The sequence below is a fragment of the Stegostoma tigrinum genome, chromosome 13, assembly GCF_030684315.1.
Source record: "Stegostoma tigrinum isolate sSteTig4 chromosome 13, sSteTig4.hap1, whole genome shotgun sequence".
NCBI classification, from domain to species: domain Eukaryota; kingdom Metazoa; phylum Chordata; class Chondrichthyes; order Orectolobiformes; family Stegostomatidae; genus Stegostoma; species Stegostoma tigrinum.
This window is the reverse complement of record NC_081366.1, coordinates 50958652-51030740: the sequence shown is the minus strand read 5'-3', so window position 1 is coordinate 51030740 and position 72089 is coordinate 50958652. Positions and strand designations below refer to the sequence as shown.

The 72089-nt window shown below is 41.3% G+C and overlaps 1 long non-coding RNA gene across 2 annotated transcripts; it reads left to right on the top strand.

Moving 5' to 3' along the window:
* Positions 1–24589: 24589 nt before the first annotated feature.
* On the top strand, positions 24590–66701 carry LOC125458391 (uncharacterized). 2 transcript variants are annotated; one of them, XR_007248824.2, is made up of 5 exons: positions 24590–24677; positions 30252–30336; positions 43714–43836; positions 62126–62225; positions 65116–66701. It is a non-coding gene; the product is annotated as an uncharacterized LOC125458391 (long non-coding RNA). The 2 variants fall into 2 exon arrangements; XR_007248823.2 differs by lacking the exon at positions 65116–66701 and having other exon boundaries at positions 62126–62581.
* The last annotated feature ends 5388 nt before the right edge of the window (positions 66702–72089 follow it).

The following is a 72089-nucleotide window of genomic DNA, read 5'->3' as shown; positions in this document are numbered from 1 at the left end:
AGAATCAGAGATAACAAGGTGTAGAGCTGAATGAACACAGCAGGCCAAGCAGGATCAGAGGAGCAGGAAAGCTGATGTTTCGGGACTAGACCCTAAACGTCAGCTTTCCTGCTCATCTGATCCTGCTTGGCCTGCTGTGTTCACCCAGCTCTACACCTTGTTATCTCTGCTTATGAACTACAGCTGTTTATGGATGCAGCTCACTATTACCTTCACAAGGGCACCTAGGGATGGGTAATAAACTCAGGCCACCCAGCCAGACCCATGTCCCACCAGTGAATTTTAAAAAAATGACTTCATGTGGAGGCTGTTCAGCAACTACCAGAGGTTGCTGTGACCCATTGATTGCTGATGCGTCCATGTCTCCTCAAATTCCTCTATGCTTTTATTGGGAACAGCCATAACAATGATACCACCGAATGTGGTCAGATCTACTGGGGACAGTTCAACTGACCCTATGGGAGAGGAAACATCAGAAACAAAACAGCTCCTTATTAATCTGACGGTCAGTCATCATCACAATAGGAAATGGCTGTCTAGCATAGTTCTCAACAGGAGGAGATGCGATACTTCTAACATGGATTTAGCGTTTTAGTCTTTTTCCAATGTTTACAGTGCAAGACATGTTGTGCAAAGGCAGTAATTTGTAAATACACTAAGATTACAACCTAATTCCTATTCCCCCATATCACTCAAAAAGGCAACATGACACATACAAGTAAAGTCTAACTTATTTACTGTCCAATGTAGGAGGAAAAAGCTCTAGATTATTATGCAGCCTGAGACCTTGGAATGTGTGAGAATTGTTAACCACTTTCAAGGTCATCTGTAGTCATTTCTGCTTCACAGAGAGCACTAGGATTAATTTGTAATGGTCACTGAAATGATCAGTATTGCTGTGGCCAGGTTTTGTAATCTACATAATTAGTCAATATACGAAAAACACAAGCAGTATTTTGTGATTGTAGATATACTCATAGTGTCAAGGAAACAGACCCCTCAGTCCAACTCATCCATGCCGATCAGATATCCTAAATAAATCTAGTTCTATTTACCAGCATTTGGCCCATATCCCTCTGAACCCTTCCTATTCATGTACTCATCCAAATGCCTTTTAAATGTTGCAATTATACTAGCCTTTACGACTTCCCCTGGCAGCTCTTTCTATGCCACTCTCTGCATGAAAATCTTGCCCCTTAGACACCTTTTAAATCTTTCCCTTCTCACCTTAAACCAATGCACTCTAGGTTTGGACTTCCCCACTCCCAGGGTAAAGATCTTGCCTGTTTACCTGATCCATGAGCCTCATGATTTTATAAACCTCTACAAGGTCACCCCTTAGCCTCCAACACTCCAAGGAAAATAACCCCAGCCTACTCAGCCTCTGCCTGTAGCTCAAACCCCCCAAACAGGGCAACATCCCTGTAAATCATTTCTGAACTCCTTCCAGTTTCACAATATTCTTCCTATTGCAGGGAGACCAGAATTGCATGCAGTATTCCAAAAGTGGTCTAACCAATGTCCTATACAGCCACAACATGACCTCCCAACCTCTACACTCAATGCACTGTCCAACAAAGGGAAGCATGCCGAATGCCTTCTTCACTATTCTATCTATCTATGACTCTACTTTCAAGGAACTATAAACCTGTACTCTAAGGTCTCTCTGTTTAGCAAAACTCCCCAGGACTTTAACATTAAGTGCATGAGTCCTGTCCCGATCTGCCTTTCCAAAATGCATCACCTCACATTTATCTAAATTAAACTCAATCTGCCACTCCTCAGTCCATTGACCCATCTGATCAAGATCCCATTGTTCTCTGAGGTAACCTTTTTCGCTGGCCACTACATCTCAAAGTTTGGTGCCATCTACAAACTTATTAACCATACCTCCTATGTTCACATCCAAATCATTTATATAAATGACAAAAAGCAGTGGACCCAATGATAGTTTGATTACTCTAGGTCAAGTCAGCATAAGGAGGGGGGTAAGTGTTGGGTAACCTAAAAGGCATTAATATGGACAAGACCCCACATCCAGATGAGATCAGGTTACTGAGGGAAGAGAGAGAGGTAATAGCTGAAGCCTTAACAGATGTCTTTGCAGCATCCTTGAGCATGGGTGAGGTCCCGGAGGACTGAAGAATTGCTAATGTTGTCCCCTTGTTTAAGAAGGGTAGCAAGGATAATTCAGGAAATTGTAGACCAGTGAGCCTGACATCAGTGGTGGGGAAGCTGCTAGAGAAGATACTGAGGGATAAGATCTATTTACATTTGGAAGAAAATGGGCTTATTACTGATAGACAGCATGGTTTGGTACCAGTTAGGTTGGTCATATCTTACCAATTTGATAGAATTCTTTGAGGAAGTGACAAAGGTGATTGATGATAGAAGGGCTGTAAATATCATATACATGGGCTTTAGTAAGGCATGTGATGAAATTCCCCATGGTAGGCTGATGGAGAAAGTGAAGTCGCATGGGATCCAGGGTGCACTATCTAGATGGATACAGAACTGGCCGGGCAACAGGAGACAGAGAGTTGTAGTGGAAGCGAGTTTCTCAAAATGGAGAACTGTGACCAGTGGTGTTCCACAGGGATCTGTGTTGGGACCACTGTTGTTTTTGATATACATAAATGATCTGTAGGAGGGTATAGTGGTCTGATTAGCAAGTTTGCAGATGATGCTAAGATTGGTGGAGTAGCAGATAGTGAAGGGGACTATCAGAGAATGCAGCAGACTATAGATAGGTTGAAGAGTTGGGCAGAGAAATGGCAGATGAAGTTCAATCCAGGCAAATGCGAGGTGATGCATTTTGGAAGATTCAATTTAAGAGCGAACTATACAGTAAATGGAAAAGCCCTGGGGAAAATTGATGCATAGAGAGATCTGGGTGTTCAGATCCATTGTACCCTCAAGATGGCAACGCATATGGATAGACTTGTCAAGAAGGCATATGACATGCTTTCATTCATCGGGCAGGGTATTGAATACAAGAGTTAGCAGGTCATGTTACTATTGTATAGGACTTTGGTTTGACCACATTTGGAATACTGCGTACATTACCAAAAGAATGTGGATGCTTTGGAGAGGGTGTAGAGGAGGTTCACGAGGATGTTGCCTGGTATGGATGGCGCTAGCTATAAAGAGAGGTTGAGTAGATTTGGATTTGGATTATTTACATTAGAAAGACGCAGGTTTTGGGGGGTGGACCTGATTGAGGCCTACAAAATCATGAGAGGTACAGACAGGGTGGATAGCAAGAAGCTTTTTCCCAGAGTAGAGGTGTCAATTACTAGGGGGTCAAAATTTCAAAGTGAGAGGGGAAAAGTTTAAGGGAGATATGCGTGGAAAGTTCTTTATGCAGAGGGTAGTGGGTGTCTGGAATGTGTTGCCAGCGGACATGGGAGAAGTAGGCATGATAGCATCATTTAAGATGTTTCTAGACTGATACATGAATGGGCATGGATCAGAGGGATACAGATCCTTGGAAAATAGGCGACAGGTTTAGATAGAGGAGCTGGATAGGTGCAGGCTTGTTCTTATGCTGTAATTTTCTTTGTTCTTTTTTCTTTGATCCTTGTGACACACCACTGGTCACAGGCCTCCAGTCTGAAAAGCAACCCTCCACCACCACCTTCTTCTACCTTCAAACCAGCTCTGAATCCAAATGGCTAGTTCTCCTTGTATTCCATGTAATCTAACTTTGCTAAGCAGTCTACCATGAGGAACCTTGTCAAACATCTTACAGACGTCCACCATCTTACAGGTGTCCATGGCTCTGCCCTCAATTCTCTTTCTCATTTCTCCAAAAAACTCAATTAACTTCGTGAGACACAATTTCCCACACACATTCCATGTTGACTATCCCTGATCAGTCCTTGCTTTTCCAAAAACATGTAAATCCTGTCCCTCAGGATTCCCTCCAACAACTTGCCCACCACCAATGTTAGGCTCAGTGGTCTATAGTTCCCTGGCTTTTTCTTACCACCTTTCTGAAATATTGGCACCACCTTAGTCAACGTCCAGTCTTCTGGCACCGCACCTGTGACGAACAAATGTCTCCGCAAGGGGCCCAGCATTCTCTTCCCTAGTTTCACAGAGATCCATGGTACACCTGATCAGGTCCCAGGAATTTATCCACCTTCATGTGTTTTAAGCCGTCCAGCACCTTCTCCTATGTAGTATGGACATTATGCAAGTTGTTGGTATTTATTTCTCCACATTCTATATCTTCCATGTCCTTCTACACAGTAAAACACTGAAGCAAAATACTTGTTTAATGTGTCCCCCATCTCCTGTAGTTCCACACATCAGTGGGCTCATTGATCTTCAAGGGGCCCTATTGTCTCCCTAGTTACTTTTCTATCCTTAATATATTTGTAGAATCCCTTGGGATTCTCCTTAATCCTATTTGCCCTCCTGATTTCCCTCAATTATCCTGCTTTTTGGGGTTCATTCAATCTAGAACATAGAACAGCACAGCACAGTACAGGCTCTTCAGCCCATGATGTTGTGCCAAACTTTTACCCTTAACCTAAGGCCTATGTTTCATCCCTACCTTATACCATCATCCATATGCCTATCTAATAGCCACTTAAACGCCGCTAATGACACCCACTCAATTACCAGTCTCTGAGTAAAGAACCTATCTCTGACATCTCCCCTGTGTTTACCTCCAATCACTTTAAAACTACATCCTCTTGTATTAGCTACCTTCACCGTAGGAAAAAGTCTCTGGTTATCCACTCTGTCTATACTTCTCATAGAATCCCTGCAGTGTGGTAACAGGCCCTTTGGCCCAACAAGTCCACACTGACTCCCACGGCATCCCACCCAGACCTATCCCTATAAATTCCTAATCTACACATTCCTGAAAACTGCAGGAAATTGAACATGATCAATTCACCTAGCCAGCACATCTTTGCAGTGTGGGAGGAAACTGGAGCACTTGGAGGAAACCCACACAGTCTCGGGGAGAATTTACAAACCCTATGCAGACCACAGGTAGAATTGAACCCGGATCCCTGGTGATATAAAACAGCAGTGTTAGCCACTGAGCCACTATGCTGCCCCCTTGATGTAGGCTTCCTTTCTTTCCTTGACCAAAATCTCAATTTCTCTGGTCATCCAGGATTCCCTGCACCTACCAGCCTTGCCCTTCACCATAACAGGAACATATTGTCTCTGGACTCTCGTTATCCCATTTTTGAAGGCTTCCCATTTTCCAGCCTTCCCTTTACCTGCAAATGTCTGTCCCCAAACGACTTTTGAAAGTTCTTGCCCAATACTGTTAAAATTGGCTTGCATCCAATTTAGAACTTTAACTTTTAGATTTGGGCTTTCCTTTTCCATTGCCATTTTAAAACTACTAGAATTAATTCACTGGTCCCAAAGTGTTTCCCCACTGAACCCTCAGTCACCTGCCCTGCCTTATTTCCCAAGAGTAGGTCAGTTTTGGACCTTCACTAGTAGGTACATGTGCATACTGAATCAGAACTTTTTTTGTGCACTGTTAACAAATTCCTCTCCATCCTAGCTCTTAACACTATGGCAATCCCAGTCTCTGAAAAGTTAAAATGCCCGACCATAAACACCTTACTATACTTACAGATAACTGAGATCTCCTTATAAATTTGTTTCCCAATATCCTGCTGACTTCTGGGGCTCTATAGTACAATCCGAGTAAGGTGTTCATTCCTTTCTTAATTCTCAGTTCTACCCAAATACCTTCCCTGGATGTGTTCACTACAATTTTCTCCCTGAGCACAGACATAAAGTTATCCCAAATCAAAAATGACTCTCCGCTTCGTCTCTTACCCCGCTTTCTATCCTTCCTACAGCATTTATATCCTGGAACATTAAGCTTCTTATCCTGTCCACCCGAGCCACTTCTCTGTAATTGCTATGATATCCCAGTCCCATGTTCCTGTTAGGCCTCTTACATTGAAATAAATGCAGTTCAATTTATCAGTCCTACCTTGTTTTCTGCTTTGTTCCTGCCTTCCTGGAGATGAGTGAGTATTGGTCGTGTCTTTTTGTTGCCAAACATAACTGGCAGCAAAAAATCACGACCGATACTCATTCATCTCCTTCCACATAAAAAAGGAAAACCACCAATTCAACTGGGACACCACCAGGTCCTGGGATAACAAGGTGTAGAGCTGGATGAACATAGCAGGCCAAGCAGAATCAGAGGGGCAGGAAGGCTGACGTTTCGGGCCTAGACCCTTCTTCAGAAATGGGGGAGGAGAAGGGGGTTCTGAAATAAATAGGGAGAGAGGGGGAGGTGGATAGAAGATGAATAGAGGAGAAGATAGGAGACAGACAGGTCAAAGAGGGATGGAGCCAGTAAAGGTGAGTGTAGGTGGGGAGTTAGGGAGGGGATAGGTCAGTCCAGGGAGGACAGGCAGGTCAAGGGGGCGGGATGAGGTTAGTAGGTAGGAGATGGAGGTGGAGCTTGAGGTAGGGGGATAGGTGGAAGGAGAATTTAGAGAGGCGGTGATGTGCTGGGCTGGTTTTGAGATGTATAAGGGGGAGGGGAGATTTTGAAGCTTGTGAAGCCCACATTGATACCATTGGGCTGCAGGGTTCCCAAGCGGAATATGAGTTGCTGTTCCTACAACCTTCAGGTAGCATTGTTGTGGCACTGCAGGAGGCACAGGATGGACATGTTGTCTAAGAAATGGGAGGGGGAGTTGAAATGGTTCACGACTGGGGAGTGTAGTTGTTTAGTGCGAACCGAACGTAATTGTTAAGCAAAGTGGTCCCTACGCCTCCGCTTGGTTTCACCAATGTAGAGGAGGCCACAACAGGGACAGCGGATGCAGTATATCACATTGACAGATGTGCAGGTGAACATCTGCTTGATGTGGAAAGTCTTCTTGGGGCCTGGGATGGGGGTGAGGGGGGAGGTGTCGGGGCAGGTGCAGCACTTCCTGTGGTTGCAGGGGAAGGTGCCGGGTGTGGTGGGGCTCGAGGGGAGTATGGAGCAGGCAAGGAAGAGAGAGTGGTCCCTCTGGAAAGCAGATAAGGGTGGGGAGAGAAAAATGTCTTTGGTTGTGGGGTTGGATTACAGATGGTGGAAGTGTCAGAGGATGTTGCGTTGGATCCGGAGGTTGGTGGGGTGGTACTGGAGGGGGATTCTGTTTTGGTTGTTATTGCAGGGAGGGGGTGTGAGGGATGAGTAATGGGAAATGCAGGAGACACAGTCAAGGGCATTCCCGACCAATGAGAGGAGGGATGTTGTGGCCCTTGAAGAACTTAGACATCTGAGATGTACGGGAGTGAAATGCCTCATCCTGGGAGCAGATGCGGCGGAGACGAAGGGATTGGGAATAGGGGATGGCATTTTTGCAAGAAGGTGGGTGGGAGGAGGTGTATTCTAGGTAGCTGTGGGAGTCATTGGGCTTGAAATGGATATCAGTTTCCAGGTGGTTGCCGGAGATGGAGACAGAGAGGCCCAGGAAGGAGAGAGAGGTGTCAGAGATGGTCCAGGTGAACTTAAGGTTGAGGTGGAAAGTGTTCGTGAAGTGGATAAACTGTTTGAGCTCCTCGTGGGAGTACGATGTGGCACCCATACAGTCATCAATGTAACGAAGGAAGAGGTGGGGTTTAGGGCCAATGTAGATATGAAAGAGGGATTGTTCCACGTACCTTACAAAAAGGCAGGTGTACCTTGGGCCCATGCGGTTACCCATGGCCACCCCCTTTGTCTGTAGGAAGTGGGAGGAATTGAAAGAGGTGTTGTTGAGAGTGAGGATGAGTTTGGCCGAGCAGATGAGGGTGTCAGTGGAGGGGGACTGGTTGGGCCTATGGGACAGTAAGAAGTAGAGGGCCTTTCTTCCCCTCCCCCCACTGCATCCCAAAACCAGCCCAGCCTGTCTCCGCTTCCCTAACCTGTTCTTCCTCTCACCCATCCCTTCCTCCCACCTCAAGCTGCACCTCCATTTCCTACCTACCACCTCATCCCGCCTCCTTGACCTTTCCGTCCTCCCTGGACTGACCTATCCCCTCCTTACCTCCTCACCTATACTCTCCTCTCTACCTATTTCCTTTTCTCTCCAACTTCGGTCCGCCTCCCCCTCTCTCCCTATTCATTCTAGTTCCCTCTCCCCATCCCCCTCTCTGATGAAGGGTCCAGGCCCGAAACATCAGCTTTTGTGCTCCTGAGATGCTGCTTGGCCTGCTGTGTTCATCCAGCTCCACACTTTGTTATCTCAAAACAGAGGGATGGTCATTGATGAAATAATTTGAGATGGGACCTGGGACACTATTCCTACAGAGCTGTCCTGGAGCCAGGATGACTGACCACAAACAACCACAACCATCTTTCGTTTTTGCCAGGTATAACTCCAACCAGTGGAGAGTTTCCCCTGAATCGCTTTGACACCAGTTTTGTTAGACTGCTTGGTGAAATGTTGCCTTGATACCAAGGAGAGTCATTCTCACCTCACCTCTGGATTTCAGCTCATTTGTTCATGTTTAGACTAAGGCTATAACGAGGTCATCAGTCAAGTGGCCCTGAACATCAGTTAACAGGTTAATCCTTTGTTATTTTCTCTTGACAGCACAGTCAATTGCCCTTTCCACCACTTTGCTGATAAATGGAGAGTAGACTAATAGGGCAGTAAGCAGCAGGCTTCATTCACAGATTCTTAGAAATGTTATAGTACAGAAGGAGGCCATTCAGCACATTATGGCCATTACCGCTTGTTAAATGAGTATCATTATCTAGTGCCAATCACCTCCTTGCACCCCAAATCCTTGCATATTATTTTGTCCAAATGACCATCCAATGCCCTCTTGGATGCTTCAATGAACCTTTTTCCATCCCACTTCCAGGCAGTGCACAGCATAAGCTAACTACTTGCTGAATGGTAATGTTTTTCTTCACTTCACCCTGCATTTTTTGCAGAAGGCACATGTGGGACCTTTTCCAGAGTAATGATTAGATGCCACTGTTATAACCATACTTTGTCAGGGTAGCAGCCAGTCCTGGAGCACAAGTCTTCAGTACTATTGGTGGAATGTTGTCAGGCCTGGGACCTTTGCAAGATCCAGTGTCTTCAGTTATTTCTTGATATTGTGTGGAACATACCAACGTGGTTGAAGACAGGCATCTGTGAAGCCAGGGACCTCCGGAAGAGGCTGAGATGGATTATCCATTTCTGGCTGAAGGTCAACCCAAATACTTCAGTATTTCGACTTACGTGCTGGGCTCCCTAACCATTGAGGATTGGCATATTTGTGTCATCTCCAGCTCCTGTTAGCTGTTTAATTACCTACCACCATTCACAACAGTATGTGACAAGAGCTGAGATCTGATTCATTGTTTGACTGAGCCTTGTCCACTGTGTGCTGCTTCCGGTGTTTGGCAGATGAGGGTAGCAGATACTTTGCTTTTGTTTGATATTTGCGCGCGGACATATGGAACACATGGGCCAGATACGATCATGATAAGGGCAATAGCTTCCTTTCCCTAAATGACATGAGAGAACTTATTGGGTTTTTAGAATAATCTGACAGTTTCATGGCTAGTTTTGCTGATATTAGATTGTCATTTCTAGATTTTCGTATACTGATTTCACATGCTCAAAATGCCATATTTGGATTTCTACTCATTTTCAACAAAATTGCCAGCCTCAGCTAGTAGCTAATTATTTCTGCAGCTTATGCAGTAGGCAGCCTTACACCTTGTACAACTAGGATTTGTGCCACTGTGGTCTTCTCTCTTTAGGCATTGCCTGGTTTGACTCAAGAGCCACTCTCTGCTATGGCATTCTCTGCAGTATGAAATCAATATTGAAATGCAGCCATAAGTATTCAGCAGGCATTGGCACCAGGACTTATTTTGTTTTAGAACAGACAGGCAGGTGTCCGGTCTGTCTGCTCAGTAAACATAAAAGATCGTATTCAGTGAACAGAATAGGAGGTCTCCTAATATCTAAGACATGTGGTTGTCACTCAACTAACAACACTGAAAGAGTTCCAGGTCATGTAATTGGAGTGCTGCTTTTGGATGTGCGTTGTCCACAGATTTGTAATAGTGACTATACTGTTGTTCACAAATAATTCACTGGCTTCAAAGTATTATGGATGTCTTGAAGCCATAAAAGCAGGATAAAAATGCAACATTTATTTCCTTAGTGGGTATAATTTAGTTGCTGCAATTAATTTACATATTATTGCCTTTTCTGTTTATTATTATTTCATGTTGTTAAATTTTAGTTTGATTCAAGAGACAAGATTTTAAGCTCAGATACAAAAGAATCCATTTGATGACTTTATTTATTTATTACTAACCTCCATCAGAAAATACTGCAACTATTCATATCTTTTGAAACGTATTTGTTTATTTTAAATGCTTTCATCCATTTTTAACAGTCTGGAAATTGTAGAAAAGCAATTATTTAGGGACTAAATGCAGGCAAAATTTGACTTACATCAAAAATTTGTATTGAAGTCAGAATGGCCAATCAGTTGGGTTGCTCCATTGCTGGACTAAGATCAGAACCAAATTTGATATCAGACCCTAATGAATGTTGTTTAACAGTGGAGAAGAACTGAGGATCTTTCAATTTTTTTGATAAAGGACAGGAGAAACTCATGCCGTAAGTTATACGCGGAACCGCAGAGATTAAATACAAAGCAATTTTAAAAGAATCTCATGCGCAGCAGCAGCAAATCACTTATAAAATTCTTAGCAGATCTAAGAGAACCACTCCCAACTCTCTGACCTTTCAATTGAATACTGTATGTCTTGTTGAGCATACTTAACTGGTTCCTTTAAAGTTCACTGGCTAGAGCTTTTGAGATCTGGAACATTTAGACAGAACATGTATGCACAAGCTCTACCTACACATACCTGAATTTTGCATTCAAATCATACAACTGACATAAGATTCTAATGCAAATATTTAAGGAAGCATGCCTTTCTTTCATAACGAATATCTGGCTTGTTCAGTATTCTCATAACTAAAGGACCTGACTCGAAACATCAACTTTCTTACTCCTCTGATGCTGCCTGGCGTGCTGTGTTCCTCCAGCTCCAACTCCTGCATCAGCAGTTCTTATTATCTCTAGGACTAAAATATCTTTCTTTTAGCCTGCCTCAAATCCACCTCAGGCTCCTCCTCCAGCTTGCGCTGAGGTAAAGCAAAAGGAATGGAGGGCCAAAGTTAGGAGTGCATAAGGTTAGAATTAAATTGACGGAGAAAGGAAATGAAATGTTATCCCTGTAGAGCACTTGGCACAGGGACATCAAACTGACAGTCTAGGTACTGAGTAATCATCTGATGCCAGCAACATCCTGCCAATGTTGCTGTCTCCCAGTAGTAAATGAAACTATGTGCCTACTAGCTTTAACAACGCTCCTTAAAGGGAAGTGGAAAGTTTAAAGCTGGGCGTATCCTGTCCAATGACCTGCCTTGGTGGAATCATGTGAAAAATCGTCCTACAGAAGATAGAATGAATGAAGGTAATGTCAGTAGTTATGGAACCATTGAGTTATACAGGACAGAAACAGACGCTTTGGTCCATTTTCTTGAACAAGACGGGGGAGTTGAAGTGAGAAGTTTGGGACACAAGATTGCTTAAATGGTGAAACGGGTTTTAAGAACAAAATAGACCATTCCACCTTCCAGCCTGTACTGCCATTCAATGAGATCATGGTTAATCTATGGATTAACTCCATACACCTGCTTTTGGCCCATATCCCTTACTCCTTTTCTGAACAAAAATGTATCTATCTTAATTTGAAAATTAACAACCAACTCAGCATTCACTGCCATTTTCTGAATGTGCGTGTAAATAAGAATGATGAGAAAAGCTTTGTAGCCATATTGCAAGAGCTGAATTTAAGCTTCTCTTCACAAGAATGCAGTTTGAATTGTTTCCATGAGATGATATGCTACTTTACAGGTGTGTAAGGTAGAAAAGAAATGTGTCTGTTATCACAAATCCTGTTGAAATCACAGGAATCTTTTTACAACATTGGGCCACAGATGGAAAGAGAGAGAGAGAGAGTAGATACTTGGTGTTTCATCATGTTCCCTCAAACACCATGAGTTACATTCAGAGCAGACTTTGTGGTACACAGATCTAGCAATGTGTTTCTTCTGTCCTTGTCTCCGTGTGCAGTGCTTGGACAGCAAAGCCAGTCAAGCTTTGCGTTCTTCTTGATGGAGTCCTGCCATACTGCAAACACACACTGGTGATAGTTGAGCAATCAGAACTGAAATTACAAATTTTACTAGGCCATGCAGCACAAATATTTAAAAGTGAATTAAAAGAGATGAAAACTTGTTCCTTCAACTGTTTGCTCTTGAGTTTACTGCTGAATAACGTGGACTGAACTATATAACTTTCTTAAGGTTGCATCAATGTAAGTAAGGAACTGCACTTATAAGTGTTTCAGGGCACCACTAATTGGATCAAATCTCCTTTAAATGACCTCATATTGTGGAAATTCTGTGCATTTAAATCTGTGCATTTTTCTGCTTTTAAATTTGCCTCATAATATACCTGGTGTCTGCATGGCCAATTTTCCAATCATTTGATATGAACTAGGTTCCCCGTCTTTCAACTGACATTGGTCACTTGCATCCTAATATCATTACCTTAAATTCCTGATATATCTACGTTCAATGTAAATCTAATTAGATTTGCACAACTTGCAAAATGCCAACAAGTGGCCAAGTTTAAATTTAGAATCTAATTATATTGTATTGCTATATTTCTGTGAACGAATGGAATATAGCACATTTTGTGAGACATCAACTTGTTTAAAAAGGCACATGAGTTGTTGCATTATGCACACAAGGTCAATAAGAAGGTTTAGATTGTTGATGAATTCTTTTTGCAAAGCTCAAACAAACTGGTTTATTGACAATTAGCAATGAGATTCAAAATCGAGAGAATGAAGTAAAAATAAATCATCAAATATAGATTTCCTGTTGCACAGAATCACTCATTGTTTGAACAATAGAACCAACATCATCCAGAAATGTTGCAATGGATTTTCTACACTGATGGGTTTCTCTTGGAAAGGCACTAAGTCTGTGATACAAGAACTTTGGTTTGGCTACAGCTGGAATAAAGTGTGTAGTTCTGGAGTCTGCACTACAAGATGAATTTGATTGCAATGAAGTGGGTGCAGCAGAGATTCACCAAAGTATAGCCTGGGATGGAACATGTCAGCAAAGAGAAGCTGGATAACCTCAGGTTATTTCCTTTGCAACAGAGAAGGTTGAGGGGGGAGCCCGATTGAGCTACATAAGATACTGAGGGGGCATGAATGGGGTGGATTGAAAGCTGTTCTGCTTAAAGGGTCAAGAACAAGAGATCACACTTTAAAGATGAAAAGCAGAAGATTTTGATTGGATTTGAGGGAAAACCTTTTCACCCAGAACATGTTAAAATTTGGAATGTGCTGCCTAAGAGGGTAGTTGAGGTGGGTAAATTACAACCTTTTAAAAACGCTTGGATGAACACTTGAAGTGGTATAATATTCAAGGCTATGTGCCTAGTGCGGGGAAATGGGATTACTGTGGGTAGTAGGAGATAGTAAGGATTACAAATGCTGGAAGTCAGACTTAATAAAATGTGGAGCTGGAGGAGCACAGGAAGCATCAGAGGAGCAGAAAAGTTGACATTTCTGATCTGGACCCTTCACCAGGACTGGGGAGGGGGAAGGGAGCTCAAAAATAAGTGGGGGGTTGCTGGGGGAAGGGAGGTACGGTGGTGATAGGTGGATGGAGGTAGGGAGTTATAAAGATGACCAGGATGGACATGCCCAATTTGCAGGTCATCTGTACTTGGCATGCGCCAATCAACACCACCTTCTGGTTGCCAGCCATTTCAACTCTCCCTCCCACTCCCTTGGCAACATGTCCATCCTGGGCCTCCTCCACTGTCAAAATGAAGCCACACATAAACTGGAGGAGCAACACTTTATATTTCACCTCAGGAGCTCACAGCCTCATGGCTTCATCCCATATCCAGCCCTCTATCTCTTTCCGCCTCCTTGACCTGATACAACATGTCCATCTTCCTTCTCACGTATCCTTTCCATCCTTCTCACTGACCAACTCGACAACTCCCGATCTGCATCCACCTATCAGTATCCCACCCATCTTCCCCAAACCCAGTCCCCTCCCTTTATTTATTTCTGAGCTCCCTTCCCCCTCCCTAGTCCCAATGAAGGGTCCAGGCCCAAAACCTCAACTTTTCTGCTCCTCTGATGCTGTCTGATCTGCTATGCTTCTCCAACTTCACATTTTATCAATTGTAGATCGTAGTATATTTTTGGTGGTATAGACTCAATGGGCTGAAGGGCCTCTCCTGCACTGTACGATTCTATCCAAGTAGGTCCCCTGTATTTTCATTATTATTTGTACCATCTATAGGTAGGAACGGAAAAATCCAAAGTTGCTGCAACAGTTGCGATATTAATGGCAGCTAATACATGTCTGCCTTATTGGAACATAGGAAATAGAAGCAGATGTAGGCCATTTGGCCCTTAGAACCTGACGCTCCATTCCTTTGGATCATGTGCCATTCTCTCACATAATCCCCATTTCACTCGATACCTCCACTGTCTAAAAATCTTTTGATCACTGCCTGAACATATTCGATAAACGAGCCTCCATAGCCTTCCAGATTTTCAAATGTCACACCGATTAAATGAAGAAAATTCTCCACGCTTCAGTGCCAAATCATCTATTCCTTACTGTAAGACTGTGTCCCCTGCTACTTGACCCTACAGCCATGGAAAACAAGTTTCCTGCATGTATCCTGTTGAGATTTATGAGTATTTTGCATGTTTCAATTATGTCATTTTACATTCTTCTAAACTCTAGAAAATATAGGGAGAGTCTGCTCAATATTTTCCTTGTAGGATGATTCCACTGTCTCAGAAAACTGTACATCTAACTTTAGATAAGGAGACCAAACTGTACACAATACTCCATGTGCAGCCTCACCAAGATTCTATGGAATTGTAATAACTTTATTCCTGTACTCAAATCCTATTGCAAAAAGGTCAATCTACCCACTTTAAATTCCGTTCTACACCTGCATGCTAACTTTCAGTGACTTAGGAACAAGGATATCCAGTTTTCTTTGGATATTAACACTTCGCAATCTCCATTTGTCTTACTGAAGTTGTTACATCTCTCTGTGTAGTATGCTGGAAATCAAACCTTGTTATTCCCGAAGTCATCACAATAATGAAGGATTTTACAAAGTACACAGAATTCCCCAACCTACCTGTCAGCAAACAATCATTCAGCCATTTGAACATTTCCATTTAATTTGAGAGAAGTCTGAGATTGAAAGGACACACAAGTGTCGTCACAAAAATGAAAAAATGAAAAGAAATGTCAAAATAAGGAATTAAGCAGATATTTTGAAACTGTTATCACTAGACACAAATAATATCCAAGACTGTGATTGTAAATCAAGAGGTGAAGGGAGGATGGAACTTAAAATAGTTACAATCATCAAGGAATAAATACTGAGAAACTTATCTGAAATGAATGTTAACAAATCCCCAGTGTTAAATGAGCAGTCAAATCAAAAGTACAGGACTGCCTGCAATGTTCATAGGTCCCCTACAGTGTGGAAACAGGCTCTTCAGCCCAACAAGTCCACACCAAAACTCAAAGCATCCCACCCAATCTACACATCCCTGAACACCATGGGCAATTTAGCATCCAAATCTTTGGACACAGGGAGAACATGCAAACTCTACACAGACAGCTGTCTGAGGGTGGACTTAAACCCAGGTCCCTAATGTAGTCAGGCAGTAGTGCTAACCACTGAGCTACCATGCTAACATGGCAGCTCACCATTCTATTTGAGCTGCTGCTCATCATGAAGGCTGCTGCCACCTTACACTTTGCTATAGGAAGCTGCTTGGTCTATGTAGTAGAAGAAAACCGCTTCTTGATCTAACAGGAAGAGTCTCTTACAGTTAACAAGATATCATTTATTAACTTAGCTTCAATCAATTGCATAGATTTGATGGAATTGATTGTTGAGACTTTAAGGAGGATGGATGTATAATTCTAACCTGTTGCACCCACAAGTCCACATGACAAGATCACTGTGGGTGGTAACAGTCTGTCTAATTTTTCTTATCACTGCATAGATCCAGAAGGCCAGGGTATTGCAGGAACTTCCAGAAGTGGAAAGCTATACTTTGGCACACCCATTAGCTTGCTATAGGTTGCACAGCCAGACATTGGTAAATGATGCTTACAGTGCTCCTTAGTATTAGACCTTTTTCAACTCACATACAACATCTCCCCAGGCTAATATCTATATTTATTAGTAATATTATAAAAATACATTTGTGCATATAATTAAATTCACTAGGATCCCATCCCCTCGGCATCCAAGTCCCTGATTTTATAAACTGGTGGTTTGGAGTTTTCAATATTCTCCCAGATCACATTCTCTCCAGATTTGGAAAACTGGTAGTTTCCTGGGTTAAAGACCAGCGACTTTGATTTTCTTCCTGAAAATCTGAGAGCTATTGAGCTCATGTGCTATCATGTTCCCCACTGGGTTTGTCCCAAGCACTGATTGTGGACCAATTAATCAGCATAACATAAGGTTCTAACAGTTCCTTTAGAAGATCTCTTCATGGACAAGATGAACATTCCTTCATCCATTGTATGGATAACATACGATCTGATGGTCTGCAGCTCCATGGATCACTGTACTTCTTCTGTTCAGATCCCTGATCCATACCTATTCCTACTTTCCAAAATATGGCAACTGACTTGCACAATAAGGGCCATTGTAGCGTTTGCTATATTGTGCCTGATATTAGTGGATCTTTAACATAAGTTTTGATAAACCTTTGGGCATAAATGTGCATTCAACTTTAATACAAAGGGGAACTGAGCCTTCAGCTTCATTCTCATCATCAGCACTGATCGCACTAGATCACATTGGAATGGGATGGATGTATAATTTAACAGTATGGAAGTCAGTATTCATTTTTAGCTGACTCAGATATCCTGATCCCATATCATTTCTTCCCCTTTTTCTGTGAATATCTTGGCGAGATTGTGATGTGTTCAAATCCAGAATTTGTTGCAAATTAGCTGAAATACTTATTAATGAACTTGGGCCCATTGTCCACAACAACATCAGAGGTGGCATATGTTGTAACAGCATAATGTATTCTAGAATAATGGCATCTATAGTCAACATATGAAATTTTGTAACAAAATCCATGAAGAGAAATACCAATGACAATGAGGTAAAACCTTCCATCAAAAACAAATAGAATCATACCCTCAAATTCCCACAGACTACTTGGGAATGTCATAGGCTTAGAAGCACAGAAATGTAGAAAATAGGAGCAGAAGTAGGTGTATTAATTCAATTCTGTATTTAACATGATACATTGACTCTTACAAGACGCACTGAAAATATTCAGTAAGACTCTTTAGATAGTTTCTTCCAAACCCACAATCACCACTATCTAGAAAGACAAGTGCAGTAGATATATGGGAACACTGCTATCTGTAAGCCCCGTTCCAGTCTCTCACTATTCTTACTTGGAAATATTGCCATTTCTTCAATGTCAGAGTCAAAATCCTGGTGCTCCCTCCCTAATAGCATTGTGGGTGTACATACACCATGTGTGCTACAGCAGTTCAAGAAGATATCTCACCACGTCCTTTTCAAGGGAAACTAGACATAAGCAATAAATGCTGGCCCAGCCAGTGTCACAAGCAAACAATGCCATGCTGGCTTTTTTTTTGAACTGACATTCCAAAAACACTTTTTTGAAAAGCTTTGCAAAAATGCAAGTATGTCTCATTTACATTCTTGACCTAAGCTGATCATTAATTTATGTATCAATAAATTCTGTTAAATCAGTCTGCCATGACTTCTGTTTTATAATTTCATGCTGACTTTTGTCGAGTAGTATTTAAATCCCTCAAGTATTCAACTGGTTTCTCCTCCTCAATCAATTCTAGAATATTCCTGTGCCAACATGAGTTTAATTAGGCTAAAGTTATCCAGATCTCTTCCTCGATCCCTCTTAAATAGGTAACTGGAATCCACAATTTTCTCTTTTCTCAATCTGTTAGTGCCACATTTTGCATAAATAATTGTAAATACTTTTGTGAACACATCTTTCAGTTCCTTAGGAATTTTAGAAGGATCCTATTCAGATCTTTTATTGATTTTGATCTTATTTAAATATTCAGCCACCAAAACTGAGGTAATGATACTTTAATTACTTTAATGCATTCACATTATTGCAATAACTTTAAGCATCCCTTCTGTCATCCACTTTATTCTTCTGGCTATGCACTTCATTATTTCCATCTCAGTTTCTTTCAGTTTGTTTTGTTAAGTTACCACTTCCACTGCAATCATTTCTTAATCATGTCTATTCACTTCTTACCAATGAGTGCACCCTCCTAAAAGCTGCCTTCTCACGTTAAATACTTTAATACTGCAGTTGCTTTATTCCCTTCCTTTCTGTCATTCTGTCAAAGACACAGTAGTTATTATTTTCCACCTGCTCCCTTGCTTCATTCTTGCTCTAATATTGTTGTTATCAGTGTGTTGCAAGCTGGGGACAGGCTCTTTATCATGCCTTCCATAACATTTTGTGTGCTACCAACAGTACCATTACATCTTCAAATTTTGCATTCTTCCTATTCCTGGCTTAATTGAAGTTCCATTCAGCATCTGAGTAATTAGTTATAATCACATTATTAAGACTGAATGCTTTGCAAAGCAGCGCACTAATGTCGATATGATATACAGCTCATCACTTTCTCTTGTTTAGTCTGTGGCAAATCCCCCTTAATTTTTTTTTTCCTTGCTGAGTCCTTCCCACAAAGATTAAAGGAGAATTGCATCAGTTAAGACTTGGGAGGCCAGTGTCTCATTAATTCACTTTGTATACTTAGACTGGACAGAAAAAAGGATAGAAGGTGACCCCTTAAAATAATGTGGCTATTTTTCTAACAAATGAGGAATAGTATATTGTTAGTCAAGTCAGGTTTTGATTACAATGATTGCTTCGCAGCTTCAATTTTTCACTGTGAAATACGATGCATTACAATGTGTATCTGACTTCATTTCACTAAAATATAAACCTGCCAAAAGTTCAAAAGGTATATAAAAGGCATGACTTCAAGTTCCACTCACAAAAGTGTACTGGTATTGCACCTTTGGGATACTATAATGTTCAATATTTTAAAATTGATCACTCAAAAAGCAAAATATTGCCGAGAATTACTGCTCTTTCTTGGAAAGTTGTTGCAGAGTCATAATTATAGCAGGGAAACAGACCCTTCAGTGCAACTTGTATACCAGTGTTACACCTTGCCCAATTTCCTGGTGGTACTCACCCTCTTCCTCGAACACCACCACCAAATCCCCACCTTGTCAGCCAATAATCTATAGTTTATGGCATGAGACGCCTACTCAAGTAATGTGGAGCACTTCTAATTGAAATGACAAGTGTCACTGAATTCAAGAGCTAATCTAAGCAAACATAAAAGTTTAAAGCGATTACTAGTTTGATGCAAGAATTTTTTTACAGAATTAAAGTAGTTTAAAAATAAATGTCAAATAAACATAAATAATTTGAAATTTGTAAAATTATGTACAAAATATTTTATGCTGTATATTTGTATATTTGCTACAATGTTACAACGATGGACAGAGAACCAAATGTAATTTACTATCTGTCTAGGTACCAGCAACTTTTGTTTCAAATCGAAAAGGTTAAGATCCCAGGAACCTATTAATAGAATAGAGTCACAAGGTTCTATGGTTTTGACCAAACATGATAAATAAAAGTAGAACATAATCTGATGTACATCCCTATATTAAAACATATATACAACTTATAGAGTCATTGAATTATAGAGTCATTCAGCACAGAAACAAATCCTTCAATCCAACTCGTCCATGCTGACCAAGTTTCCCAAACTAAACTGGTCCATTTGTATGCATTTGGCCCTCTAAACTTTTCCTATTCATGTATCTATCCAAATGTATCTTAAATGTTATAACTGTACTTGCATCTACTACTTTGTCTAGTAGTTCATTCCACTTGCAAATCACCCTCTATGGGAAAAAGTTGCCCCTCAGACTCTTTTTAAATCTTTCTCCTCTCACTTTAAAATTATGTCCTCTAGTTCTAAACTCCCCAACCCTAGTCCTGTTCACTTTCTCTATGGCCCTCATGATTTTATAAACATCTATGGCGTCACCCCTCAACCTCCTATGCTCCAGGGAAAAAAGACCAGCTTATCCAGCCTGTTCTTCTGAACTCAAAACATCCAGTCCTAGTCACATCCTTGTAAATGTTTTCTACACGCTCTCCAATTTAATAATAACAAGTTGACTAGAATTGTACACAGTACTCCAAATGTGGACTCACCAAAGTGCTGTGCAACCCCAACATGATGTCCCAACTCTTAAACTAATGCACAGAGCAATTAAGGAACCCAGAAATAGCCTAAAGCAATCAACTCATTGTGATCAAACACTGCCCACTGTTCATGAAATAGCAAGTGCTATCAAGAGAGATCCCACTAATTTCTCAGCATTAGCCAAGATGTTAGTAAAAGTACAGATCATCAAATTTCATTAAAGTTTGCAGAGGATTCCAACTTCTTCTATTTCAAAGACCTAACTTTGGAACTCCTTCAAAAGTTGTTCAGTCACAACTTCCTTAATGATTGCCGATATTCTGGTCATCCAACTTCCTTTCCTCAGACTAGGGATTAATGGAAACTGCACTCCAGCATTTACATACAGGCAGAACTTCAGCTTTTCACAAACAACCAGCTTCATCAAGCTAATTCTGCCCCTGGATATTTTTTTCCTGAGCTTTATTCTGGTTCAGCTGCACCAAACAATCACTGCTATGGCCTTTCAACCATTGGCACTGTATTTCCCCATCCCCCATCTCTGCTGTACTGAACTATTTCTGGTTCATGGCTTCTTCTGAACACCCACAGCTCACAGCACATTTCTAGAACCCTAATTCCAACTCTTTGCTAGCAGTTTACTTGTAGAACTATTGCCTGAGTCTAAAAAAACAGATATTCAACTAGTCTTGATTTCTCCAACGAACAGACATTATGTTATTTAGCTTTCAGCAATCTAGCTGAAAAGTTTTTTCCTTTCTTCTGTATCTATATGTCTCTATCTCCAACTGTCTGTAACCTTTGAAGCACTCTCAGTGATCCTTGCAATGTTTTGAATGATCTCTTGAAATCATTGCAAAAAGCCCATCACTATTGCTAGGCAGAACCAAATATAGCAATGTCTTCGAACTGACTGTGTTCTAAACATTACACTTTCTGCAGTGTGCTGGCTTCGAGCACAAATTGCATGCAACATGAAATAATGGATTCCACAGTAGTGTGTATGTGCAAATCGTTGAGTGACACTTTCAGAACTTTGTCAATTTTTTTGCTGTATATCATTTCTGTAAATGTTATTTCCATCAGATAAAGTAACTAAAGTATTATTGCTCCAGTTTTGGAGAAACATAAAGCTTTTTACAGGAAAGTTATATTATGCAGAGATTAGTGATACAGTTAAAAAGGAAAAGCAGTTACTGGCTCTGAGAATGCAGAGTCAACATTCAGATAAGGAAAGAGTTCCCAGAAGAAAGATAAGATATTTCTCTGAATAATTGCAATGATATTGTCCAGAATGGTACTTAAAGTCAAAGGCAGAGAGTCCAGAACAAAACTTCGAAGGGAAATTAAAGTGAGAAGCCATTAACAGCACATATGGCTGTTATCCACATTCAACTAATAGCACCATGCGTGTGTAAACACAACACATGGCTACAGAAAAGTTAGCTCCTTCTAAAGGGGAATTAGGAATGGGCAATAAATGCAGGCCCCAGTCAGTAATGCACATAACCTGTGAAAGAATGAATTTTAAAAATCACAGGTTCACAGGGGAAGATAGAAAATGATTTTGTTGATATATGTAAGTACTAATTTATTTTTCTTTATTATAGTAAATTTTCCTGTTTGGTAAATAAATATTACGAAGTTGATTTTGAAACATTCATTGCTTGTTCAGTTGCTTTGTATCTTCACTTTTGCCACTGTTATTTCTTTAATTAAAATCTAGTTCTTATTTTATAGCCAGATTAATAAGTAAAGAATGTCTTACTGAAGTTAATTATAAAGCTATGACTTTCATTTAATTTACTACATAACGTAATAAATTAGTTCTCGGCCAGGATAAACAGAAGAATTTTTAGTTTCTTGGCAATGACTTGTGAAAGACACAATGTTGTCTTATGTTGACATTACTTTGATACATCAAGAAAGTGATCACTTTTAAAATGGGATTTTTTTTCAAATATCCAAATAAATATTTGCATTTATTAATAATAATGACATTTACTATAACAAACTAACTAAAATCAACATTGATTCAGAGATAATGGGAACTGCAGATGCTGGAGAATTCCAAGATAATAAAATGTGAGGCGGGATGAACACAGCAGGCCAAGCAGCATCTCAGGAACTGCAGATGCTGGATCAACATTGATTGACTACTAACAACAGGTGATCAATGCACAAAACTACAGGAAATGAAATCCCTACTACATTCTTAAAATAACCAAAATCTACACTGCACCTTCAGCAGAAATGTCATTTTACATTTAACATCTGCAAGCTTCACCTAGCTTTTGCAAGATTGTTTATCCCTGCCTACCAGCGTAAATCATCCACCATCCTTTAAAGCAAAGAGCCCTTCACTTTTCCAAGTATACGCAAACAGAATTCCAGTAGCAACGTACTCATTGGAGAAACCTTGGTCATTAAAGCTTCACAAATTTTATTTCTTTGAACTGTTAATTAGTTCTCACTAGCATTCTCCTTAGTGGAACACCTGAACCCAGTCTTTTGTCCTGCTGGCCGCAGCAACACTGCTGCGGATCTTCTCTCAAATCTCCCTCAGTCTGACCGATTATGAGGGGATGAGTTTTGTCATTTGAGACGGTGAGAATAAAAAAGTGGGATGATCTAATTGGGCAAATGGCCCAAAAACCACATTCTTGGTATCAAACTAAATTTGAGTATTTAAGCCCACGCTCCTGACTTCTGACCAATTATGAGGCTTGACATTTCAGAAACTCAACAGCCAAATGAAAGGTGTACCTGGTGGCTTTTGCTCTCTGGCTTGGGTCCACATGAGTACACAGCTTTTGCTGTCTACCAATATCTTTGCAAAGCTCTTTCAAAGTAAATGCTATAATACTCCCCGTTGACTCTAGTCAATTGCTCTAATTAGCTACATGCAGGAATTGCCTCCTTATCATTATCAGCTAAGCAAATATAATCAGAAAGAAGCACTTAAATGCAAGACCTGGGCTTTTCACTTCATAAGCAAATGTTATAGCCAGCACTGAAGACTGCAGATTGTAAGTTACATGTTTGTAACATGAACTGTTGGTATGCAAGAACCTGATCTGTGATGTGAAAGGGAACATTTCTTTGTGGTATGGTTTAGGAAAACCACACTGGTTTACTTGCAGAATCCTACACCCCAATAGACCATGAAAATATTGGTTGGACAATGTGCATTTGGATAAGCTGGTATAAAACAAAACTCTACTGAGTCATGACAATGACCAACTTGGCAAGCTTCCATGCCACACTGTATGACGGCATTTCATGAGTATTCATTGTGATGGATCTGAGGGCATAAGATTTCCTTTAGTAAAAACAGGTTACTTTTCTGACATCCCCTCCAGATTACTTACTCATAAGTCTCACATAGGGATCACCTTGGAAGGTATAAGAAAGAGGTTGCATTTTACCTGGAATGCAAGTTCCTGCTTCATGATCCATGGGTTTGTAAAAACCTACTGAAGTGTTCCAATGTTTTTAAAGGTGACTGAGGTAAGGTTATCCACAGCCTTCTTATGGCATTTATTGGCAGTGTAGTGGGACCATCTGCAGTGATGTATTTGAAATGCGTTTGAAATTTTTATGGAATCCGTTTTTCTATATGATATTGTATTACCGATAGCCTTCTTAACCTAAAGTGCTGGTCCCACTGTGCTGCACAATTGGCTTTCCTAATGGACATGTTGATGGGTGACTCAAAATGGACAAAAACAAATTATTGGTTCAAAGCAGTGTTTGGCAGCTCCTGTGATGATAACTACTACCTGTTGCTACAACATGGAAACAGACAGCTCAACCAAATCAGCCTTTCCACCTCTGTATTCACAGCCCTGTGAAATGAAACTCTCAAAGACACCAGCAGTTACAACACTGGTTCCCAATGAAACTTTTGAATAACCAGTTCCAGACTTTGTAAATAATTAATTCCAGTTTCTGGTTTTGTATCTTAAACAAAAAACTTAAAATGTATTAAATACACAATGGCAATAGCAGAACAAAATTAAACAACAAGGTGATCTAATTAATGTCTATGCTTTAAACCCAAACAGCTTGTGTTTAGCCCCCATTCTCAATAAAGACAGAGAGAAAAGCAAACAGAGTCAAAGGAATAAAAAAAACTGGTCAGATAACTTGAATTGTTTTCACAACACATTGTTTCCCAGATGTGGACGTGGACTCCTTTGGTTGCTTTGCTGGAAATGTTGATGAAGTCACCTTTAAAAGTTGATTCAGGTAACAATAGTAATATTTCTAACACAAATTTGGGCTTCAGGAAGCTGGAAGGGGTGATTAGGTAGGGAGATTTCAAATCACCATGCTGTGTCACCAGTAGCTAATCTCATCTCTGAGGAAAAAACAGTTCAAAACGAAAGTTGAGCGGCGACGGTGGTAGCTGTGTCGAGGAGGCTGTGCGTCACAGCTTGTCTGTTTTCTCGTTTTTCTTTAGATATAACGCAATTTTTATCGATATAATGTTGTTTGCGAAGCGCTTGAGTTGAGGTATAGCATTTTTATTTAAAAATTATTTTTTCGAGCAGGATGGAGGTAAGGGATAGAAAAAATGAGGGTTGGGGAGGGTGGCGTAGCGTATTTTTTTTCAGTGTACAATTTTGAAAGGTTTGATTTGAGATCCTATGGTGATAGAAGCAAATGGGGATGCCGCGCCGAAAACGGTGGGCAATCGCAGCCTGTTCGCGGGCTTTACCGTTGTTACTGGGAAATAGGAGTCGAGTGTAGGTGAAATATATGGGGGATTGACTTTAGATTACTGATATTGCGCTTCTCGGGTCTTTCTCGATATTTTACAGCAGCTTTTTTTGATGTCAACTCGTCCGTTGATATCTAAAGAGAGACTTGTCTTGCTTCTTGAGAAGTTTGGACGTTCATTAACATTTCAGGATTGAACCCGATTTTTAAATAAACGGTAATCTCAAACGTTCCAAATTTGCGTTACGTTTACTGTACCATCTAGAAGGTTTGAATCTTTTCAATACCAAAAAAATTCAGCATACACACACTTGCCTTTGCAGGGGAGTTGCTGAAGGCAAGTATAGAATGAGCACTTAGTGTCTTATGCAGTTCTGAATCATTGTAGAGACTGTAAAAAGCCTTCCTGGAAGTGGGTAAATTGGTTCCTTTGTATAGGAAAGGTGATTTCAGAAACATCTGGGGGAAGATGACTTGAGATAGGTAGGGTTAAAAAGCATCAGAAAAACTTACCAAGAGAGAATAAACTGCAGGAGACGGGGGAGGGCAAAAACAGTAGTTTGGAGGGTTTTTGCATCAACTGTAAGCCTCCACGATGCACTTCTCACTGATGCCTGAGAAGTGCTGACAACATTCACCTTGACTACATGAGCAGCAGTTCCTACTGAAGTTGTTAAATCCCTGTGGCCAGAGGGCTGAGTTTGTAGAATTACAACACTGTTTTCTTAATCTTGATACGTTGAACTGTATAGAAGACCAAAAGTAGAAATTTGTGTGTATTTAATGAGTTGCATTTTACATGCCTGCTTTGGAATCCCAAGTCTGGCTTTAAGTCCTATTTATAGGGCTTGTATGCATCACATCAGGCTGATGCTCCAGCGGGGAGTCTTAACCTGCCAGAGATACCACTTTTTTGAATGTGATGTTAAATTGGTGCTGGCTGTCCTGTCAGATGTTTGAAAATAAAGTGTGGTATTATCTTGAGAGACAACCATAGAATTACTCCTGGCTAATATACGTTCTTTGTCAAAATCACAAACATGTGGATGTGGTGTATATGGACTTCAGCAAGGCATTTGATAAGGTTCCCCATGGTAGGCTCATTCAGAAGGTAAGGAGGAATGGGATACAGGGGAACTTAGCTGTCTGGATACAGAATTGGCTGGCTAACAGAAGACAGCGAGTGGTAGTAGAAGGAAAATATTCTGCCTGGAAGTCAGTGGTGAGTGGTGTTCCACAGGGCTCTGTCTTTGGGCCTCTACTGTTTGTAATTTTTATTAATGACTTGGATGAGGGGATTGAAGGATGGGTCAGCAAGTTTGCAGACGACACGAAGGTCGGAGGTGTCATTGACAGTATAGAGGGCTGTTGTACGCTGCAGTGGGATATTGACAGGATGCAGAGATGGGCTGAGAGGTGGCAGATGGAGTTCAACCTGGATAAATGCGAGGTGATGCATTTTGGAAGGTCGAATTTGAAAGCTGAGTACAGGATTAAGGATAGGATTCTTGGCAGTGTGGAGGAACAGAGGGATCTTGGTGTGCAGATACATAGATCCCTTAAAATGGCCACCCAAGTGGACAGGGTTGTTAAAGCATATGGTGTTTTGGCTTTCATTAACAGGGGGATTAAGTTTAAGAGTTGTGAGATCTTGTTGCAGCTCTATAAAACTTTGGTTAGACCGCACTTGGAATACTGCGTCCAGTTCTGGTCACCCTATTATAGGAAAGATGTGGATGCTTTGGAGAGTGTTCAGAGGAGGTTTACCAGGATGCTGCCTGGACTGGAGGGCTTATCTTATGAAGAGAGGTTGACTGAGCTTGGATTTTTTTCATTGGAGAAAAGGAGGAGGAGAGGGGACCTAATTGAGGTATACAAGATAATGAGAGGCACAGATAGAGTTGATAGCCAGAGACTCTTTCCCAGGGCAGAAAAGGGTAACACGAGGGGTCATAGTTTTAAGCTGGTTGGAGGAAAGTATAGAGGGGATGTCAGAGGCGGGTTCTTTACACAGAGAGTTGTGAGAGCATGGAATGCGTTGCCAGCAGCAGTTGTGGAAGCAAGGTCATTGGGGACATTTAAGAGACTACTGGACATGCATATGGTCACAGAAATTTGAGGGTGCATACATGAGGATCAATGGTCGGCACAACATCGTGGGCTGAAGGGCCTGTTCTGTGCTGTACTGTTCTATCTATCTATCTATCTAACAGCTCCAACTTTGGTTCTACCCTGAGGGCCTGATCATCTCTTCTCAAGGCCTCAGTTACCACTCAACATCTTCCATCTGCTTGAATATGGGATCTCTCTTAGACTTGCCAGAACCAATTCCCAGGTAATGACCTTGATAATGGCTGACTTCTGCTATCTGTTTTAGCATTATGCTCTTCCTGGAGTTACTGTGTCTATAGAAACCCTTTTAATGCAGAATTGTCCTGCAATTAACCTCCAGGCCTGGCATCACAAACAAAAGAAAACTTGTTTGACCAGCTGTTTTCCGTCACTGCAAGCTGTTTCACAAAGTTCACAAGTCATCTACAGCACACAATTCCTAGCTCACAGCTCAAAACTAAATTTGATAAAATATTTTAAAACATGAAAAAATCGGTGACAATTCTAACACTGTCAAGACCATATTAATTGGGTCGATAAGAGGCAAAGAGCACTTCAGTCTTCCTTGTCTTAAGTTTGGTGGTTCTTCTATATCTGGATATTTGCCACATTAAGAAATCTGAAAAATTGTGTAGGAACTGCCAATATTCCACCATTCTAAGGATGAATTTCCATTATGAAGCTGAAGAGAAAATTAAGACTGGGAATGACAATGAACAGCAGACCAGTAATAAAAACAGAGTTAAGTTAGTTAGGACATGTGTTATAACATGATTGGGTGGTAGAGATTACCTGGCTGCTGGTGAAGTTCAGCACTTTGAAACAGTGAAATTTCTGAATGGAATATGTTGTGTGACCAGATGATAGAAAATAGCCACAATATCTTAATAGATTTTATGATGAGTTGTGCTGCTAAACATCCCCCAGTTGAGGGACTCTTAATCCTCACTGTTCATCTGGGAAGGACACAAATCCTATGTCTATCAATTATCCAGAATTCCATTGGACACACAATAAATGGGTCATGGATCAATAATTGAATATAGAATACATAATAAAATATGGATTTGTAGGGGAAACCTTGTTTCAGACAATCTTTCAGATATCATATGATATTTTTACATTTTGTGGGCCCAGAATCAAAATTTGAAATGCTGAAGCAATGATGATTTGATTTAGCCTTAGGAAAACTGTTCACAACCACAGGCAAACAAATGGTTGACATTACTACCCTGTAAAATAATAAAGTCTGAGCATTGGAGAACAGTGACCCAGCTGAACAGGCCACAATCCTTCTTTCCTTGTCATTTTACTACAGAAACATGGCATACAAAGCCTTTACACAAAAGCACAGCAGACAGTCACATGGTCACAATATTTTTGTTTATCTTGCCCAAACATTGCCCATCATGAGGTTGATGATCCACTTTGGAAGCACTCTCTAAGTATTCCTGATAACATGGGCACTCACTCAGATAAATAGCATTATGGATTCAGATAGACAGAGAGCCAGAAGAGTCAATGGCATTGCTGCAGGTGAGGCTGTTTTCCATGAGTTGGAGGATTTCTAAAATTACATTTCTACCGACATCACCGGAGAGAGAACATTAGCTGAAACACACAGCACAAATTAGGAGAAACAAGTGGGGACACCAACAGAGAAGCAAGGACCAACCAGAGACCTAATCCAAACACTTGTTGCTTACAATCATGAAGGATTATACTCTAATACAGGAAAGACCTTTTTCAAGCGCAGAAGTACTTCATGATGTTATTTATTTTCTCCTTGACACAAATATTATTCACCGTTGTGGAGGTAATTAACTATTTTGACAATTATATTGGCATTAAATTGGATGGTTCTAGTGATGTAAAAACATAATGATGTGAGTACCTTTACAATTACAAACATTAACATGAGTGCTGCTGGATGAGGAGCAAGGGTCAATTGATGACCTCTTCCTACATGAAGTTGAAATTTTCAGTGCGGGGAGGCGTGTCTCAGTCAGAACGTTTTGTTGTTGGCATTTTGGTATGTGGATTTTAAATACCTCAGGTCACATATTCCACTTTTCTCAGAGATGTTTTCTCTTTTCCAAATTTAAGTCAGTGGAATACCCAAAGGATTTCTTCTACCTAGTAAAATATAATGAGTTAAATAACAGGTCTCAAAGGGATTGGGTGATAGACATTCTTGCAATGAAGAAGATGCAAATAGCCCAGAAAATATAGAACAAAACTATACAAAGATATCCAAAACAAAAGTTAAAAGCATTGAATCCAATAGTAAAACAGATGAATGCCATAAAACGATTTATGTGGGTCTCCAGGTTACTAGTCCAGTAATATTAGCATTACAACACTGCTTCCACATGCATTGCAATTTCAATTTTTATCCATTCTCATTATATAATATTAAATAGTAGTAAAATACAAATATTCACCTTTGTATATTGTTAATAGAATACAATGCCATGAAAGTACTATTTATGTCTGTTTCATAGTTGTTACATTATACATGTTTTATCTTACTTATCTTTTGAAAGATGTGCATTTAACAAAATGGGCTAAATTACATCAATCTTTCAAAGATAAAGGTTTGAGTTATAGGGAGACGCTAAATTGGCTGAGGCTTTTTTTCCTTGGAGCATTGCAGACTGAGGAGCGACGTTCTAGAGGTTTATAAGATCATGAGGGGCATGGATAGTGTAAATAGCCAAGGTCATTTTTCCTAGAGTGAGGGAGCCCAAAACTAGGATTAAGGTAAGAGGCTAAAGATTTAAAAAGTGCCTGAGAGGTAATTTCTCATGCAGAAGGTGTTGCATGTATGGAGTGAACTGCCAGAGGAGGTGGTGGAGGCGAGTACAATTACAACATTTAAAAGGCATCTGGTTGGTTATTTGGCATTTATTTTTAAACTACGTTAATTCTGTAAAAACATTCTTGCATCAAACTAATAATTGCTTTAAACTTTAATGTTTGCCTTAGATTAGCTCTTGAAATCAGTGACACTTGTCATTTCGATTAGAAGTGCTCCACATTGGGGATTTGGCAGTGGCATTTGAGGAAGGCGGTGAGTACCACCAGGAAACTGGGCAATGTATAACACTGGCATACAAGTTGGACTAAAGGGTCTGTTTCCATGCTATAATGCTCTTGACTCTGTGACAACTTTCCAAAAAATGGCAGTAATTCTCAGTAATACTTTGCTTTTTGAGTGATCAATTTAAAAATATTAATCATTTTGGTATCCCAAAAATAGTAATAAAGATTTTAATACTAAATTTAGCTCTGTGCAATTCGAGCACTCTGGCAACAGTGAGGCAAATTCCTAGAGTAAATAGATAACAAGTTGCAGAGCTGGATGAACACAGCATGCCAAGCAGCATCAGAGTAACAGAAGGGCCTAGGCCCAAAATGTCAGCCTTTCTGCTCCTAAGTTGCTGCTTGGCCTGCTGTGTTCATCCAGCTCTACACCTTGTTATCTTAGATTCTCCAGCATCTGCAGTTCCTACTATCTCTGAAACAAATTCCTATAGTGTGTGGATGAGTCACAAAGTACGTCCTTTTTGAATCAATTCTGTAAAATGTTTAAACATTACCTTTTCGCAAGAGTAGATATTGATAGTTGTACATTTAGATTTTCTCTCTGTCTGCATTTAACTTTTACATTTACAGCCCCTTCCAATCTTCTGCTATTCAAAACTTTAGAGGATTTTTCATGATGGAAGTTTTCTGTCTCCAATCCACACAGCTTGATATCCCACTTTGGTAAAGCTGGTAAGGGTTATTTAAAATGTGCAAATTACTAGCAGGTCTCATTATTTTCATTGTGCTGGAAGCTTCTAGCTAAAATTCCAGCTTGCACATTGGAAATGGTTTATAAACCTATAAATCTTAAGCAACTTGCTTTTATTGCAAATAGATTCTTGTCAGACAATGATGGATGGTTTACAAATACAAATACTTTTGCCACAAACTCTCTAGTGATTACCCTGAACTGAAGGAAAAAGGTTTTTGATCAAGTCAAATGGCGACATTTGTGTTTCTCCCAGTGATATTGGTCCTTCTTTCATTGAATGGGATACTGTGCCACAAATATTTTTTTGGTTAGTTTTCACTGATTCATTGCCTATCCCCTCAGTTTAGCTTTTCTCAGCCTGAGGTAATTCCTTCCTTTTGATATTTCTGTTACTTGTATCGTAACAATCGTATCACTTAATGTTTGTTTTGTATGCATATTTTAGAAAGCAGCATTTTTTTAACAAGAGATAAAAGACTACTGTTGTTTCCTGATGTTGACAAGATTACAGCTCGGCTCAGATAAAACTACAGTAATAATGGGAACTGCAGATGCTGTAGAATCCAAGATAACAAAGTATGGAGCTGGATGAACACAGCAGGCCAAGCAGCATCTCAGGAGCACAAAGGCTGACGTTTCGGGCCTAGACCCTTCATCAGAGAGGGGGACGGGGAGAGGGAACTGGAATAAATAGGGAGAGAGGGGGAAGCAGACCAAAGATGGAGAGAAAACAAGATAGGTGGAGAGGAGAGTATAGGTGGGGAGGTAGGGAGGGGATAGGTCAGTCCAGGGACGATGGACAGGTCAAGGAGGCGGGATGAGGTGATAGGTAGGAAATGGAGGTACGGCTTGAGGTGGGAGGAAGGGATGGGTGAGAGGAGGAACAGGTTAGGGAAGCAGAGACAGGCTGGGCTGGTTTTGGGATGCAGTGGGGGGAGGGGACGAGCTGGGCTGGTTTTGCGATGCAGTGGGGGGAGGGGAAGAACTGAGCTGGTTTTGGGGTGCAGTAGGGGAAGGGGAGATTTTGAAGCTTGTGAATTCCACGTTGATACCATTGGGCTGCAGGGTTCCCAAGCAGAATATGAGTTGTTGTTCCTGCAACCTTCGGGTGGCATCATTGTGGCACTGCAGGAGGCCCATGATGGACATGTCGTCTGAGGAATGGGAAGGGGAGTTGAAATGGTTCGCGACTGGGAGGTGCAGTTGTTTGTTGCGAACCGAGCGGAGGTGTTCTGCAAAGCGGTCCCCAAGCCTCCCCTTGGTTTCCCCAACGTAGAAGAAGCCACACCGGGTGCAATGTATACAATATACCACATTGGCAGATGTGCAGGTGAACATCTGCTTAATATGGAAAGTCATCCTGGGGTCTGGTATGAGGATGAGGGAGGAGGTGTGGGGGCAAGTGTAGCACTTCCTGCCATTGTAGGGGAAGGTGCCGGGTGTGGTGGGGTTGGAGGGCAGTGTGGAGCGGACAAGGGCGTCGTGGAGAGAGTGGTCTCTCCGGAAGGCAGACAAGGGTGGGGTTGGAAAAATGGCTTGGGTGGTGGGGTCGGATTGTCGATGGCAGAAGTGTCAGAGGATGATACGTTGTATCTGGAGGTTGGTGGGGTGGTATGTGAGGACGAGGGGGATCCTCTGGGAGCGGTTGTGGCGGGGGTGGGGTGTGACGGATGTGTTGCGGGAAATGCGGCAGATGCGGTCAAGGTTTCTAGCTGGTTACCTGAGATGGAGACTGAGAGGTCCAGGAAGGTGAGGGATGTGTTGGAGATGGCCCAAGTGAACTTGAGGTTGGGGTGGAAGGTGTTGGTAAAGTGGAGGAACTATTCGAGCTCCTCTGGGGAACAAGAGGCGGCGCCGATACAGTCATCAATGTAACAGAGGAAGAGGTGGGGTTTGGGGCCTGTGTAGGTGCAGAAGAGGGACAGTTCCACGTAACCTACAAAGACGCAGGCATAGCTTGGGCCCATGGGGGAGCTCGAACAGTTCATCCACTTCACCAGCACCTTCCACCCCAACCTCAAGTTCACCTGGGCCATCTCCAACACATTCCTCACCTTCCTCTCAGTCTCCATCTCAGGTAACCAGCTAGAAATTGATGTCCATTTCAAGCCCACTGACTCCCACAGCTACCTAGAATACACCTCCTCCCACCCACCCTCCTGCAAAAATTCCATCCCCTATTCCCAATTCCTCCGCCTCCGCCGCATCTGCTCCCAGGATGAGGCATTCCACTCCCGCACATCCCAGATGTCCACGTTTTTCCAGAACCGCAACTTTCCCCCTGCAGTAGTCGAGAACGCCCTTGACCACGTCTCCTGCATTTCCTGCAACACATCCCTCACACCCCGCCCTTGCCACAACCGCTCCCAGAGGATCCCCCTCGTCCTCACATACCACCCCACCAACCTCCGGATACAACGTATCATCCTCCGACACTTCCGCCATCTACAATCCGACCCGATCACCCAAGCCATTTTTCAATCCCCACCCTTGTCTGCTTTCCAGAGAGACTACTCTCTCCGCGACGCCCTTGTCCACTCCACACTGCCCTCCAACCCCACCACACCCGGCACCTTCCCCTGCAACGGCAGGAAGTGCTACACTTGCCCCCACACCTCCTCCCTCACCCCTATCCCAGGCCCCAAGATGACTTTCCATATTAAGCAGATGTTCACCTGCACATCTGCCAATGTGGTATATTGTATCCATTGCACCCGGTGTGGCTACCTCTACATTGGGGAAACCAAGCAGAGGCTTGGGGACCACTTTGCAGAACACCTCCGCTCGGTTCACAACAAACAACTGCACCTCCCAGTCGCGAACCATTTCAACTCCCCCTCCCATTCCTCAGACGACATGTCCATCATGGGCCTCCTGCAGTGCCACAATGATGCCACCCGAAGGTTGCAGGAACAGCAACTCATATTCCGCTTGGGAACCCTGCAGCCCAATGGTATCAATGTGGACTTCACAAGCTTCAAAATCTCCCCTTCCCCTACTGCATCCCAAAACCAGCCCAGTTCTTCCCCTCCCCCCACTGCATCGCAAAACCAGCCCAGCTCGTCCCCTCCCCCCACTGCATCCAAAACCAGCCCAGCCTGTCTCTGCTTCCCTCACCTGCTCTTCCTCTCACCCATCCCTTCCTCCCACCTCAAGCCGCACCTCCATTTCCTACCTACCACGTCATCCCACCTCCTTGACCTGTCCATCTTCCCTGGACTCACCTATTCCCTCCGTACCTCCCCACCTATACTGTCCTGTCTACCTATCTTGTTTCTCTCCATCTTCGGTCCGCCTCCCCCTCTGTCCCTATTTATTCCAGTTCCCTCTCCCCGTCCCCCTCTCTGATGAAGGGTCCAGGCCCGAAACGTCACCTTTTGTGCTCCTGAGATGCTGCTTGGCCTGCTGTGTTCATCCAACTTCACACTTTGTTATCTCAGATAAAACTACAGAAGCTTGGAAATTTGGGCACTGAATTGGGCCATTCGAATCACTGTGCTTTGCTTGCTCCTTACTCAACCAATTCATAACTAATCCTTCAGCATTGTCCTCTTCCCTCATTAGTCTGTGTCTTTCTTTGCTCAAATGTTAATCTACTCCTTCTCTAAAAGGCCTCAGTTCAAGCAGTAGTTTAATGAATGAAATTTTCTTAACTCCACTTTTAATGATAATTTTAAAGTGATGACTCTTTATCATTGTCTCCAATACAATGGAAATAGTCATTTCCTGTTTCACCTAGATTTAGATTTTATTGTCACGTGTCCTCAATTACAGTGTACAAGCATACAGTGAAAAGTGTACAAAGTCGCCACGCATGATGCTGTCCTAGTGACAAAGTACCTCAATATAAAATCTTAGTTATAGAAGTAGAGCCATAAAGAAATAAAGTTAAAAAGTCAAATTTAGTCCTTTCTTAAGCCATGTGCCAGCAGATGCTGGGCTTTCCTCAAGTGGGCTTGCTGCCCCCTGTGCTGGGCTAAGACCCACGCATGCTCACCAGCTTTCCCTGCCACTGACTGCTGTTGCTGACTTCCATGAGGCATGCCAGGCTTAGCCACCACTCACAAGACTTCGGCCTCGACTGTTGCTTCCCCGCTGGCTGCCATTCTTTGCGACTGACCGCTGTTGCCACTGACACCATCATTCACCATCGGCCACCAACTCACCGCTGCCACCACCCAGGCTCACACTGGACCTCAGATGCTGCCACACTCCGTTGCCTTACAATGCACTTCATAATTCTCAAAACATCTAGCCTTGTCTGCTTTAGTTGGGATAGTGCTAATATATCTACTTCCCCTCATCGCCATCACCTAGACGTGGCAGCATGCTGGTTGCTCCAAAATTATTAATGTCCTTTCTAACATGGTTGCCTAAAACTGGTTCAGAGTTTATACAGAATCATCTCTCTAATAAAGGCATTTCTTTCTGGATATAGAGGAGACCTGGTATCTCTTGAAGCCCCAGTTCAGGGATTTGCTGAAAACAAGCAATTTCTCATGGAGTTCTGTTGATTTCCTGGTATTAGCAGTCAAATGAATTCCTGTGGGAATTTATTGACTTCGATATTTGATCTTTTTTGGGTGTCCTTGAATTGAAAAGGATTGAATTCAATCTGAGACAACAAGATGTGGAGCTGGATGAACGCAACAGGCCAAGCAGGATCTTAGGAGCAGGAATGCTGACATTTCAGGTCTAGACCCTTCATCAGAAACCAGCATTTCTGATGAAGGGTCTAGGCCTGAAACGTCAACTTTTCTGCTCCTAAGATGCTGGTTAGCCTGCTGTGTTCATCCATCTCTACACCTTGCTATCTCGGATTCTCCAGCATCTGCAGTTCCTTTTATCTCTGATAGAACTTTAATCTGACTCTAGTGAGGAAATAATGAGCTGGGAGCTGAGTTAGAAAGGGGCCTTCCCTGAGCTAGAAGCTTTTACTCAATCATGGCCCGGTATGTTGAATAAGTGGAGCGTGCTTGCCTTCACAAGAATGAATTTGATTCTCACCAGTAGGTCACTTAATAAAAACAATCCTGGATTGTGCCACTTGTTTGGTGGTTGATTCGAGCAGTGTTAAGATTAGAATGACAGCCTGGGCAACTTTTCTTGGGGAAATTCTTCAGTAATGTGAAGCAGGGTAGAGCCATAGAAGTGCTTGTCAAGGCACCCGTACCTATTTGTCCCATTCAAAGGACGTCCTATTCACTGACCATGCAAACTTTCCCAGGTTTAATGTCAGATGTTAACATTGAAAACAATGTTGCTCTGGGATTCATGACCTAGGAAAGTGGGGATCAATCTTGGCCAATAATAGAAGGAGTTTTCAGTGCTGTAGTGTGATGATAACACGCAAGTTTCTGCAAATGCCCATGGACCCTGTCGACTCATCACACTGTTGTATTTCACAAACTTTAGATGTAAAAGGCAGGAATATAATATTTCCAGATATGATTTTTGAAATAACTGCACAGAGGCCAGGGTCCCACCACCAAATCACCCTTTATTTACCTATGCGTGACACACTGTCTGTGACCTGCCAGCTCGGAGTCAGGCTCTGAAGTGAGGAAATTCTGAATCTTCTATGTGTATCTCTCACCCAGGGCTCCCTGACTGGCCCAGGTTGACAACCTAGATCAAGGCGCTCACAGCCAATTAGATTTACCTGGTTCCAATCACTACAATTTCAAACCCTGAATTTGTTGAAAAATCATTGCTTAGAGCTTAACTCCTTTACATTCAATGTCAACATCAATGCCATGATGTGGAGGTGCCAGTGTTGGACTTGGGTAGACCAGGTCAAGAATCACACAACATCAGGTTATAGTCCAGCAGATTTATTTGGAGGCACAAGCTTTTAGAGTCTCACTCCTTCTTCAAGAGTCAATGAGAAAGGTAGCATCAGACACAGAGTTTAAAAACAAAAGATCAAAGGGTCATAGAACTGACAGTGTTAAATCTTTAATCAGTTAGAAAAGATTAATATGCAAATCCTAGAATTTCTTTCAAGTCACTGCCAATAGAAAGCTAAAGGTTTGACAGTATACCAGAAGTGACACCTCAGGTCAGATGATGCATTTTAGGTGTGAGGCCTTGTTTAGAATCCGACTGAGTATTAACTTGAAGTCAGACTGGTTTTAATCTGGGATTTGCATATTGATCCTTTCTAATTTATTAAAGATTTAACATTCCCCTTAGATTTGTTCAATGCATTTGCATCAGTTCTGTGACCCTTTGATTTTTTGCTCATAAATTCTGTGTCTGATACCACCTTTCTCACCAACACCTGAAAAAGGAGCAAGAATGCGAAAACTTGTGTCTTCAACTAAGCCTATTGGATTATAACCTGGTGTTGTGTGATTTTTGACAACATCAATACCAGTAAATCTCTTAATATTCTACAATGCATTGGTGTATAACTGAGTTATTTAGCCCCTGCAGTGATTATATAATTACAATTCATTAAAATAGATTTTAAAGTAGAGTCAATACAAAGAGGATAAAATGTGAGGCTGGATGAACACAGCAGGCCAAGCAGCATCTCAGGAGCACAAAAGCTGACGTTTCGGGCCTAGACCCTTCATCAGAGAGGGGGATGGGGGGAGGGAACTGGAATAAATAGGGAGAGAGGGGGAGGCGGACCGAAGATGGAGAGTAAAGAAGATAGGTGGAGAGGGTGTAGGTGGGGAGGTAGGGAGGGGATAGGTCAGTCCAGGGAAGACGGACAGGTCAAGGAGGTGGGATGAGGTTAGTAGGTAGCTGGGGGTGCGGCTTGGGGTGGGAGGAAGGGATGGGTGAGAGGAAGAACCGGTTAGGGAGGCAGAGACAGGTTGGACTGGTTTTGGGATGCAGTGGGTGGGGGGGAAGAGCTGGGCTGGTTGTGTGGTTCACCTGCACATCTGCCAATGTGGTATACTGCATCCACTGTACCCGGTGCGGCTTTCTCTACATTGGGGAAACCAAGCGGAGGCTTGGGGACCGCTTTGCAGAACACCTCCGCTCAGTTCGCAACAAACAACTGCACCTCCCAGTCGCAAACCATTTCCACTCCCCCTCCCATTCTCTTGATGACATGTCCATCATGGGCCTCCTGCACTGCCACCATGATGCCACCCGAAGGTTGCAGGAACAGCAACTCATATTCCGCCTGGGAACCCTGCAGCCATATGGTATCAATGTGGACTTCACCAGTTTCAAAATCTCCCCTTCCCCCACTGCATCCCTCAACCAGCCCAGTTCATCCCCTCCCCCCACTGCACCACACAACCAGCCCAGCTCTTCCCCCCCACCCACTGCATCCCAAAACCAGTCCAACCTGTCTCTGCCTCCCTAACCGGTTCTTCCTCTCACCCATCCCTTCCTCCCACCCCAAGCCGCACCCCCAGCTACCTACTAACCTCATCCCACCTCCTTGACCTGTCCGTCTTCCCTGGACTGACCTATCCCCTCCCTACCTCCCCACCTACACCCTCTCCACCTATCTTCTTTACTCTCCATCTTCGGTCCGCCTCCCCCTCTCTCCCTATTTATTCCAGTTCCCTCCCCCCATCCCCCTCTCTGATGAAGGGTCTAGGCCCGAAACGTCAGCTTTTGTGCTCCTGAGATGCTGCTTGGCCTGCTGTGTTCATCCAGCCTCACATTTTATTATCTTGGAATCTCCAGCATCTGCAGTTCCCATTATCTCTCAATACAAAGAGGAATGCTTTTTGAGTGAATTGCCAGATGTATATTTCCTCCTTGGCATGATTTGCATCCAGATTTGTGCTCGTGCATTGGGGTACAAAACAATCACCAATTTCCACAGCAGTAATCCAGCCTCACTGGAATCTCACTGTTACATAGGATTGTCCAGTCATGCATCGTAATCATTTAGTTTGCTTTTGGAATCTTTTAATGTTCAAAGAAGACTAAGTGCAACAACATGTATTTATATGGAGCCATTAACATTCCATAAGGCTGAATTTTACGCACCTTTATAGGAATACTTGATAGGAATTTTGGCAGGGATGCTCATAAAAAATGACAAGTGGGGAGCCCAGCATCTTCTCACCCATATGTGACCTAGTACATATAATAACAGCAGATAATTAATATATCTTATGGCTCTCCTGCCCACAGATCAATTGAAACCATTAGGTGGTCAAATTGTGGTGAAATAGCAGAAACAAAAAAGAAATATATCCCTTTTGAAGATGATGGGAACATTCCATAGTATGATTGTACCACACCTTGCTCTGTCTGCTTGGCATCCAAAGCCAGTATAGATCAGTGAACTCATGGGTGATGGGCTGGACAGGATTTGTAAACATTAGGGCAGGGGAACCTGGATGATTTCAAATTTACACAGGATGTAAGACCAGCCATGAGGGTATTTGTAAAGTTGAGGGTAGAAGTTGCATAAGCATTGATAGGATTTGGCAGCGGGTGAGCTGATTTATGGCAACAACTGGCCTATGCTCTGAGATGAAGGTAGGTTTTCTTGGCAGTGGAGAAGGTGTGAGGTAGGAAGCTCAACTCTATGTTAAGTTAATGTCAAGATTTCGAGCTGACTCAGTGACAGGGTCAGTCAAAGAAAGGTTTAGAGTTGGTGACCAACGGGAGCTAATAAAAATGCTTTGATTTTCCTAATAGATTTTAAAGGTAATGTCTGTTAATCCATTTCTGCCAACCGTCAAGTCATTGAAAATTTACTGCACAGTAGGAGCCCATTCAACCCATGTAGAACAAGCTGGTCCTCTACAATAGCAATCTGGTTAGCTCCATTTCCCGATGTTTAGCCATAATCCTACAAATCATTTCCTTCAAGTACTTAGAGAGTCATATGGCATGGAAATAGACCCTTTGGCCCAACTCATCCAGGCCAACCCAGTTACCTAATTTCCTTTGAGAAACCATGAATACATCTGTTTCTAGCAGCCATTCAGGCAGTGCCAGATTATAATGACTGGTAACAAAAAAACAAATTTAGTTTGACCTGCCGATCATTATATATCAGTGTTCTTTCCTCTTTAGCTAAGGGAAACAGTTCACCATTTGCATTTTTTATTTATTCTTCTCATGATTTTGAACACTTGCAATTGATCTCTACTGAACCATCTCTTCTCAATCTTCTCTAAGAAGGAAAACCTCAGTTTCTCCAATCTATCAACCATAATTAAGGTTATTCATCCACGGAGACATTCTAGAAAACATTTTATGTGACCACACCGTCCCCAACCCCACCATCACCCAACTGGTGAGGCAGCAGGGCTAACCACTGAGCCACCATGCCAGCCTGTCAGTGAGCTGGAATTTGGTCTCTCTCTCTCTCCAACTCCCCCACACCATCCCGCCCCACCAGCGGTACTGCCCGAGCTGCTGAGGATTTGCAGCATTTTCACTTCCTTTCAGATTTCTCACTGCCACACATTCTTGTATCTGCTGTAGGTATTGCTCCCAGAAGCCAGTGCTAAACTATAGGCAGATCAGTTAAGGACTTGTACCAGTGATAATAGGAACTGCAGATGCCGGAGAATCCAAGATAACAAAGTGTGGAGCTAGATGAACACAGCAGGCCAAGCAGCTTTTGTGCTGCTGAGATCCTGCTTGGCTTGCTGTGTTCATCCAGCTCCACACTTTGTTATCTCAGTTAAGGACTTGCTTTACATCAGGGTGGATGTTGAATGTGGAAGTTAGTCCCTGGCCTCCTGCGTGGGTCACTTTTTGTTTCATTTTCATCTGGAGTGGACGGCGAGGGGAAGCTGCTGACATTGACCCACAGCACTACTGAGACTGACAGGCTCCATTAACCTCCAGGGGAAGGCTGTCACAGGAAGTACTCCTGGGGTTAGTTGCTAAACTGAAGGTGTCTGTTCAAAGTTCAGACATTTGTTTTTGGAGGAGGTATTTCTCAACAATAGTTCCAACCCGATTTACATCTAATTTTATGACTAGGGCATGAGCAAGGTGAAAGAGGCCAGCATTCAACGCTGTGCTGCTGTGATAGTCCACCAACAGTCCTGTTAAGTTAATAAAATGTGAGGCTGGACCTGTTAAGTGACAGGTTACAGGATTGTCAGGCACCAGCTGTAAAGAAACAGCAAAATGTGTCCACAAGAGGACAGTATGTGTCTGGGAAGGGGGTTTAAGGAGATGGTTCCCAATTTATGCTGGTCTTGACTTTCTTGGAGGGAGGATCTGTCAAAGTTCTGCCTGTGGTATAGGTGGAGGAAACTGTATCTTTTTAAGAATCCTGCTGCTCTCACTGTCTCTCCTCCCATCGAGGGTGAAGTCTTGTGGAAGTCCAGGACAGGCAGTGGGTCCCCTTCCTGAAGAGCATTCATGAACTAGTTGAGCTTTTTTCACTTCTGGAGCCATGATTTTTACGTCAATATGTGTCAGAGACTAGCTGGAATGATATTTGGAGTTTATTCGTATTGTGAAAGTTTTATCAATTAGAGGGCAAAGCATCAGCTTTACTTTGGTTTAGAAGAATCAAGAAGTGATTTTTGTTTCAGGGGGAAAAGAACTCCATTACTAGGAAATAACACATTATGGAGCTGGAGGAACACAGCAGGTCAGGCAGCATCAGAGGAACAGGAAATGCCTGAAGAAGGGCCCCAGCCTGAAACACCAACTTTCCTGCTCCTCTGATGCACCTGGCCTGCTGTGCTCCTTCAGCTCCACATCTGTGTCATCTAGCATCTGCAGTTTTTACTATCTCCATTACTAGGAAAGCTGTTTGAAAGTTTCAGTTCACAGGATCATTGGCTGGGATAAAACTGAGGAATAGTTTCTCCAAGAGGAAAGAATTAGTTTAGAATAGTTAAGAAATAGATTCAAAGTAAAAATTGCAGACCAAAAATATTTGGTTAGAATGCCGATGATTATTTGAAGCTAGAAAACGGCAAGTTCAATTTGATTGATTGATTGACTGATTGATTAATTGTCACGTGTGTGGACATCAGTGCAAAGCTTTGTTCATGAGCATGTTTCTCTCTACTACAGAGATGGCTACACTTCAAAAGTACTTTATTGGCTGTAGGGCAGTCTGGATATCCTGGGGACATGGAGTGTTCTATACAAATAGAAGAGAGAGAGTTTGGGGCAGCACGGTGGCTCAGTGGTTAGCACTGCAGCCTCAGAGCGCCAGGGACCCGGGTTCGATTCCCGCCTCGGGCGACTGTCTGTGTGGAGTTTGCACATTCTCCCCATGTTGGTGTGGGTTTCCTCCGGGTGCTCCAGTTTCCTCCCACAGTCCAAAGGTCTGTGCAGTCTAGGTGGATTGGCCATGCTAAATTGCCCGTAGTGTTCAGGGATGTGTGGGTTATAGGGGGATGGGTCTGGGTAGGATGCTTCAAGGGGCGGTGTGGACTTGTTGGGCCGAAGGGCCTGTTTCCACACTGTAGGGAATCTAATCTAAAAAAAAAATTACAGGCAGATCATAATAGGCAAGGACATACAGATCAAAAAGACTTAGACAGAGGCATACAGGTTACATTGCACAAGACGTGTGCTAGGTGAGATCAACATTAGCAAGATCAGCATTATTTGAGGCTAGAGAGTCAATTCATCAGTTCAATAACAGCCAGGAAGAAGCTGTTTCTGAGCCTGCTCATGTGTGCATGTCCAGGTTTCTGTATTGTTTGCCTGATGGAAGAGGTTGGAGATTGTTGCCAAGGTGTGATGGATCTTTATTGACTTTGGCAGCCTTTCTGCAGCAGTGAACATGCAAATAGAACCCATAGATGTAAATTTGGCTTCAGTGATGTTCTGGGCTGTGCACACCACCTTCTGCAGTTTAATATATTCCTGGGCAGAGCAGTTGCCATACCAGGCTATTATGCAACTGGACAGTATGCTTTTAATGGTGCATCTGGAGAAGTTGCTGAGAGTCCTTGTGGACACCAAATTCCCTGAGCCGCCTGAGGAAGAAGAAGCATTTTTGTGCCTCCTTGACTTTTGCATCTATGTGGGAAGTCCAGGACAGGTTTTCGGTTATCGCATTCTGAGGAACTTGACACTAGCCACCTTCTCAGTCTCAGCTCTATTGATGTAGATGGAGGCATGTCCTCCTCCTTTCTTTCAGAAGTCAATAATCAATTCTTTAGTTTTGCTGACATTGAGAGAGAGGTTGTTTTCATTGCACCACATCACCAAGCCCTCTAACTCCCTTCTGTATTTTGACCTGCCATTGTTAAATATCCATCCCACTTTGGTGGTGTTGTCAGCGAACATGTAAATGGCATTTGTTCAGAATTTGGCAACATAGCCGTGGATGTACAGGGAGGAGGAAGCTGAGGATGCATCCTTTGGGGGGCTCCAGTGTGAGTGTTATTATGGAGGACTTGCAGTTTCCTATCCTCACTGATTGCAGCCTGTGGGTCAGAAAGCTAAAGATGAAGAAGAAGGCTGACAAACTCTTAAGACAAGGAATTGCAAGAAACAGTTAAATCAAACCTATAGATGTGATAAATAACGAAATTCTCTGTAGTATCTGGCACTACAAAGTGGAGGTTTTAGGATAAATGATATATTATTGCACTGTACATTTCAAATTATGTTATATTTAAATATCAGGTGCTGTTCAATTTTATCTTAATTTCTATCATGTAATAAAATTCTGATTTGTTGTTAAAACCAAATCTGCAGCAATTCATGCTTATCTTTCAGTGAAAGACCACCACATTAAAGTAAAAATGCTCTAGTAAGACGGATTTTAGTCTAGGAGCTGACTTGGAACATCAGTTGCAACATCAGCTGGGATCATGACAATATACATCCACTCCAACAAAGGTAGGAATCACAAAGCCTTTTATTATATATTAATAGTAAAAAGTCTGTAAAGAGTAGGGCCATGTAGGGCCCTAAAAGAGGAGTTACACGTGAAGAAAAGAAGCATAATTGAATTGTTAAATGAATATCTTGCATCTGCCATTATGATATGAGACAGGTAGATACTAATGACTATGGTAACAGATGAGGAAGCTCTGGTATCAGAAGTTCTCAACATTGATAAGGAATATGTTTTGGATAGGCTGTAGATGCTTAAAGTTAACAATATATTGGAACCAGATGAATCATATCCAAGGATATTAAAGAGTGACAATTTCAGAGGTACTGGCCATAATTTTTCAGGTTCCCCTAGACTCAGGAAAGGGATGACTAGGCAATTCCAAACGTCGCACCTTTACGAAAATAAAGATTTATAAAGATATGGCCGACAAATACAGAAGCTCAATTTAACTTCAGTGTTGGAGAGACTTGAAAGAACATTATATGTGGTAGCATTTGCAGTCACATCAAAGAGGTATTTTGTTTAGGAAGAGGATGGATTTCTAAAGAGAAAGTCAAGTTTGACTAATTCACTAGAATTTCTTTGAACAGATAATGGAAAATGTCGATGAGGGTATTGCTCTAATTGAGTGTATATTGACTTCAAAAAGGCATTTGATACAGTGCCACATAACAGACTTTAGACAATGGCTATAGTTCATGGGATAAATGAGACGGTAGCAACATGAATATAAAATTGGCTGAGTACTAAGAAAAGAAGAGAAGAGATCAATGGATATTTTTCAGGCTGGAGGAAGGCTTGTAGTGGAATTTCTCAGATTATTATTGGGACCCGTAGTGATTGGAACAAAGTCAGCCTGCTGGAATTAATAGAATATGAGTTCCCTGAATAGGGTTGTTAATCTGATCCAATCAGGGAGCCCTGACATATAAAAGGGGACAGTGTCAGAGGTACTGACACTTTGGTATTGACTCTATATGAGGCAGTATTATAGTCAAGGACTGTTCATATGTAAATAAAGGGTGACTTGGTGACAGGATACCAGCCTCTGTTTAGTTATTTTAATGGTGAAAAGAGTAAAGTATGATCCTCAAGAAACTCAATTCCAACATCTTTGAGTTGGGGTAAGAGTTTCTTACATCATGCAATTGTCTGGGAAGTTTAACTTGTTTGACACTGCTGTCAAGCACTGGGCCCAGTATGTGGAAAGAATGTGTTATTTTTCTGGGCAAATGACATTGTGGCACATGAAAATAATGATTAATTGTCCTGATAACCTGTGGAGCTGCTGCTTTTTCTGTCATCAGGAGCCTAACTTTCCCTGACTATCAAGAATTCACATAGTTAAGGAATATTAAAAGCCTGCAATTCTGAGATGTTATCATTTGGCAATTCAAGAACCGACAAATCCATATGAGGTTTTTGACTCTGTTAGGACAACTAGCAGAAGCCTGTGAATTTGATTTAACCCTTGATGAGATGCTTAGAGACCAACTGGTATATGGGGTTAATTATGTAACTATTCAAAAATGCCTGCAAGCTGAAGTTTAACTCAACTTCAAATAGGCAATGCACTGATTTTGTCATTGGAAAATGTGGCAAGTGGAGTATATAGTTTGCAGGGTAATCTGATGGAAGTGGATACCCTCGCCAGCCCAATTGTGTATGGGGAACACTGTTTCAGTGCAGGTAAATGCACAGCCTCATTCAGAATATATTCTAATCAGACTTACTCTAGGTTGGCCCACTGAAAAGCCCCAAAACAACACCAAGCCTTGGCCAAATTGTTAAAATTTTCTTCATGATCTGTGCTGGCGAGCCATTGTAATTGTGGCTGATACGTGGACTCAAGACAGCAAAAAGCACTACTCGATTTAAACCGAGTAATATAGCACATCAGGTGGTATGCAGGAGGGTATCTAGGAGAGTTCATAGCCTGGAACGTCCACTTACATCTGAATTAGAACAGTTAGTTTGCTTAGCAACATCAAATCAGACCCAATGAAGATAAACGAGGTTAAATCGTCAATCAGTTCTAACAGAGGTGGTTACTGGCACAGCTGTATCAGTGATCACAGAACCAGTTTTTATTAAAATTCGTCCTGGACTTCACCTCATAAATTTGCCCAAGACCTCAACTAGGCTGAGATCCTACAGGAACCAAAGCAATTTTGCATGTTGACTACAAAGCAATTCCATGATTTTGCAAGGCCTACCAAGTACCATTTGCTTTAGAGGCAAAAGTAGAGACACAAATCAGAAAGCTGGAATGTGAACGAACCGGTCCAATTCATAGAATGTGCAATTTCGGCCATTCTGATTGTAAAGTCTGGTTTGCCTTCGTATGGATTTTAAACAAATGGTAAACTGCTTTTTACAGCTGTAAAAAATGCCTTATCCCTCACATATGAGATTCGTACGCAAGGCTGGCACTGGGGCTGCCATGCATACTTGCAATTGCATTTATTGCAGGATTCCCAGGAGCATGCCACAATTAATACCTATAGTTTGCACCAATATACAGAATATATGAGACTGTCATTTGGGCTATCATCAGCCTGTTCAAATTATCAGCAGGCTGTGGAGAATCAGACCACTTGGCACATCAGGTCCACACCACCCCTCCAAAGAATATCCCACCCTGAAGCATCCCCTTGCCTTATTCCTGTAACTCCGCATTTCCCATAGCTAATCCACCGAGCCTGCACATCTTTGGACTGTGGGAGGAAACTGGAGCACCTATGGAAAACCCACACAGGCTCAGGGAGAATGTGCAAACTCCAGACAGTCATCAAGGGTGGAATTGAACCCAGGTCCCTGGCATTGTGAGGGAGGCACAGTAAGGTGCTGCTAACCACTGAGCCACTATACCATCCATACGTGACCCAGTGGTGAGAAACACCCAATAGCATAAATGTCCAAGACTTTGCCTCATGCAGAGCATTAGTATAGCCGGATAGAAAAAGAAGGATTTGTGGTTGTATTTGGAGTCAGGAGGTTTCACCAATTCCTTTATGGACATAAATTTGTCATAGTGATGAACCACAAATCCCTACTTGGTCTGCTGAAAGAGGACAAGGGAGTGCTGCCCATAGCTTTGGGCCTCATTTAGCGGTGGGTTCTAATATTAAGCCCTTATAATGACAAGTTAGGACACCGTCTGGGAGGCTAGACAGTGAATGCAAATGCCTTGAACTGTCTCCTGTTAACAGATACACCGCCAGTGGTATCACCAATGTAAGAGTCTGTAATGTTAATACATTTTCTGGATATGCTCCCAGTCACAGCCAACAATATCAGGCTTTGTACACGGATAGATCCAGTCCTGTCCAAACTGAAACAGCTGGTACTAATGAAGGAAACCAAAAGGCCCTTCACAATTACAACTGAAATCATTTTCAACCTGGAGACACCAGCTCACAGTAGAGGACAGCGCATTGTTATGGGGAGCAAGAATGATTGCCCCAAGCAAATGCTTGCTGAACTCCACCAGGGCCATCCAGGGGTCTCTAAAATGAAGTGTAGAGCTGAATGAACACAGCAGGCCAAGCAGCATCTTAGGAGCAGGAAAGTTGACATTTCAGGCCTAGACCCTTCATCAGAAATGGGGGAGGGGAAGAGGGTTCTAAAATAAATAGGGAGCGAGGGGGAGGCAGATCAAAGATGGATAGTTGCAGTGGGAGAGAGGTGAGGTTTGTCCAGTGGGAGGAGATTAACTTCTTCAGGGTTCATCCAGCTCTACACCTTGTTATCTCGGATTCTCCAGCATCTGCAGTTCCTGTTATCTCTGATACAATTTTAACCCCACTGCAAAGCCTCTTCTAAGGATGCCTACCCTGAAGAACATCAACTTTCCTGCTTCTAAGATGCTGCTTGGCCTGCTGTGTTCGTCCAGCTCTACACCTTGCTATCTCAGATTCTCCAGCACCTGCAGTTCCTATTGTCTCTAAAATGAAGATGTTAGTGGGGAGACAGAGGACAAAGTTTGGTGTAAGAATCAAGGAAATGGTCCTGCATGGGTAAGAGGCGTTGTCGACACAAGGTCTGACATAAAAACTTTGGGTAGGTGTGAAGGACTTAAATAAATATGTGGCTATATGAAAACTATAAATTCTCAAACAGGGCAGGAGCAAAATGCACACTGTCCCTCAGAACATTTGGAAATGCTGATGTGAGGGATGAGGCTGCCTTGATGTCCTTGCCGCTGGCGGAAAATACAGTTCTGCCACAAGAGGCGAGCTCCTGTTTGTTACATGCTGTCTGTATTAGACGCTGAGTCAGAGGAAACTGACCTGGTGCTAAAATGCCCAGGAGGCTCTCAACGAAAAATGGCCAGACTTTGTCCATGGTCTCAAATGGGGAAAGGTGTAGTGATTGTAGAATGGTCAGCCAGCTGGGCCTCCTAGAATATGAGCTCCCTGACTGGGGCTCCAATCAGTGAGCCCAGGCTGACATATTAAAAGGGGAGCGCTAGAAATATTTAGGCTTTGGTACCTGACTCTGAATGAGGCAGTAGCAAAGTCAAGGACTGTTTATGTGTAAATAAAGACCTCAAGACAAGAAGTCAGCCTCTGTGAAGTTATTTCAGGGTCTCTGTTTTTCTTGATATAGGTAAATGATCCAGATCTCGGCAGGCAGGGGACAATTTCAACGTTTGAGGGTGATACAAAACTTGGAAGCATGAGAGGACTGTGTAGAACTCCAAAAGCACATAAATAAGTTGGTTATGTGAACAGATAAATGGTCAAATCACAGAATTGTTATGATGAAGAAAGAGATCATTTGGCCCATTGTTGGCATGCTTGCCTTCATCAGTCAGAGCATTGAGAATAGAAGGCGGGACATCATGCTATTGCTGTGTAAGACATTGATAAAGCCATATTTGGAGTATTGTATACAATTCAGGTTATCCTGCTATAGGAAAGATGTTATTAAACTGAAAAGGGTGCAAAAAAGATTTACAAGGATGTAACTGAGACTGGAAGTTTGAGTTATGAGTAGAGACTTGATAGGCTGGGACTTTTTTTTTTACCTGGAATGTAGTAGGCTAAGAGGTGACCTCACAGAGATCTATAAAATTATGAGGAGCACAATTGATAAGGTGAATAGTCAAGATCTTTTCCCCAGGGTAGTAGACTCCAAAACTAGAGGGCATTTGTTTAAGGTGAGAGGGGAAAGATTTAGAAGGGATTTTAGAGGCAATGTTTTCAATTACAATTACAATTACATTTAAAAGATATTTGGACAGGTATGTAAATGGGAATGGTTTAGAAGATATGGGCCAAAAACAGGCAACTGGGATTAGTTCAGCTTAGGAAACCTGGATGAGTTGAGCCAAAGGGCCTGTTTCCTGGCTGGATGACTCTACGATTGTATGCCTGTGCTGGCTGTCTGAACATTTTGATGTTTTAACTGGCAGATGACATTCAATGCGAAGAAATGCGAGGTGATTCATTTTGATAGGAAGAAATGGACAAACTATTGAGTATACAATACTTAAGGGAATGCAGAAACAGAGGAACCAGGATGCATATGTACATAGATTACTGAAGGTAGCAGAACAAGTAGAGAGAGTTGGAATAAAGCCTGCAGTATCCTGAGCATTTTTTAAAAATATGCAGCATAGAGTACAAGACGTGGAGGTTATGCTGAACTTATACAAGATAGTTATCAGACCTTAGGCTGGAATATTGTGTACAGTCCTGGGCATCATTCTATAGGACAGATGTGAATGCATTGAGGAAGCACAGAATAAATTTACTAAAATTGTTCCGGGGATGGGAGAATTCAGTTAAGGAGGATATATTGGTGAGGTTGAGCTGTTCTCCTCAGAGAGAAGAAGGCTTAGAAGAAATCTGATAGAAGATTTCAAAATGATCAGATGTCAAATAAAGTAGACAGAGTGAAACTGTTTTATTTGTAACAGGAATGAACAAATTTAAAGTGATTTTCAAATATGGCAAATACAATGTGGGACCTTTCTTTCATACATCCAGCGGTTCAGGTCTGGAATGCACAGTACGGAATTGTGGTGGAGGCATGTTCAATTGAGGCATTCTCGAAGGAATTGGATGATCATTTCAATAGAAACAATGGACAAGGGTGTATGAAAAGGGCAAGAGAATAGCACAAAGTTTTCTTGCTCTTTTAGAGAGCTGGTACATGTACAGATGCAGGCTGAATCATTTCTTTCTTCACCACAATAATTCTGTGGTCCGGTGATGTGTGATGTTTGTGGTAAAAATGAACCATCAATATTCAGTTTCCATGAATTGACTTTAAAACCTCAGACTTTCATGTACTTAAAATTATTTGAAAAAGTACACTACCGACCTAAAATGGCTGTTGAGATTGACTGAAAAGACCAGACAACCCACTTGGATGCTGCTTGGCCTGCTGTGTTCATCCAGCCTCACATTTTATTATCTTGGAATCTCCAGCATCTGCAGTTCCCATTATCTCTGATACTATTTTAACCTCACTGCGAAGCCTCTTCCAGGGATGCCTAACCTGAAGAAGTTACCCTCCTCCCTCCGGACCAACCTCAGGGAATCTCTCTCCCATTGCAACTCTCTTGTTACTCTCCATCTTCGGTCCGCCTCCCCCTCTCTCCCTATTTATTCCAGTTCCCTCCCCCCATCCCCCTCTTTGATGAAGGGTCTAGGCCCGAAACGTCAGCTTTTGTGCTCCTGAGATGCTGCTTGGCCTGCTGTGTTCATCCAGCCTCACATTTTATTATCTTGGAATCTCCAGCATCTGCAGTTCCCATTATCTCTGATACTATTTTAACCTCACTGCGAAGCCTCTTCCAGGGATGCCTAACCTGAAGAAGTTACCCTCCTCCCTCCGGACCAACCTCAGGGAATCTCTCTCCCATTGCAACTCTCTTGTTACTCTCCATCTTCGGTCCGCCTCCCCCTCTCTCCCTATTTATTCCAGTTCCCTCCCCCCATCCCCCTCTCTGATGAAGGGTCTAGGCCCGAAACGTCAGCTTTTGTGCTCCTGAGATGCTGCTTGGCCTGCTGTGTTCATCCAGCCTCACATTTTATTATCTATGAAACCAACTTCCCTGGAATTACCATTTTAATTAAGAGGCACTGAAACTCAGTGATGTATAAAGAACTGTGAATCTTTTGTTCTACTCACACTTTCTTAATAATAGCACACATTGACAGCTGAAAGATGTCTAGAAATATCTAGTTTGAAATCAAACAATGACACAAACACCAGAATCTGCAAGGAATTGTATCAACTGAAATTTTGGGTAAATAAAAAGAAGGAAAGCAACATGGACTGATAATAGCAAGGACACTAGAAACTCCTCTCTCTCTCTCCACCTGCCCCCCGACTCCTTTCTCTCTCTCTTTTTCTCTATGAGTTTCAATCATAACCACTAAAAGATTGTGAGTGAAAAAGCAACTTGGAAAAGTTATATTTCACTGCAGACACAAGGTCTGTAAGCTTTAGCACTGCTAATGAAGCAGGGCTGAATAAAACAAAGAATTGTGGGTGCTGGAAATATCAGAAACAGATACAGAAATTGCTGGAGAAATGCAGCAGGTCCAGTAGTTGAGAGAAAACCGAGTTAATGTTTGGAGTCCAATATCAATACTGTTGAACATCAGAAATAGGAGAGGAGTAAATAGAAGGCATAAGGCCATAGGGAATAAAGCCCAAGTTGTGTTGAGTTATAGCAGAACATTGTACCATGTGCATGAAATATGATGTATTTTCAAGTATCTTTGATCATGAATGCAGATGAGACATAGGAAGGATCCAAAATCTTGGTAATTAGATTCCACTCAATTTACAAAAAAAGTTGTTTGTTCGACACATACAACTAAAGACACCTGTTATATATCAAGAATTAGGAACCTAGGTATTTTGCATTAAAAGGATTTTATACCTCATAAATCTTTGGGTGACTTCAAAATAACAGTGGGGGAAGAAAAGCCACAGTACCTGATACCCTGGCTACGACTGGATATGAATTACTGATTTTTGCAACACATAAGGAGAGTATTTGGCCCATCATACCTGTGCTGGAACTTTGTAAAAACATTACACTTGATGGCACATGTTCATTTTTTTATCTGTGACTTTGTCAATTTGTCACATTCAAATATCTGCCCCACTCTTTTTAAAATGGTTTGTGGAAACAACTTCTGCCATCTTTTCAAGCAGACAATTCCAGTTATAGAGGCATGGAATCATAGAGTCATACAGCATGGCAACAGATCCGCCGGTCGAACTTGTCTGTGATGACCAGACATCCCAATCTGACCTAGCCTCATTTGCCAGCATTGGGCCCATATCCCTTGGAACCCTTCCTATTCATATACCAATCCAGATGCCTTTTAAATGTTGTAATTTCACCAACCTCCACTTCCTCTGACAGCACGTTCCATAAAGGCACCAAGCTCTGCATGAAAAACAAACCCTTGGGTCCTTTTTAAATTTTTCCCCTCTCACCTTAAAACTATGTCTTCCAGTTTTGGACTGCCCCACCCTAAGAAAAAGACCCTGGCTATTCATCCTATTGATGCCTCTTTAAGGTCACCCCTCAGCCTCTGACCCTCCAGGAAAAAAAGTTTATTCAGCCTCTCCCTATAACTCAAACCCTTCAGGCTCAGCAACATCTTTGTAAATCTTCACTGCACCCTCTCAAGTTTAACAACATCGTTCCTATAAAAGGGTGACCAGAATTGCACGCATTATTCTAAACGTGGCCTTACCTCTGTCCTGTACAGCCCCTAACAATGATCACAGTGAAATAAATAGTCTTCTTGTCTCCCCTGAGATCTTCCAGGCAATGAATTTAAATTTATAGGATAGGGTAGAAACCAGATGTTGAAAATGTGCCTTATTAAATAAATTGTTTACAATTCACATTTTTCTTTCAACTTTCCTGTTAGATTAAGTACTGGCCTAACTGGTGATCCCATATCCTTTGAACAAATAAAAAAAAAGGCATTCCATTCTCATGGCACTGCATGAGTGCTTCTGGAAAAGAAAAGAAGTAACCTGCAGTAAGAACAATTATCATGTCGTAGACCTGTATTTACAGAACTTTATATCTCTCTGTCTCTGTCTGCCTGTCTCTCTCTCTCTTTCTTGCTCGACACCAACTGTGTTTTAAAGTATCCCTATCTTCAAAGAGGCCTGAAATGCAAAGCAGCCAGAATTGCACTAATTCTATGTCAGTCATTCAATGGATTTGCTTTGTTTGCTTTTGTGCTTGGATTTACAAGAAACTGAGTTCCAAAAAGAAAATAGCCAGTTTGTCCAGAGTAAATACAACAGCATTCTTAATAAATGTTTTTTGGCTTATACTTCAGCATGTAGATCAGGAATAATAATTGCTATGTTGCAGAATTAACCTTATTTCAAATAGTGTTTTATATATATACAAATGATTACAAGAAAAGCCAATGTTTAATCAAATGAGATGACTAAAGAATGCTGAAGGACATAACCATAAAGGCAATAATCAGGGGCTGCACAAGTCAGGATATGATTTGATTTGATTTATTGTCATGTGTAGCTAAATACAGTGAAAAGCTTTGTTTGCAAGTAGTGCAGGCAGATCATAGTAAGCAAGGACATGCAGATCATTGTGTGAAAAAACTTGGGCAGAGTAAGGTATACAGGTTAAACCACATAGCACAAATGCGAGGCAAGATCCAAATTAACAAGATCAGCATTATTTGAGTTAGACAGTCCATTCATCAGTTTAATAATGGCAGGGAAGAAACTGTTTTTGAACCTGCTGGTGGGTGTGTTCAAGCTTCTGTATCTTCTGTCTGATGGAAGAAGTTATAGGAGAGCATTAGCAGGGACTTTGATGATGTTGGCAGCCTTTCTGTGGCAGCGAGACATGTAAATGGAGTCCATGGATGGTAGTTTGGCTTCCGTGAGGGTCTGAGCTGTGCACACAACCTTCTGTAGTTTCTTACGGTCCTGGGCAAAGCAGTTGCTGTACCAGGCTGTTATGTACCTGGGCAGTAAGCTTTTTATGGTACATCTGTAAATGTTGATAAGGGGATGGAATATATATAACTGAATGTCTTGCACAGAAGTTTATGCACAATGTCCTGTGCAGTAGACTGCTTTTCCTTTCAGTATACTTATTCCTTTGAAGGTAGAAACTAGTTTTTGTATATTCCCTATCTTTCTCTGAATAGTATCAGCATTTGCAATGTTAACAGTCATTTCTATCAGTACTGTACCAATGAAGTTCAATGTAAACTAGAGGAACAGCATCTCATTTCTGATTTGGTGTTCTGCAGCTGTCTGGACTCAATACTGAATTTAATCATTTCAAATCACAACTACAGTTCTCTTTTTTTTTCAAACAACACTTGCAGTTTCATTTACTCTTCCTCTAGACCCACCTTTTGTTTCTCTACATGTCCCATTATGATAACATTTTATCTTGCGCTACTATCCCTTTGATATTTATCACTCCTGCCTTCTGCTTTATTACAATGCTTCCTTTTATTTTTCTTTTCAGCCTTCTGACCTTTTTACTTTGTATTGATTTAAAACCTGCTGAATCGCTTACTCTTTCCAATCTGTTGATAGGTCGGCAACCCGAAATATTAACTGTAGTTTTTTTCCACTGTTGTTTCTTGGCATACTGAGTGTTTTCATTTTCTTTTAATCTGCGCCAACTCTTCATTATTTTAAATATTTCTATAATCTCACCCCATGATTATACCACTTGACTGTTATTAAAGTTTGAATCAAACAGCTTCCAGGAGACCTCACATGTATGATGAACAAGGGAATTATTGTCAGGGTTAACTTGTTTCTCAAGAAACTGCATCATCCCAATATTTCACCAAGGAACACAATTTTCAAACAAATGAAACAGTGAAGTTGCTGCTTGTCTATGATAGAAAGTCAACAATAAACCTCTGTTAATTAATTTCAACATGTAAGGTCTAGGTTAGCTCAGTTGGTTGGACTCGTTGCAGAGTGATGCTAAAAGCATGGGTGAAATTCCTGTACTGGCTTATATTACAAGAACAATTCTCCCTCACAAGCTTCTTTCTTGCCTGAGGTGTAGTAACTCTCAGGTTAAACTACTATCAGTTACCCCTTCTAATGTGAGAGAAGTGCTATGGCGACTTCATCTTTTCTTTAGGTATGGAGATTCATTCCGTCAGATTTTAAATAAAGTTGTTTGAGATTTTTAAAAATCCTTTGTTGTTTATCTCTCTTTTTAAATCTCATCGATTTTGCCTCCCTTTCTTTGTTTTATTTACATAATTTGGCTTTTCATAAACTAAAAGTCTGTAATCCCATAGATATTTTACAGACAATTGTAAGTATCATGAATGGGTACTAGTACTCACTCAGACCACAAAAACAGACCAATGCGATAATTTTACAAGGAATGACAATTGCACACAGGTTTCACTGGTACGTGATGGACTGTTTAGGGAAAGCGAGGTAATGGGGGGAGATATCAGGTCCAGAGAGGAGGCTTGCTGCATCCATGGGGAGAGTTGTATTGGTTGGGGGAGTGATTTCAAGTACTGCAAATACTGGGGAAGGCAGGGTGTCAGATCCAGATGGGGGCAGATCAGATATGATAGTAAATTGAAGGGTCTGCAGGCTAGTTTTCATCTTAGAATAGGATAATAGGTTGGCACAGCATTGTGAGGTGAAGGGTCTGTACTGTGCTATACTGTCCTATGTTCTACGTATCTGGTGGAAGGGATGGGCTTACAGGGTTGGGGGGTGTAGTGGAGTTGTAGAGTTGGGCACTCTAGAATTATTTACCTGACTTCCCAGAACCACCCAAATTCTCCAACACTTTCAGAGGGCTTCAGATGTAGAGGAATTGCTTATCTTAATCCTCCATTTTCTGGGCAATTCCTTCACAGTATGTCAGATAGGGATTCCACAGCCCCACGTAGAACTCACATCTATCATTTAGAATCGACTTTCTGGCAATTCGAAAATCTAATATCATAAACTTAGGGCTGAATCTTTTATTTCTTTGGCTAAATGTCAGTTTTGTTGAGTTTCCTGGAGGGTTTCCCTCTGCAAGACTCAGCAAGATCTCTTATCATGTCTTATGAAACTAATTATCTACCCATCCCCTATGGCACCTCTCTATCCAGATTCTAGCCCATTTTCTCGTTCACCATTCCCAGAACAATTCACCACAGCTTGACATCTTGGAATTGACTATATCCTAGAGCAAGTGTCATTTTTAAAAGCTAGTTATGCACCCAGAGTTATCCTGTAGATTTCCTGACATTAGCCCCGTACATGTCAGATAAGGGAAATTAACACCATGTTTTATGGACAGGGAGGTTCTGGCAATTGGGATGATACACAGCCAAGATGTCCTCTTCCCATAGAACAGCAGAGGGGGTAACAACGACAGACAACGCCAGCCTGGTCAGACACTTACCATCCAGGACTGTGCAGTCTCAGCCATCTGGAGGAATGCCTAGCACTGTAGAAAGTAGGACAATTACCTTCTCCACAGTGTCAGATTAAGTGCTGCCATCTTTTCTCCAATATCTCACATTTATTCAATCTATGTTACGGTACGCACGTCCCATCAAACCCCTCTGTCACTACTGTCTACAACATCTTCCCTCACTTACTGTCACCTCTGACAACACTATTGTTTCACACATTGTTTTGGTTAAAAAAAAGTTTATACGAGTTATTGCGCTTAGAACGGGAATGAACATCTTATCGGCTTTGACTTGACTGAGGACTGCCGTCAACCATGACAAGTTTTGTGATTTTATTTTTGCAGTGAACAACATGTCAATGAAGTAAGATTATGAGCATGGTATCTCTGGCTAATGGGCAAGGCACAAAAAAGCTAAGCAGTAGATAAATGCTGTGAGCATCCAAGTAGTTTCAAAATGAGGGGGGCACTAACAGAGCAAGAGAAAGGTCTGGTCTAGTCCATGAACTGGGTATACGCTCATGAGCCAAAAGTGTCCATGCTGCAACATTACAATGATAATTGCCATTCCACCCCAAGGTGCAGCATTGAGTGCAACATCAGTGGATTGGAGAATGTCAAGAGAGTTTTCAGAGGCTGGCATATGTCACATGCCAATGTCTGTTGGCCAGTGGCCATGGATTGTGCCATGAGGCACTAATGCCTAGAGTCCAACATGGAGGCCCTTTGGAGTAAGCAGTGATCTGAATTCACCAGGTGACCGACCACACTGACTCCTATGTTGAGAATTCTGGGGATTCATGCAGTTCTGCGCAATTGGTTAAATAGGAAACTTTATAATGATGTGGCAGGATGCACAGTTAACAAGTCGTTAACAAGTCATAATTCCACTGAATAGGAAACTTGCTGCTGCCAAGCAAGAATTCAGCTCAATGCCAGGGATTTGTATTGAAGATTAGATGAGTTAATGCTGATATTGAGATAGGCCTCACTGAACCTTGTGCCTGAATCTGCCATATTTCTTGACGTAGCCCATGCCATTCAGCTCCCTAAATAATTCTGCCCACATTGTGAAATTCACTACCGAATATTGGAGTTAAACTTGAGATTTTATTAAGTTAAATGTATACACACTACCTTTTGACTCTATATTCTAAAGTTTCTTGCTATAGAATTCAGTGCCATTATTTTGAGTTGCAGCCTTTAAGTCTTCAGCCATCATTTAATCCAACTTTCTCAGGTAATGCACTGCAAGGTGTTGATTCCCAATGTGAGCTCAATAACTCATTTAAACTTTATAACCAAAACACAACAGCTCACACTGTCTGATGTTGAATTCCATTTGCGTCTATAACCCATTTATACCTAATTATCAATATTCCTTTCAACCATCAATGTGTCTGCTAGAGATCTAACTATAGATCCCATTTTAGCACCTGCTGGAGATTACTGCCACACAATGAATCTTCATATTTTATCAGAACTCTATTCGGATAATTAGAATTAATCTGCATTGTTGCTGTTTGCCCTGTACACAAATTAGATTCCAATGTTCGTAAACAAAAACCATTCACTATGAGGATGTTGAGAGATGTGATTTAAAATTTAAGATCTTTTAAAAGTTTTATTAATAGTATAATGTTGGGCCCGGGAAGGAACTTGAAGTGTGAGGAGATGCATTGAGTTGTAGTCATCCATATTGGTCCCAAAGACATTGATAAGTCTTGAAAGGAGGTTTTGCAGAGAGATTTTGGTGAGTTAGGAGCTAACTAAAATGCAGAACCTCCAAGATAAGAATCTTAGCAATCCTAATAGTGAATGGTTTTTGTTTACAAACATTGGAATCTAATTTGTGTACAGGGCAAACAGCAACAATGCAGATTAATTCTAATTATCCGAATAGAGTTCTGATGAAATATGACTGTAACATGGTAGTGATTAACATTCAGTTAAGAGTGTGAATCCTGGGTAAGAAACAATTACGCAAAACTTAAATAAAGGTAATTACATACAGATGAGGGCAAAGTTGGCCGAAGTGGACTAGAAAAGAAGTTTAGCAGAGAAGCTTTTTGAGAAACTGTGGTAAAAATATTTTTTAAAGAAGTTTGCGTCTGACAATAAAGATATATCTCAGTGAGGTAGAAGGATTCTAGGAAGGGAATGAACCGAACATGTTTAACCAAGGAAATTAAGGATAGCATCAGAATGAAAGAAACAAAATGTGGCCAAGATCAATCAAAAAACATAGAATTTGGAATGATAAAGGCTTTCAAAAAAAGACCTAAAATATAAGAAAGAGGTAGAAAATAAACCAAAAGTGCAAACTAGCACGTAATGTGAAAATGGACAGCAAAGCCTTCTTTAAATGTGTTAAAAGGAAGTGAGGCTCTGTGGTGCACATGAGTGCCTTAGACAATGAGTCTAAGGAAATAATAAAAGTGAACTAAGAAAAAGCAGAGAAGTTGAATAGCGAGTTTTGAGAAGATTTGTAGCTCAGGTTGAGGTTCTGGATGTGAGTTTGCTCGCTGAGCTGGAAGGTTAGTTTTGAGACGTTTCGTCACCATTCTAGGTAACATCATCAGTGAGCCTCCGACAAAGCGCTGGTGTTATGTTCCGCTTTCTATTTATCTGGTTAGGTTTCCTTGGGTTGGACATCACCAACCCAAGGAAACCTAACCAGATAAATAGAAAGCGGGACATAACACCAGCACTTCGTCGGAGGCTCACTGATGATGTTACCTAGAATAGAACATAGAACATAGAACAGTACAGCACAGAACAGGCCCTTCAGCCCACGATGTTGTGCCGACCATTGATCGTGTGACGATTGGTGACGAAACGTCTGAAAACTAACCTTCCAGCTCAGCGAGCAAACTCACATCCACAGAAGTTGAATAAATATTTTACATCAGTTTTGATGGCGAAGGACATGAAAAGCATTCCAAAACATAAAGTAATAAATACAATAAATATCACGAAGACAAAAGGTGCCAAGGAATCTAATGGGGCTAAAGGCAAATAGGTCCCCTCAATCTGATGGGTATCATTTTAGGATTTAAAGGAATTAGCTACAGATATAGTGGATGCACAGTAGTATATTTCCAAAAGTCCTTAAGTCCTGGAAAAATTACAGGTGAATATAAACTGTTAATGTAACCCTTATTCAAGAAGGCAAGAAGACAAAAATATGTAACTAAAGGCTGATTAGTTCAACATCCACATTTGGAAAGTGTTAGTTATTGTAAAGGATGCAATAGCAGAGTCTTTAGAAATATACAATATAAGTAAATAGGTCAGCATGGCTTCATGATGGGTAAATTAAACTTGACAGATTTATTACAATTCCTTGAGAAGTTAAAATGCAGGATAGATAAACGCGGACCCATAGAGGTAAGATTTTTGGTTCCATTAACAATTTTGATAACTTACCACACTTAATGATACTTATTTAGAGGCTAAAGCATTGGTGGTATGATAGAATGGATAGACTCTTTATTAACTAATAGAAGAAAGTAATTTGGGATGGGGGGCACATTTTCACAATGGCAACCTATAATTAGTGAAATGCTACAGGGATTAATACTGAGCCACAATTATTTATAATATATGTTAATATCTAGGATGACAGAAGTGAACGTATAATTACTTAGCCTCCAGCTGATACAAAAATAGGTGGGAAGGCAAGTAATGGGATGACAAAATATAATTTGCAGGAATATAGTCAAGTTACGTGAGTAGGAAAAAGACATGGCAGATGGAATAAAGCATTAGAAAGCGTGACGTTATACATTTTGGCAGAAAGAATTGAAGAGCTGAATATTATTAAAATTGAGAGAAATACCAGAAATCTGCAGCTCAGTGGGATTTGAAAGTAGATTTCGATTTATTGTCAAAAGTATATAAAATGTACAGTGAAAAGTACTATTTCAGTCACCATGCTCTGGTGCCATCTTAAAACACTGAATATAATTAAAGTATATTTTTTAAAAAAGCATGAATCACAATGTGCTAGTATCCTGTTCAGTGGATGATTGGGAAGGCTAATTGAATGTTTGCTTTTATTTGAAAAGGAATGGAGTATAAAAATAGGGAAGTTTTGCTAAATCTGTACTAGGCAGTTGTCAGACAATGGCTGGAAGACTGTGATGACAAGGTGTAGAGCTGGCTGAACACAGCACGCCAAGCAGCATCAGAGAAGCAGGAAGGCTGACGTTTCGGACCTAAACCCTTCTTCAGAAATATATGTGAACAGTTCTGTTCCCTTCATCTAGGGAAAGATATGTTGACATTGGAAGCAATCCAGAGAAGTTTCAATCGGTTTGATCGCAGACATGGTGGGATTTTCTTATGAGGAGTGTTTGAGTAGAGTTGGATTTTTACTTATTCACATTTAGAAAAATGCAAGGAGACCTTATTGAAACATATGATACTTAGGGTACTTGACAAAGTAGTTGCAGAAAGGTTGTTTCCCTTCAATGGGTGAGTTCAGAACCAGGGGCTCCAGAACTCAGCGTAAAGAGTCACCCAATTAGAAATAAGATAAGGAGGAATTTCCTCAGTGAAAGTAAATCTGTGAAATTCTTTATCACAGAGGGCTTTCAAGGCTGAGGTTGTTAGATTTTTAATTAGTAATGGAACCTTGGGTTATGGTTAAAAAGCCAAAAAATGAAGCTGAGGATTATCATATCGGCCGTGATCTAACTGAACGGTGAATGCTCTCAATGGGCAAGATGGTCTAATGATGTTCTATGTCTGATAAGCAGCTTTTAATGTGATATAATGTCAGAAAAACACACCATACACCTGATTAATATAATACCATTTCCAAATTTCTTAACCATCAACGCTAAGTACCAGACTTGGTGAGAAGGTGATTAATATTCCATCTATAAGCTAAACAGATGGAAACATAACTCAGATTCCCTTGCTTGTAAAAGGATTGCAGAACAATGCTGCCTGTTTTTAAATACCAATTAGTGCAGCTGTTTTGGAAAGCTCTCCTTTGATGGTTGTTAAGTAACCTAAGTAAAAATCAGCTTGTGCAGACTTAACACCAATGGATGTAAATCCCTCACTTTATACTGCTTGTAACTCAACTGTAATTGGATCTAACTTAGTAGGTTGAAATAAGTGTGACTACAGTGAAATGGAAATACACTGATTTAATTTTGTATATGTTCTGGTTAAAAATATCGAACTTAGTTTTTTTCTTTTCATGGTATAAATGTCATGCCTATTGGAAAGACCGAAGCCTTTCTACTGAATTTACAATACGGCACAACATTGCAATTTAGCACCTTTAACTTGCATTAAATTGCTTTGAGAAGCTAACTGATCTGTAAATATTTAATTCCTGTCTATTTTATACCTGGAACTTACATTACTAGACTATGTTTGTTTGCTGAAAAGGAATACTTCAAATCAATCAAATGTGTAAGAGAATCATTGTGAATCAAAGTTTTTTCCAATCCTAAAATATACTTCCAAATGCACAAACCAATGAGCTAGGAAAGAAATGTTTTGGACAACTTACCATGTACCAGTTATCGAGGGAAAATAAGAACTATTACAAGAATGGTTATCATGGTCTACCAACACTCAACACCATCATCTGAGGTTTAATATTTCAGATCTTCATGGATCAAAGAGATATTTAGAAAGAAGAAATATTGACATAACATGGCTGCCATGTTCACTTGGCCACAGATTGAAGCAGGATTTGTGACATAAGTGTGAGGTGTAGCAAACCTGTCCACACTGAAAACAACCATTTCATGCAAATACAGAGAAAACAAATAATTAACTCAAAGTCAGGAAGTTGAATCTTGTTTCATTTGTGCTTGCAGGATAAATTCACATATTGGGAGTTGAAGACTGCCCATAACATGGAAAGGCATCAAGACTCAGGAATACATAAATGGACCTATGTTGGCAGTAAAGCAGACGGTGAGAAAGAAGTATGAGGTGACAACAACAAGAAGCCGGGAATCTTTTGTTTTCCTGCCCCTCACAGGCTCAGTGATTGCCCAGAGAAAGACCAAGCGAGGATATCAGTTTATTAAGAAATCAAGGCCATCTATCTAATTTGACACTACTAAAGAAACAAAACAAAAACTTAATAGTTGCGACTTGTGCCATTCTCACAACTCAGGGAGTCTATGACCTAATTGCCTTTACCTTCTCTGTCTGTATAGACACCCTTTGCCCCATTTCTTTTTAAATTTATTACCTACGTTTAACACAACTTTATTATGTAAGATGGGGATACGTGTTATTAGGTAATAAAAGTCCTCTCTGTTTCAGGCAAGAAAAACTGGTAAATTGGCTCCTTCATTTTGATCTAGCTAATGAGTGTGAAAAGTTGCATGCTAAAAATGAAATAAAAATATTTGTGGTGAACAACCAAGTGGAGGTTAAAGGAGAGGAATATAAAAAATCAGAGCAGGAGTAAGCAATATGGCCCTTTAAATGTGTTTCATATTCAGTAAGATCATAGGCTAATCTTCTACTTCAACTCCAACCTTCAAGTGTATTCCTCATGTTCTCCCTGCAGTCCTGCACAATCTTTCTTTTCAGATAATATTTCAAATTGCTCTTGAATGCCTCAGTTGAACCCCAGCCCCTCCACAGTTCAGCCAGTGCATTCCAGATTTTAAGCATGCTCCATGCAAAGAAGTCTCTTCTCAGTCTCAGTGGCTTCTTTTGTCAATTACCTGAAATATAAGTGCCCTCAATCTTGTTCCCTTTTGTTGGAATATTCAAAGAAGAATTTGGCAAAAAAAAAACATGTCAAAAGCTCAGCAAAATTGAAATGTAACTTTGGAAAAAAAGCACCTCTTTGATTCAACCTAATGAAAGCAAAATCATGCAGATGCTGTAAATCTGAAATAAAGGTACAACATTCTGCATATACTCAGCATTATCAGGCAGCACCAGTGGAGAGAGAAACTGTTAATGGTTACGTTTGATAACATTTCATTATACTTCAAGTTAGTTCAAAGTAATAGGTCCTTAGAGCAGCACTAGAGGGAGAGAAGTTTTCAGAAATAATATGTTTAAAAAAGGACACCCTCTCATGGTACTTATTTTACTTACACTGTCAGTCAAAACAAATATTTCCCTGAGATTGGACAGCAGAAGCAAACAGTAGTATGGTGAGAACATTTTCTCTGCACATATGCTGATATTCATTTTCTGCAAAATTGAAATGTTCGTGAGAATCTCGGCTTTTCTTCACGTCTTACAAATGGAAGTCCATCTCCTAACCGTTGAAGAGTATTTATCTTTTCCTTCTTTCATTCAGTAGTATAACCTCATCTATACTTACATTGTATTCTGTGGGTGAATTTTCTTAATGGGTGGGTCCTTATTCTGTTTTGATATAAGAAATTCTAGTCCCTTCCTAACCCAGATTATTCAAAATCTAATGAAGTGATTCAAATTTCCACAAGCAGCTAGCAGCAACACTGCTTCATTAAATGCTTATTAATGATAATATCTGCTTAATTCAAAACCTTGTCTTTTTAATGCAAACAACTTTCTTTATATGAGCCAAATGAACATATGTCCATTGAGATGTATAAATTAATAATCCCTAACTTCATGTTGTTATTTTAAAAATCAACCTAAATGGCATGGTCTCAATACACACAGTTACACATGGCATGTAAAAAGGAAGATTTGACTAAAGTAAAAAAAATGAAGTCAACATAAACCAACATAAGTCAACATAATGGGCTTATCAAGGCAGTGATATCCAATTGCAGCCATCATGACTGCAGTGATTCAATAACACCACCCACCTGGCTTCAATTATACTGATGTAGAACATTCATTGTCTAAGAATGAAGAATACACATCGGGAAATATGTTCTCAAGCAATTAATATAATTACATTTACATGCTAGAGTCATAGAAATATACAACACAGAAACAGCCCCTTTGGTCCAACGTGTCCATGCTGACCAGATATTCTATATAAGTCTGGTCCCATTTGCCACCATTTGGCCCATACCTCTCTAAATCCTTCCTCTTCATGTACCAATCCAGATGCCTTTTAATTGTTGTAATTGTGCCACCCTCCACCACTTCCTCTGGAAGCTCATTCATAAACACACCACCATCTGCATGAAAAAGTTGCCCCTTAGGTCCCTTTTATATCTTTCCCCTCTCACATTAAATCTATACCCTCTTCTTTTGGACTCCCCTACACCAGGGAAAAGACCTTTACTATTCACCCTATCCAAGCCACTCATGATTTTATAAACTTCTATAAGGTCACCCCCAGCCTCCAGTGTTCCAGGGAAAATAGCCCCAGCCTATTCATCCTCTCCCTACAGCTCAAGTATCCCAGTCATGGTAGCATCCTTGTAAATCTTTTCTGAATCCTTTTCCTGTCTGAGGGAGACCAAAATTGTACACAATACTCCAAAATGCTTCCTTGTCATGTCAGCTAAGCAAATTTAATCTGACAAATACACTTAAAAGTATCATCTGAACTTGTATCAGAAACACATTCCACAGCTTGGACTGCGAGAGAACACTTTGCATTTTGAACTGGAAGTATGAAAGGACATGGTCTGGTTGGTGAATGTGCTTATGATAGGGGCTTACTGACAGGATTCTACTCTCCCAATGTAATATTAAAACTTTGGTTGTACAGCATATGTATGGATATGGTTACACTCTGCAGTGCACCTTATGGAGGCATCAGGCTGACCTCTTTGGAAAGCCTCCACATCATGCAGTTTACTTTTGATTGATGTGAGGGCTCAGCATTTCCTTCATTAAAATTCCATTACTTTTATGATCTTTCCCATATTTTAACGGCTTACAGATTTGACATGAATAATGCTGTGGCTAGAATCCTTGTGACCCTGCTTCAACTCCAAAGACAAACTGAAAGGAGACAACAATTAGCGCATGCTCACAGCCTCCAGACGGAAAAGCAACCCAAACCAAGGAGGCAGTGGAGAATGAGGCTGCATCAAATCAACAGGCCTCATTGTCATTTTTGTCCACTGCCTGAAATGCAGTGCAAAAGCCGAGTGAGGATGTCTCATGCCATCATTACCAAACTCCATCTTTCGCTGCAGCAGGGCTTGTGTTCAGAAGGACTGTTGGCTAGCCCACCCATGTGTATTGAGGTCTTGGCCGCTTTGAATGTTTTTGTCACTGGCTCATTTTAAGGAGTAACTGAAGACCTGTGCAGCCATTGGTTGCAGGATAGCATAGCTCTGTCCACCATTTGCTGTTTACACTGTTTGGCATGCAAGTAGCCCTGTTTTTAGCTTCACCAGGTTGCCACTTCATTTTCAGGTATGCCTGATGTTGCTTCTGGCATGGCCTCCTGCATTCTTTGTTGAACCAGAGTTGATTCCCTGGCATCATGGTAATGGTTAAATGGGAAATATGCTGGCCCATGAGTTGACAAGTTGTGCTGGAGTTCAACGTTTGACAGGTTCAAAATACATTCAATGTTGCCTACAATAAAGTTTGGGCTATGCTGTAACATATTGAATAGGTTACTCAAACTAGTTCACGGATCACTGTGGAGCTGTGCAATACCACAATTTGTTGAAGAAGAATACAGATAAAGGCTATGGTTGGCACCATGCTGAAAATAACTTTTATGCTATACTGCTGAGAAGGCAAATTGTAAACACTGGTTTGGTGCATTCAGAACTCAGGGAGAAGTTCCGGAAACTAGCAGGAAGCTCAGTGTTAGAGTTAGTGTTCAGGAAAATCCTGGGAGCTGAAGGGATTAGAAGACGCAGTGTACCATTACTCATTTTTAAACGCTCACAAACAGTAATCGTATTGTGCAACTACGCCAGATTAAAGCTCAGGGTACAAACCCAAGGGCAGTACATGTTTGGTGAAGCTAGCCCTCTGTGAAAAAGCTGGCATTATACCTATGAATAGTGCTGCAGTAAAGTCTCCATGATCCAGAGAAGCATCATTAGAGGCAGAGAAGGTAAACAATCAGAAAGGGAGCAATTAATGAGCTAGATCTTGACCAAAAGTGCTTGAGAGAATTTCAAGGTCAGGTCATCAGATGTGAAGAATTGAAATCTTATGTGAAATTTTAGTGAGATTTGGTGACCCACAGTATCACTAACATGTATGGAGGGTGTTGGAGGGGATGGGTATCGCCGGTAAGAAATCTAAGGAATCAGTCTTAATCGCTGTCCCTATTTGATTTTTTTGGGGTATCCAACCATTATTTATCTGTTCACTGGGCCGGAAATGTTAACTCTGTTTTCTCCTTCACAGATGCTGTCAGACCTGCTGAGCTTTTCCAGCAACTTTGTTTTTGTTCCTGATTTACAGCATCCGCAGTCCTTTTGGTTTTTATTATTTATCTTAGTTGCCTCATTTTGAGTTTGGGATGTTAGAATTTAAGTTATATCTATCATTGTATAGTGTAAATCTTTTTCTGTCAATAACCTCAGCATGTTTGCTTGAGTAAGAGTACGCTTTAATAAACTAGTTATTCTTTATCAACTAAATGAACTTGGCTGATTTGCTTCCAATTTTGTATAATTAGCCACATCACTATTTGGTTGACTTTAAAATTTGCTGTGTGCAGTGATGAAGGAGGATTATAAAGGAACTGATGCACCCCTCTTGCCTTGGTTGTTACAGTAGTAATGGAAAGTATTGAGATATAGTGGATACTTCCCTACTATTAAGTACAAACATGACCATGTACACTGAAGAGAAAGGAAATGTCATAACATGTGAAAATGCATCCAAAAGAACTAGCAATAAAAGTGAATCTTGTGCAAAACAAAATCAGTCAGGCATGAGCTCAAGAGGCCAAGTTATTTCATTAATCATGTTGCTTTGTTGTCATGTTACACTATTTTGCCACATTTAATTCTTTTCCCAGTTCTATGATCTTAAAAGGGTTAGGGCTATTGTGTTCGGCCTGTTGCTGGTATTGTTCGTCTCTGTTCATTCCAAATGATGCATTTAATTTTATTTTTAACAGTGTCCTCACAACATGGAGTTGATGACTGTCACTTAGGTCAAGGTGACTTGGCCAATTTAGTATAGGTGTTTTTTGGAATAATCTAAAGTGAAAAATCAGGCTCCAACTTGTCCAGTCTGGGTGAGTTTGAGTCTTGCTGTTGTTTTGTCCTATTTGGCATGGAATATGGCATTGAGAGACTCAATGAGGTGGTCTGTTATTTCAGTGTTACAAAAAAATTGACATTCCTGTATGAGTGCTGGCTCTGGGCTCTCTATATCAAGACATGGGACATATATCTTTTAATTTATTAATTTTGTGAGATGTGAGCATCACTGGCTGATCAACAATTATTGGCCATCCCTAGTTGCCCTTGAGAAAGTGGTGGTGAGCTGCCTTCTTGAACCACTGCTGTCCATATGCTGTAGGTTGACCCTCAATGCAATTGGGGAGGGAATTCCCCAATTTTGACCCAATGACACTGAAGAAACAACATATATTTCCAAGTCAGGATGGTGAGTGGCTTGGAGGGGAACTTGAAGGTGGCAGTGTTCCCATATGTCTACTGCCCTTGTCCTTCCAGGTGGAAGTGGTTATGAGTTTAGAAGGTGCTGTCTGAAGATTTTTGATGAATTTCTGCAGTACATACAGCTTCCATTGAACATTGATGATGGAGGGAGTGGATGTTTGCAGATATAGTGCCAATCAAATGGGTAGCTTTTTCCTAGATGGTGTCAAGCTTCTTGAGTGTTGTTGGAGCTGCACTCATCTAGGCAAGTGGGGAGTTTTCCATCAAATGCCTGATCTATGCCTAGTAGATGGTGAACAGGCTTTTGGGGGTCATGAGGTGAGTTACTGGCCATAGAATTTCTAGACTCTGACCTGCTCTTGTAGCCACTCCATTTATGTGCTGAGTCCAGTTCAGTTTCTGATCAATGATAACTCTTAGAATGTTGATAACGGGGGTCTCAGTGTTGGTAACATAATTGAATGGCAAGGGACAGTGGGTAGATTATCTCTTATTGATGATGGTGATAGCGTGGTGTTTGTGCAGCATGAATATTACTTGCCACTTGTCAGCACAAGACTGAATATATGGATTTGTAGCCACAAGATAGAGTGTGAAAGTGAATTGTACAATGTAAGCACTGAAGTAATTCTTGATATATTGTGTGATACAATGTGTATGGTAATATTGTCATTATATAGTGTCAAACAGTGTCTTTTGTTGCATTCAGCAGCACTGACTTATGTTCTGGTATTAATATTTATTCTGGATCTATAATGACTTACAATCCCTTTGCCTTTATTTCTGAGATCTTTCACTAATCTTGCCAACTATTTTACTTATTACTCCCAACCTTTTCCTACACCACAAAACCTATCACCTTTCTGCTCCCTTTCCTGACCCACTCCCCACCTTAGCCACCCCATCCAACACTGCCTCAGCTTCAAAGAAGTCAAATTGGATTGAAGATGCAATCTCTGTTTCTCTCCCCATTAAAGCTGCCAGACTTACTGAGTTTCTCTAGCACAATCTGACTTTGTTGCTGACTTTATGTCCAGATACATGAGCATCCTGCACCTATCAAGGAAACATTTGAAAAAGTGAGGAACTTGAGAGTTCATACTAAGTAAATTTCTTCAAAGATGTTCTGCCTTTGTCAGTTTTCATTTCCCTCAGGCAGATAACAAGTCCTTAAGGAGACATAATGATCCTATTTCCTTCAAAATGAAGGTACAGATAAAACAATTGTACATGAACATGTTATATGGCCTGAAGGGTAATGTAAAATTCCGATAGCGGTGACGACATTTCAACCAACTGAACACATGATGTGGAAAAGACTACTCAACCAATCCATGATTTAATTGTGCATCTGTCAAAAAGTCATTAGCAAATCCTTAACGTTTTTGATGTCGGTGAAATAATTATCTGCCTTGTTGAGAGACTTCTGTTCTACTATAATTATGGTTATTTTCCCCCCCTACATTAGTAAATTCTAATGGTGGTTCAACGAATCTTGTTATGAAGCAGTTGCCTGGTTGTTATATCTTTGTAACTTGGCTAGAAGGTCAAAAGTCTAAATAATTGCAGTTGTCACAGTATTCTAAAGATGAAAACCGTTTTTTACATTTGACCACACACAGATGACTGAGGAAATACTATTGCTTGGATACCCACAATATTAGAATTACAAATATGATATATTTTAAAAGATTATGGGTTCAAAATTTGCTAAAAGAAGAATCTCATAAGGGGTAAATGTGGCATTTTATGCAGCAACTATAGCCATTGTAATTATAAAATGGAGACAAGTTCAAGTTCTCATTTATCTAAATACAAAGCCAGTCCTGGAAATGAGTTGCTTTTCCTTCAGTGAGTAACCATAGTGATCAACCTGTACCAGTTCTGCAATGGCAGAAGTGCAAACAATTATTCTTGCCAGCTCTAGGAAAAAGGTAAAGAGCTAAGTGAGAATTTCAAAAAGTGTTTGATAAAATGACTCATGCTAAGCTTGTTAACAAAATTGAAGGCCATTAAATTAAAAGGGCAGCAACAACATAGATGTTAGGAGGTGAAAAGCTGACAATGAATTGTTTGTTGCGTTGGAGGGAGTACAGAGCTTCACTCATGGGTTGTTATTTAGGACCATTGTATTTTTTAAAAAATGTATATTTCTAATTTGGTAAGTAACAAAATTTCAAAGATTGCAGAAAATAAAAAACATTGAAATGTACCAAGTTGTACAACATAAATTAGATAATTATTTTACATCTGGTTTCACCTTTCCCAATGTTTCTTCAATCAATCTTGGGAAAAGTAAAGAAGTGAAAAACACAAATATTACAATTATTCAAAAAGCTTTCCCTGCTCTCATTGCAAATGGATACATAATTTTAAAGACACAATTAAATCTAGTACAAATCTAGAACTGCTCTGGATATTAACGTAATATTATTTTGCAATGATTCTAGAGTCAATATGAGGCTGATTTAAAAAGAGGTGAATTTCATTTTAACAAATGTGTCAGATCATTGTATTGTGAGCAGTATGAAATCTGTGCAAAACCTGTTCTCCCAATTCTGATGCTTCTTTCGACAGAAAGTACCCTCATTTCACAGGACTTCTGAATCTGTCCTCTCAGTTGTGAACTTGCCATTGCAATAGCCTGATTTGCCATCAAAATTATTCAGCACTATGGAAACAGGAATATTTCATCATATACACAGAGCAAAAAGTTTTTAACAATGTGCTTCATTATATAATTCCTTCTCTTGTGAACAACTTAATGAATTCTTAGTTTAGATATTATTGACTTAGAATCCTTCAACCATAAGTTAAAGAAAGGATAATAAAATGTGAGGCTGGATGAACACAGCAGGCCAAGCAGCATCTCAGGAGCACAAAAGCTGACGTTTCGGGCCTAGACCCTTCATCAGAGAGGGGGATGGGGGGAGGGAACTGGAATAAATAGGGAGAGAGGGGGAGGCGGACCGAAGATGGAGAGTAAAGAAGATAGGTGGAGAGGGTGTAGGTGGGGAGGTAGGGAGGGGATAGGTCAGTCCAGGGAAGACGGACAGGTCAAGGAGGTGGGATGAGGTTAATAGGTAGCTGGGGGTGCGGCTTGGGGTGGGAGGAAGGGATGGGTGAGAGGAAGAACCGGTTAGGGAGGCAGAGACAGGTTGGACTGGTTTTGGGATGCAGTGGGTGGGGGGGAAGAGCTGGGCTGGTTGTGTGGTGCAGTGGGGGGAGGGGATGCACTGGGCTGGTTTGGGGATGCAGTAGGGGAAGGGGAGATTTTGAAACTGGCGAAGTCCACATTGATACCATATGGCTGCAGGGTTCCCAGGCGGAATATGAGTTGCTGTTCCTGCAACCTTCGGGTGGCATCATTGTGGCAGTGCAGGAGGCCCATGATGGACATGTCATCAAGAGAATGGGAGGGGGAGTGGAAATGGTTTGCGACTGGGAGGTGCAGTTGTTTGTTGCGAACTGAGCGGAGGTGTTCTGCAAAGCGGTCCCCAAGCCTCCGCTTGGTTTCCCCAATGTAGAGGAAGCCGCACCGGGTACAGTGGATGCAGTATACCACATTGGCAGATGTGCAGGTGAACCTCTGCTTAATGTGGAATGTCATCTTGGGGCCTGGGATGGGGGTGAGGGAGGAGGTGTGGGGACAAGTGTAGCATTTCCTGCGGTTGCAGGGGAAGGTGCCGGGTGTGGTGGGGTTGGAGGGCAGTGTGGAGCGAACAAGGGAGTCACGGAGAGAGTGGTCTCTCCGGAAAGCAGACAGGGGAGGGGATGGAAAAATGTCTTAGGTGGTGGGGTCGGATTGTAAATGGCGGAAGTGTCGGAGGATAATGCGTTGTATCCGGAGGTTGGTAGGGTGGTGTGTGAGAACGAGGGGGATCCTCTTGGGGCGGTTGGGGCGGGGGCGGGGTGTGAGGGATGTGTCGCGGGAAATGCGGGAGACGCGGTCAAGGGCGTTCTCAATCACCCTGGGGGGAAAGTTGCGGTCCTGAAAGAACTTGGACATCTGGGATGTGCGGGAGTGGAATGTCTTATCGTGGGAGCAGATGCGGCGGCGGCGGAGGAATTGGGAATAGGGGATGGAATTTTTGCAGGAGTTCTCAATCACCGTGGGGGGAAAGTTGCGGTCCTGAAAGAACTTGGACATCTGGGATGTGCGGGAGTGGAATGTCTTATCGTGGGAGCAGATGCGGCGGAGGCGGAGGAATTGGGAATAAATTGGAATTGGGAATAGTTAAAGAAAGGATATTGCCAAAAAAGTAGCTGTGCCTGAATATTAATATTTTATCAATAGAGTGAGCAT